At 44.5% G+C, this 72089-nt stretch overlaps 2 protein-coding genes across 5 annotated transcripts in view; both read right to left on the bottom strand.

Annotated features, from left to right (window-relative positions):
• Positions 1-11900, bottom strand: part of LOC144611874 (heterogeneous nuclear ribonucleoprotein L-like) — a 19743-nt gene extending 7843 nt beyond the window's left edge. Inside the window, exons 1-6 of one of the 3 annotated variants that reach the window (XM_078431190.1) lie at positions 11758-11900; positions 6210-6340; positions 4236-4473; positions 3159-3244; positions 2197-2293; positions 1747-1819 (exon numbers count right to left, since the gene is read on the bottom strand). In XM_078431190.1, the coding sequence (XP_078287316.1) occupies positions 1747-1819; positions 2197-2293; positions 3159-3244; positions 4236-4473; positions 6210-6340; positions 11758-11829 (697 nt within the window). In that variant the 5' untranslated portion in view covers positions 11830-11900. Of the gene's footprint in view, positions 1-1746; positions 1820-2196; positions 2294-3158; positions 3245-4235; positions 4474-6209; positions 6341-11542; positions 11628-11727 lie in introns of those variants that run through there. The other 2 variants (XM_078431188.1, XM_078431191.1) reach the window with 2 other exon arrangements.
• Positions 11901-23192: 11292 nt separating this feature from the next.
• On the bottom strand, positions 23193-60127 carry LOC144611848 (heterogeneous nuclear ribonucleoprotein L-like). 2 transcript variants are annotated; one of them, XM_078431150.1, is made up of 14 exons: positions 59996-60127; positions 57996-58117; positions 55118-55349; positions 53472-53557; positions 50302-50398; positions 48187-48274; positions 39651-39710; positions 38488-38807; positions 37414-37538; positions 36618-36819; positions 30663-30720; positions 30283-30303; positions 24636-24731; positions 23193-23534 (listed from the first exon to the last, which is right to left on the bottom strand). In XM_078431150.1, the coding sequence occupies exons 1-14, from the start codon at positions 60035-60037 to the stop codon at positions 23488-23490; spliced, it is 1596 nt and encodes a 531-aa protein (XP_078287276.1). In that variant the 5' UTR covers positions 60038-60127; the 3' UTR covers positions 23193-23487. The 2 variants fall into 2 exon arrangements, with proteins under 2 accessions (XP_078287276.1, XP_078287277.1); XM_078431151.1 differs by having other exon boundaries at positions 48202-48274.
• Between the last annotated feature and the right edge of the window lie 11962 nt (positions 60128-72089).

The following is a 72089-nucleotide window of genomic DNA, read 5'->3' as shown; positions in this document are numbered from 1 at the left end:
ATTTGGTACACTTCCATGCTAGAAATATCTCTGCAATTAAAGTCAAATGTTCTGGGCAGTTTATGAGGCACTTAAACAATGCAAACAAATAACCTTTGAATCTTGATGTTTACCAACAGTTTTATAGGATTGCTGGGATCTGGACAGGGCTGCAAACTTTGTATTCCTTGGCTATTCAAAGCTTGGTCCAGCATCACAGCCAAACTGCAAACTGCAAGGAAGCAAGATTTGCCCTTCCAAACCACTGATTTAATGACATTTGTTTTTAGTGGCATTTTATGAAGCATCAGAAAAATCAAACATTCTAATCCATTTATGGACTGCAATGATACACAAATCTTAGTCAAAAGAATTCAGAACCATTGATTCAATCCTGACAGATGTAACAGAGAAATTTTCAATTTCATTTATATATATATATATTACACACATAGAAAGTATTTTCAGAAACTGTGATGATTGTTTGAAAAGTTAAAACTGACAGGGAACAAGTTCAGTAAAGGCTGTAAACCTTAATCCACTGTTCAATCTTCAACTGTAATATTATAGTTTATTTAAGAGTGCTTAAAGGGTAAAAGGCATTAATTTATATGAAGTAACTTCTATGGATTCAAACACAAAATACTAAGATCCTTTAGTCATCAATGCCTTGAATGGACCAATTCCAATAACCGAGACCATTTAGCAGCTAGAGAACTTCAACCAAGGCTAATAAATCTCCCTAATCTGTGATTGTGCAGAATAAGCAGTTAAAACACCTCCGTAATAAAAAATGGAACACCAGAAATAATGATAAAAAGCTGTATAAAGTAGATGTTTTGTAAATGTATAAAAATTCTGTATTATCCACCAAAGCTTTAGAATCAAAATACAATCGTTCAAATCCAAATGCAAGGAATCCCGTTGCCTTACTAAACTCATTGTACGGGAAGGTCCGGTACATCTTGCCAACTAAACCCAGACCCAAGGTGGACATAGCGCTTTGACAATATGAAAAGCAAAGCGGCTAGCTGGTACAAATATACCACTGTATAAATCACGATGCAGGAAGCTGCTGGGGATAAAAGCGTTACATGTGATTAAGCTCAACACAATCAAACTGAAGTAAATTAATTACACGAGCAGCGACAAAGTGGAGAAACAAATATAAACTGCGTTTAGATCACCAGATCAAAACAGAACAAGATAGTTCAGTTGTTAAAATAAAACACAAGCTTCACATTTATAGATGTAATATCAACTGAAGAACCCCATTTACTACATGGTAAGCAAAAGCCTTCTGACCTATTTCCAATGAAATAAGGTTTGTTATTTCTAAGCAAATCCTGAAGCTCAAATCTAGTTCAAAAATATTATGGGGGCGTTTTTGTGCATGGTTTAACCACAAAGCTTGCCAGGTTGTTAAGCTGGTTACCAATAGACACAGTCTTGCCCATGTGCTTGTCTGTTAAGCTATTCTGAGCTTCCACATCCATCCACTGACTGGAAAAGAAAGCTATTCACCAAACGAGAACCCACCACCATGAGACAGATTGAGCAGTTGTTAGAAGCCTACAAGGTGCAGTATTCCAATGTTGCTGGAAGCTTTTCTGAATTCCCATTATTGACAGCACCAAAGTTATAACTGTAAAATATGGTGTAGTGTTAGATGGAATGTAATTTGCAAAACAAGTGGTAATGTATAAGAGATACAAAATTCAAGAATTGCATGTAAATTTAAATGCAGATGTACCAAGTATATATTACCTTGTCCTCCCAAATTAGGATTTGTATAGTCCCAAGTATCCTGATCATTTTTGAAGACGTTCAAACGAGTAGGCTAGAGTGGAATTCAAACTATATTAGTGCAATGAATTAATGTGGAACATCTGCTTTCCAGTAAATAACCATGGTTCAAGCCAAAAAACGTAGTGTGATTATCCAATACAAACCATGCCTAGAGCCACTTTGAAGCCTTATTGCCTCACCATCCCAAAAGACAGACACCATTTACAAAAGAGTTTCATATTTACAACATACTGATATTATCTTAATTGTAACCTCTATCATTTAGCAGTCATAACAAGACATTCTACAATTGTGGAAATGTAAATTTTTTGGAATAAAATTAATTCAGCCCATCGTCTCAGTTCAAGTTTTCTCATTCTTCATTAGTGAGTATTCGAGGCAGTACGTCGATTTTAACATGCAACTTACTTTTGCATACTCAATCTTCAAAGTACAACATCCAGAATAAATGTCTGCTCCATTGAGAGATGCTTTTGCTCTCTGAGCACTCTGCACAGAGTCAAATGTGTCCCAAGTTAAGATAAATAAAATCAGATGGAAGGCACATCAAAGGGGCAGCACAAAGGCGTAGCAGTAGAGCTGCTGCTTTACACGGCCAGAGAGCTGGGTTTAATTCTCACTACTACGAGTGCTGGCTGAATGGAGTGGGATGGGGGGTAAATGGTCATATCATTTCAGGTCAAATTTGTAGTTTGAGCCAATGGCAAAGGGACTAATGTCAGGGAGATTAAAGCTTATTTCAAAGGTGGGAAACAGATTGATGCAACACGAGCGAGGTGGAGGTTTAAGAAGATAGCAAGCAGTGTAACAAAGGGACTCAGAGGCGTTAGAGAAGTGGAACATCACCTTACATATGGAATCGGGTGCCAAGCAGAACACCGCAAAGGGTGTATTTCTCACACAAAGGGCAGTAGGTGTATGGAACAAGCTGTCAAAGGAGGTAGTCAAGGCTGGGACTATCCCAATGTCTAAGAAACAGTTAGACAAGTACACGGATAGGACAGGTTTGGAGGGATATGGACCACCCAGACTCCATCACTCGATGTGGATGAGGAAGGCTGGGAGCAGTAGGAAAGATTAAATACCCAGAGCTTGCCCAGTTTTATTCTTCAGTCACCAACATAATTGAATTGACTTTTCTATCCCACTGCTGTGCCAGTTGCTTAAACTGCAGCTTCCATTAAATCCAAAAACAACCGGTGTATCTCACTGCTGCACAAAAGTACAGCTTATGCAGATCCCAGACGTAGAGTAATCAACTTACAAAGCTATGGGAGTGTGCCCATATCCCCATTACTAACTTAACAGTAGAATATGTCAACGGGTAAACTTTGTCCAATGCCTCACACATTCAGCACTAAAAAGGATATTCCACCATTGCCTGCACGCCATTCTTTCTGAATATGACAATTCTTTGCACAGGTCCACAAGGATTGCAAATTGTGTACAACACATCCTGTAAAATAAAAAAAATGGTTTGTTATAATGAGCTCACAATTTCACATTGGGCTCAACATTGTCCTCGCTTCCATCCGACGGAATAAAAGATATAAAGATGCAAAAGAAAAGGTTTCAAGATGCACAATGACAAAACACTTAAGTTGCATCCCTCTTTCAACTGTTATAGAGTGATTTAGTGCAGAACCACTCTTCGGCCCACTGAATCTGTACTGATAATAAAGCACCCATTCACACCAATGCTGCTGGCATGAGGGAAGAAAGTGAAGCACTTAGAGGTCATAGGGTGAACACACAAGCTCCACACGGACAGCACGGTACAAACACATTTGTTGAGAGCGGAAAGGCGGTAGGTGCACCAGCTGGGACTGGCACCAGTTGGCTCACAGCAGGAGAGCAGACTTCCTCCCACAAACCTCAACCACCCATTTACACAATCTTGTATTAATCCCATTTTAATTCTCCCATATTCTTACAAACTCCATTGCAAATCTTTATCACCCAACTAGGGGAGCTTTACAGTAAACAACTCAGCACAGTGGCACAGCTTTACAGCACCAGACCTGGGTTCAGATCCTTGGGTGCTGTCTGCACGGAGTTTGCATTTGCTCCAGTTTTCTCCCGTTTCCAGCCACATCCCAAAGGCGTGCGGGTTTGTCAGTTAAACAAGCCTCCATAAAATGCCCCAGGCAACAGGGAGTGGATGAGCAAATGGGACAACATAGAAATAGCATGAAACGTATGATCGACCGCCAGCGTAGACTAGGTGGGCCGAAGGGCCTGTCTCTATGTTGTATCTCAAACTCCAAAGCGAAAACTAAATAACCACTGGACAACTGAGCATAAAGATTGAAATGTGGATCACTGAACTATGAGACAATGACACAAATGTATTATTTTAATTCTCAAGTCCTACTGATTTGAACCTGTTTCAATGGTTACATAATTATACACAATGCACAATACCATAAAAACATTTGATAACCCACCGTAGTAATTGGGTAGATGGGGTTCATGACTGTGAAGAGCAGTATGTTGTTTACATTTCTGGAATCATCGGAATCGCCAGGCCTGGAGATTTTCTGGCTGGTAGAATAGTTAACAAAAGCAGGTTGTGCACCCACATAGATCTGACTTTCAACTGCAAAGTTCACACAGGCACACGCACCATTCAGCTCCTCAAATTCCACTAATGCTTGTCTCTTCTTTGGCATCATCACCACATAGCTACAACGACAAAGAAAAGCTGGTATCAGTTCTCTGTACAGCACGTGAATGTCGTCAAGTAATGCCTCCATATTGAGCAAGGGATCTTCAAAAAAAATCTAAACGCTTCGCCTTTAAACCAAGGAAAAAGCAATAAGGATTCCTTTAAAAAAGCATGTTATAATTTAGCCTTATGGCCTTACAGTCAAAATGAGAGAATACAACACTGTTAATTGGAGAACAACCATTTCTTCAATTAAATCATGTCATGAAGCTCAGCAACAAAATTGCTCAAAATATAAATTTCTCGTTCATCCAAATTGATCATGAAACAAAATAATAAGAGACATACGGTAGATTCTGATATCATGATTAAACAGTGTTAAAGGAACAGTGGGTCAGGCAGCATTGGGGGAGGGGACTGGACAGGCAGCGTTTTGGGCTGCGACCATTCTTCAGACAGATTGAGAAAAGGGCTCAGCTGCTACTTCTCAACAGATCTTGGCCCAGTGCAAGAAACAGAAGACCTTAGTTTTCATAACTCAACGGTCAATTATGGGACCCCTTGCCAAATCCAAATATCTGGAATTCCAGCAGCAACACGTCTGCTGACAAACAAGTACTTAGAACAGTGATCAGTTGTCACCACATTGTCACCATGACTTCAGTGATGTGCAGCCACACATGGTTGCACAAGTTAAAAGTTCAGCATATCAATGAGCGTTGATTTTTCATGGTTAGTAAGGGTGTCAAAGGTTATAGGGAGAACACAGAACAATGGGGTAGAGGGGGAAAAATAGATCAGGCATGAGTGAATGGTGGAGTAGACTCGATGGACAGAATGGCCAAAAGGGAGTTAGATAGAACTCGGAGGGAGAGCGGAATCAAGGGGACAAGGCAGGAAAAGGGTACTGATTGTGGATGATCAGCAATGATCACATTGAATGGTGCTGGCACGAAGGGCTGAATGGCCTACTCCTGCACCTATTGTCTATGTATGTCTTGCTGTCTTTGTTGGACATCAAATGCTTAATGTGGTTGGTGCTTATTACTAAGCTTGCACCTAGAAGTCTGAGTGACTTCCAAAATGAGTAACTGAATGTTTTTTTTAAAATTGACATTTAACGCTTCGCTCTCACACATTGTGTTTCTATTCATTTGACGTCTGCCACATTCTATGAACAAATTGCAGGCCCACCACCAATTTTCCAACACCCTATTTCCAGAGCAGTGCTGGATTTACCACTTTGCCAGAGGTTACTTAATAATAATTCAACAATACACCTCGGACCAACTAATTATCCCCCCCCCCCCCCCCCCCCCAAGGAAACATGGATTGTTTTGATGGTGTACCTGCAATCAAATCTGCTGTATTTGTAAATGCGTTTTGACATAAATTAGGATATATTTTAAAAAGTTAGAAATCTGCTTTTTAAATTTCCCGAATTCTACTGGTCTTCTATGATCTATGTTACCTGAAAAATGAATCTGGCTCAGCCTCGAGGCAATTAATTGCACTCACGTCACTATGCAGGATGTCAGGTCTAATTATAAACTGGAGGGAGCAGATGGGAACCAGGATCTCAGAAACTAGGTCAGGATACAGACTGTGCAATTCTAGCAGGGGTGTCAGATTCGATTCACAATCGGGCTTTGCAAATCACTCAATAAGCCCATGAAACATTACCCACCACGGGGAAAGTTAATAAATGTAATATTTGCAACGGAAAATATATCGACTCTGGACCTGCGCTTACCTGATGGCACCAAACTCCTGCAGTGCCTCGACAAGGTCTGCCTCCATTACTCCATCAGACAGGCCTCTGACATGTACCACAGGGGATGGAGACGGTTTATGAGGATCTTCAAGATAGCTGCCATCCTGTTGCTGCAAACGAGAGTTACGTTAGTGCAGTGAATTGTGTCATCTCCCACTACACCAACCAGCCTGGGGAAAACGATCAACTTCCAGAAGCCGTTCACAATGCCTTCTGTAATAATCTACCCACAATGAGATGGCCCATTCCATTCATCTGTTAGCACCCAGATAACACGTGGCCTCAGCTTGCTGCTAGTTGAGCATCTTTTTACCCATTGGCTCCAGTCAGGTCAGAGTTCCAGATTCTTGTCCACAGGGGGCATTTCTTGTAGGGGGAGGGGGGAATTGGCGAGGTGTCTGGAGATTTAGGGAACATAAATGCCTCGAATTACGGCATATGTGCCATATTTTCAGGTGGACCACAATTTAATTAAAAAAAATACAATATAACAATTTTTAAAACCATAGGATTATCATTGTCCACAATGGGACTCAAATTATTTGAATTACTAATTGAATTATTTGAATTGCTAGACAGAAAGATGGTAGTTTGAACAGTAAAAATAGCCAAATGAATTAGTTTCCTCAAGAGCGAAAAGCCGAAATGTCCAGAAACCAGTGTCAAAACTCCAATGTCGCGTGAGTATATTCGACCAGTATCTGAGATAGGAAGAAATGGTGGAGTAAGATTAAATGAAACAGGAAGCATACAAAAAATGAAGGCAATTGATTAGGAAATCATATAAAGCAGCAGATCCGGTTGTAAGATCAGATACAAGATGCAAACAAAGCACATCCGTGAATCCTAGCATTCATATCATAACTCCCTTATGTAGAAATCCTCCAATAACATCCCCACATTTTTCAGGATTAGATTCCATTTGGTCATCATATCACCTCCCTTCCCTCAGAATTAACCAATTTCCACGCAAGTTTAGCAGGGGTTTACTTAAAACATTTCCAAGGGACTATATCAGCTTGCCTACACTTGAAAATAGCACAATTGCTTCTGAGCATTTACACATGAAGTAGCAAGATATTACAAAAAAAATTAACTCCTAAAAAATGCTCCAAAGCCATTTGGTTTTATACTACGACTCCAATTGTTCAAATGTAAGTGATCAGAAGGCAGTGATCATTTTCTTTATTGAAGCTGAAGAATCCATCGAATTAAGAAAAAACATAGTTCTTGTAAAGTAAACAAAGGTTTAATGCTCAAAATCTCCTTTTGTAACTTTCTTGCTTGGTAAACAAGGCAGCAATGCGATTACTCGACTCAAATGCATTTTTGAGCACCTTTCTTTCTTTCTTTGCTCAGGCAAGCATTGATGCACAAGTAAGCACTCACCAACTAAAATCAGGAAGTAAACTCGGGCAGAATAGCAATTCTGAAGGTTAATGGGTGAAATATGAGAAATCTTTAAGAGTTTACATCCCTTAATAGTTATTCTAGCAGACAATGAAGTACAGTTCAAGGCAGGAAGTCCCCAGATATCAGGAGAGTCCCTCCCCAACTACAAATGGTTGCAAACCCTTGGAATTCGCAACAGCAATTAGCTGTCTATTTTCAGCTGCTGAGAATACTCAAAACTGAGATCCGGAGATCTTTTTTTTAAGCCATGGTATCATTTGATCAGCAAACCTGGCTTGCTGGTCATGCGACACCCGAAATCCCTGAAGGCAATCATATGCAACCAATGACTTAAATGCTTCAGCCCTGATAATGTACGTACGTCAACCAGAAAATTAATCACATTCCACCTTTGTCCACTGGGACACTGCAGCTTGTGCTCAAATCATGTTCAAAAACCTCATGCACTGCACTTTAGCAAGAGTGCTCGTCCAAATGCACCAGGTCCACTGGATCCCCTCGACTATTCTGTTAATTGCCACGTCAAAAAATACAAGTTTTCAATAAATCTATGTCCGCGTACCATTTTTTCCATCGGATTCCACTATCTCCCCCCCCCCCCCCCCCCCCCACAGATCTAGTCTCTATGGGACTTTGAGAAATGATAAACAATGCACCCATTATCACCATTCGTGATTCTCAGAACTTGAATGCAGGTCTTATCAGTTTTCAGTCCCATTAACTTTTCACTAATGCTAATTGCCATCAGTTCTACATTCCAGTCCCATTATTCTCTGCTATTCCTAGATTTCCTGCACTATTTTTTGTGAAGGTGGGCAAAATATGACAAATGCCTCTATCTCCTTATCCCCCAAGTGCTTTCTTCCTCTCAGCGTAAATATGGAAGTTTTGAGTGTTTATTTCTCACTAGACAACTCTGGTAACCTATGTCCCCTTCCTTTACCAATGCACTCCTTTGCTTTAATATGATCTTCAGCATACCACTTTTTCTGACAAGATTGTAACTTTTATATGATCTACTCAATACCCTCTGATCCATGGCTGCACTGTCATTCCTGAAGTTGTTGTGCGCTGTAAATGGTAACATATTTCTTGTAATATTTTGAATTCATGCTTTAAATGTTAACTACTGTGATTGCTGACCCAGATTAAACTTGAAATGTAGTTTTCCAAACTACCACAGGCAGCTCAAACACAATTTAGTAATTGTTGCATATACTGGTATCGGGCTGCTTTCAATTTATGTAAAATTCTACAAGGACCCGGGCTTCCTACCAAATTTAATTAATCCTTTGAAAAAAGTCTGTTCTCTCAACAATGGTGGAGAAAATCCATCCGCTGCACTATATGTACTAATTTGGTTTGCCAGATTAATTGAAGTTCCCCGTAACCTTTCCCATTTATTCATTGATCAGGATCTAGGTGTTTCTGGCAACATTAGTATGTTGAAACTACCTGCTTGAAACTACTGTACTGTACTGTTTGAGAGCAATTCCAACAACGCACAAGCTGGATCAACGTCATCCATGAAAAAGCAGCTATTGGGCACTCTACCAAACTAAATATTGCCCTACCAGTCACACTAGGCCTGCTGTGTATATAATCCATAAAATATACTCTAGTTACTTCCCATACCCAACACACATCTTCAACCAGAGCAACATTTAAAAAACAATTTAAGTTCCATAGTTTTGCCTATGATAGATAAAGCCATTCAGCCCACGAGATCAACCAAACAATCAGAGCAACCTGCGTATGTCCACTAATTTTAACTGATCTATCAACCGGCATAATTTGGGATGGGAAACCATGGGATAGAAGACCCCCATGAAGAATGTGCAAATTCCACACCTAGAAAACTACAATTCAGGATTGAAACTGGGCCATCCTGGCTGCAATGCAGCACCACCCAGGGTCATAGCAGCCAAACAGGCCTTTTAGCAGCCACTACCTGCCATGCTAGCCTGCTGTAAATTCCCAAACAGGCCACACACTTAAAGTGTATGAAGGAACTGCAGATGCTGGTTTAATGCTGCAGTAATTCAGTGGGTCAGGCAGCATCAAGAGAATTTTGCCTGAAGAAGGATATCGAGCCAAAACGCCACCTAATCCTTTCCTCCAGAGATGCTGCCTTACCGGCTGAATTGTTCCAGTATTTTGTGTCTATCCGAGGCACACTGTACAGTTAAAAATATGTAGACCATCCCCCAGAGAATCCAGTACAAAATCCTCATGACCTACAAAGCCCTCCATAACCTGGCCCCATCCTACCTGACCGACCTCCTCCACAGGCACACTCCCACCTGCACCCTCCACTCAGCTGCTGCCAATCTCCTATCCCCCCCACATCCGGACCAAACTCAGATCCTGGGGGGACAGGGCTTTCTCCATCGCTGCTCCCACCCTATGGAACTCACTACCCCAAACCGTCAGAGACTCCTCCACACTCACCACATTCAAAACATCACTGAAGTCTCACCTGTTCAGTACTGCCTTCAACCACTGAAGGTCACCTCACCTTGTCTCCTTTCTCTGTTCGTTTACTTATTTATCTATTTATTCACTTCCCTATGTTCTCTAAATCCCTGTAAAGCGTCTTTGAGTATATGAAAAGCGCGATATAAATGTAATGCATTATTATTATTATCCCTTCCTTGGTTGGCGCCAGGTTGAAGTCCTCGAACTGTGTAAGTAGCCTCACCAGGACTGCAGCAGTACAGGAGCTTTCTCTCACCCTTCGATTAAAATAAAGCAACACGCATCCATCCCGTAGGTAAGGGGGAAAAATAAATTAATCAATAGCATACATGGTGTCCTCGAACACAAAGATGCGGGCACGTGGACTATAAGACCCACAACTGAGACTATAAGACCCACAACCCACAATGACCAGATTTATCAAATATTATTAGGTGAATTATTGACCGAGGCAGCTCCAACTGAGGTTGCGGGCTTCCCCATGTCCTCTGTGCCGTGTGAGGAGCGCGGGAGTCGCCAACTCTTCCCCCACCCCTTAAGTTAGGCAGGAGTCACCATAACCCCATCCCTCCCCTCCCACACACTCACACCGAGCCGGATGGGGTGGGATCCCACCTCCTCCTCCCCCAGCTTCCCACCTAGCCGAGCGGGATCATTTATCAGATCATATCATATATATACACAGCCGGAAACAGGCCTTTTCGGCCCACCAAGTCCGTGCCGCCCAGTGATCCCCGTACATTAACACTATCCTACACCCACTAGGGACAATTTTTACATTTACCCAGCCAATTAACCTACATACCTGTACGTCTTTGGAGTGTGGGAGGAAACCGAAGATCTCGGAGAAAACCCACGCAGGTCACGGGGAGAACGTACAAACTCCGTACAGTGCAGCACCCGTAGTCGGGATGGAACCCGAGTCTCCGGCGCTGCATTCGCTGTAAAGCAGCAACTCTACCGCTGCGCCACCGTGCCGCCCAGTGTAGTTTTTTTGTGTAGTTTCATTTTAAAACACAGCGCGGAAACAGGCCCTTCGGCCCAGCGATCCCATCCCCGCACACTAACACTATCCTACACACACACACACACACACACACCAGGGGGACAATTTTACATTTATACCGAAGCCAATTAACCTACAAACCTGCACGTCTTGTTGGAGTGTGGGAGAAAAACCGGAGATCCGGAGAAAACCCACGCGGGGAGAACGTACAAACAAACTCCGCACAGACAGCGGCCGTGGTGGGGATCGAACCCGGGTCTCCGTGAGGCAGCAGCTCTACCCGCTGCGCCACCTGGTACGGGATTATCCCCCCCCCCCTTCCCCCCGAGGCTTCTCACAGCCAGGCCCAGGCGAGCGGGATGGGGTCAGATCCCACCTCATCCTCTACCTAACCCCCCCCCCGCTTCCCACTCACAGCAGGCCTAGTCCCGGTGTCCCCGTCCTCGTCCTCATCCACGTCCCGCCGAGCGGCCCCGTCCCCGGCCCCGGCTCGGTCAGCCGCCCGCGCCGCCATTTTCTACCCGCTTGCCGCCCTCAGCCGCCCTGCCCCTCCCCGCCCCGCCCCGGCGCGGACCGCTATCTCCATCTCCAGTCTCCAACCTCTCGTTCCATCGCCATCCCCGCTCTTACACGGCTGCCGTCGTTCTCGGTCCTCTGTCGCTTGGCCGCCCGGCCGTCGTACACTTGCTGCCTGGTCGCCATCTCGCCGCCGTGTGTGTGTGTGCGTGTGCGCGCGTCCGTCTCCCTCACTCTCCGCCACAGCCGCGCAACATGGCGCCCGCCTATAAATAGCCCCCGCGTCGGCGTCGCTCCCGCCCCCCCCGCCACCCCCATTGGCCAATCGCCACCCAGCAACAGCCCGCTCCGCGCTCCCACTGGCTCCCCGCAACAATGCACCCCCTTCCGATTGGTCGCTCCTCGCCAAGGCCCGCCCTACCCGGCGTTCATTAGTCACGGCCGTCGCCGTCCCCGCGCCGCTATTGGCCGCTCCGAACGTCTATCAAATGAAAGCACGTAGAGTCTGCAACAAAAGGTTCCGCCTGCGCTCCACGTGGACCCTGCGGGCCAAGGTTGGACCACCATGACACATAAAGTGCTGGAGTAACCCAGCAGGGCAGGCAGCATGTTGTGGCTATCTTCGGTGTCAACCAGCATCTGCAATTCCTTCCTACACAAAGATGTTGAGAACAAGGAACAGCAGATAGACAATAAATGCTGGAGTAACTCAGCAGGGCAGGCAGCATTTTGGTTTAAATCGAAGGTAGACACAAAATGCTGGAGCAAGTGTCGTATCTTCGGTATAAACCAGCATCTGCAATTCCTTCCTTCCTTCACAAAGACTTTGAGAACAAGGAACAGCAGATACACACAAAATAGAAACATACAAACATAGAAAATAGGTGCAGGAGGAGGCCATTCAGCCCTTCGAGCCAGCACTGCCATTCAATATGATCGTGGCTGATCATCTACAATCAGTAGGCTTGTATACACTGGAATTTAGAAGGATGAGGGGGGATCTTATTGAAACATAATAATAATAATAATAATAATGTATTTTATTTATATAGCGCTTTTCATATACTCAAAGACGCTTTACAGAGATTTAGAGAACGGTAGCGCAGCGGTAGAGTTGCTGCTTTACAGCGAATGCAGCGCCGGAGACTCAGGTTCGATCCTGACTACGGGTGCTGCACTGTAAGGAGTTTGTACGTTCTCCCCGTGACCTGCGTGGGTTTTCTCCGAGATCTTCGGTTTCCTCCCACACTCCAAAGACGTACAGGTATGTAGGTTAATTGGCTAGGTAAAGGTAAAAATTGTCCCTAGTGGGTGTAGGATAGTGTTAATGTGCGGGGATCGCTGGGCGGCACGGACTTGGTGGGCCGAAAAGGCCTGTTTCCGGCTGTATATATATGATATGATATGATAGGGAAATTAATAAATAGATAAATAAGTAAATAAATAAACGAACAGAGAAAGGAGGCAGAAGGTGAGGTGACCTTCAGTGGTTGAAGGCAGTACTGAACAGGTGAGACTTCAGCGATGTTTTGAATGTGGTGAGTGTGGAGGAGTCTCTAACGTTTTGGGGTAGTGAGTTCCATAGGGTGGGAGCAGCGATGGAGAAAGCCCTGTCCCCCCAGGATCTGAGTTTGGTCCGGATGTGGGGGGATAGGAGATTGGCAGCAGCAGAGCGGAGGGTGCAGGTGGGAGTGTGCCTGTGGAGGAGGTCGGTCAGGTAGGATGGGGCCAGGTTATGGAGGGCTTTGTAGGTTATGAGGAGGATTTTGTACTGGATTCTCTGGGGGATGGGGAACCAGTGGAGTTTATAAAGGACGGGGGTGATATGGTCACGGATCGGGGTGTGGGTGAGTAGACGGGCAGCGGAGTTTTGAATGTATTGAAGTTTACTGATGATTTTTGAGGGTGCGCCATAGAGGAGGCTGTTGCAGTAGTCCAGACGGGAGGTGATGAAGGCATGGATGAGGGTTTCTGCAGCTGTGGAGGAGAGGGATGGACGGAGACGGGCAATGTTTTTGAGGTGGAAGAAGGCTGTCTTTGTGATGTGTTTGTCGAAGGAGAGGGTTTGATCAAAGATGATTCCAAGATTCCGGATGTGAGGGGAGGTGGATATTGGGAGACCATCAATGTTGAGGATGAAGTTTTGGGTGGATTTGGTGAGCGTTTTTGGACCAATGATGATGATTTCAGATTTGTTGCAATTGAGTTTGAGGAAATTTGATTGAAGCCAAGATTTTATTTCAGTGATGCAGTTTGTCAGTGTAGAGTGTGTGGTGGGGGAGATTGACTTGGTGGAGATGAGGAGCTGGATATCATCGGCGAAGCAGTGGAAGTTGAGACCATGACGGCGGATTAATTGACCAAGGGGGAACAGGTAGAGGATGAAGAGGAGGGGGCCAAGGACTGAGCCTTGGGGGACACCTTGGGGGAGGGGAGTGGTGGGGGATTTACAGTTGTTAATGGAGATGAACTGGTGTCTGTCAGAGAGGTAAGATTTGAACCAGGATAGGGCTGTGCCGGTGATGTTAAGGGAGGTTTCAAGTCGGGTGAGGAGAATGGAGTGATTTATGGTGTCAAACATATAAGATAATTAGGGGATTGGACACATTAGAGGCAGGAAACATGTCCCAATGTTGGGGGAGTCCAGAACAAGGGGCCACAGTTTAAGAATAAGGGGTAGGCCATTTAGAACGGAGATGAGGAAGAACTTTTTCAGTCAGAGAGTGGTGAAGGTGTGGAATTCTCTGCCTCAGAAGGCAGTGGAGGCCAGTTCGTTGGATGCTTTCAAGAGAGAGCTGGATAGAGCTCTTAAGGATAGCGGAGTGAGGGGGTATGGGGAGAAGGCAGGAACGGGGTACTGATTGAGAGTGATCAGCCATGATCGCATTGAATGGCGGTGCTGGCTCGAAGGGCTGAATGACCTACTCCTGCACCTATTGTCTATAGTACCCCGTTCCTGCTTATAGTATAAGAAAATAACTGCAGATGACCGAAACATCACCCATTCCTTCTCTCCCGAGATGCTGCCTGACTTGCTGAGTTACTCCAGCATTTTGTGAATAAACCCCGTTCCTGCTTTCTCCCCATATCCCTTGATTCCGTTAGCCCCAAGAGCTAAATCTAACTCTCCTGTGAAAACTGGAATGCTGGAGTAACTCAGCAGGGCAGGCAGCATTTTGGTTTAAATCGAAGGTAGACACAAAATGCTGGAGCAAGTGTCGTATCTTCGGTATAAACCAGCATCTGCAATTCCTTCCTTCCTTCACAAAGACTTTGAGAACAAGGAACAGCAGATAGACACTAAATGCTGGAGTAACTCAGGACAGGCAGCATTTTGATAACAAGGAACAACAGATAGACACAAAATGCTGGAGTAACTCAGCGGGACAGGCAGTATCTCTGGAGAAAAGAATGGGTGATGTTTTGGGTCGAGACCCTTCTTCAAACTGAGAGCAAGGGGAAAGAGAAATGAGAGATCTAGGACAAATGAATGGAAGATATGGAAAGAGTAACGATCAAGGATAGGTGGGGCCAACAATGGTCCATTGTTGGCTGTGGAGAAGGTGACAACGAAGCATACAAACAGTAAAATTAATCAGGACTGTGAAACGAGTTTGAGATGTTATGAGATAAAATAAGTGCTAAGTTATAGCAAAAAAGAAGCAAAGAAATGTAAAAGAAATCTGAAGAAATGTAAAGTCTAAGGGTCCCGGCCCAAATCGTCACCTATTCATGTCCTCCAGTGATGCTGCCACATACGGCGAGTTATTCCAGCACTTTGTACTACGTAAGATTCCAGCATCTGCAGTTCCTGATTTGTATCTCTAAATGTAAAGGATTATCTTGGTATTTAATCTCTCCACTTAACGTTATATGGACCAACCCAGGTACTCTTCTTCCTTCTTGAACAGTTAAAAAAATTTAAAAATGTAATGAAAAGCAAATTCTGGTAATATTCAGCAGGTCAGACCACATTTGTGTAAGGATAAGTATAGTTGACATTATCCAGTGTTGGGGACACTGCATCATGGCTAGCAAAGGCAGTTCACTACATTGCAAGTGTGCAGGTGAGTCACTGCCTCACCTGTACGGTAATGGTGGGAAGCGGGAGAAGGCAGGAACGGGGTACTGATTGAGAGTGATCAGCCATGATCGCATTGAATGGCGGTGCTGGCTCGAAGGGCTGAATGGCCTACTCCTGCACCTATTGTCTATAGTACCCCGTTCCTGCTTATAGTATATGAAAATAACTGCAGATTGTCGAAACATCACCCATTCCTTCTCTTCCGAGATGCTGCCTGACCTGCTGAGTTACTCCAGCATTTTGTGAATAAACCCCGTTCCTGCTTTCTCCCCATATCCCTTGATTCCGTTAGCCCCAAGAGCTAAATCTAACTCTCCTGTGAAAACTGGAATGCTGGAGTAACTCAGCAGGGCAGGCAGCATTTTGGTTTAAATCGAAGGTAGACACAAAATGCTGGAGCAAGTGTCGTATCTTCGGTATAAACCAGCATCTGCAATTCCTTCCTTCCTTCACAAAGACTTTGAGAACAAGGAACTGCAGATAGACACTAAATGCTGGAGTAACTCAGGACAGGCAGCATTTTGTCTATCTTTGGTGTAAACCAGCATCTGAAATTCCTTCCTTCCTTTACAAAGACTTTGAGAACAAGGAACAGCAGATACACACAAAATAGAAACATACATAGAAAATAGGTGCAGGAGGAGGCCATTCAGCCCTTCGAGCCAGCACTGCCATTCAATATGATCGTGGCTGATCATCTACAATCAGTAGGCTTGTATACACTGGAATTTAGAAGGATGAGGGGGGATCTTATTGAAACATATAAGATAATTAGGGGATTGGACACACTAGAGGCAGGAAACATGTTCCCAATGTTGGGGGAGTCCAGAACAAGGGGCCACAGTTTAAGAATAAGGGGTAGGCCATTTAGAACGGAGATGAGGAAGAATTTTTTCAGTCAGAGAGTGGTGAAGGTGTGGAATTCTCTGCCTCAGAAGGCAGTGGAGGCCAGTTCGTTGGATGCTTTCAAGAGAGAGCTGGATAGAGCTCTTAAGGATAGCGGAGTGAGGGGGTATGGGGAGAAGGCAGGAACGGGGTACTGATTGAGAGTGATCAGCCATGATCGCATTGAATGGTGGTGCTGGCTCGAAGGGCTGAATGGCCTACTCCTGCACCTATTGTCTATAGTACCCCGTTCCTGCTTATAGTATATGAAAATAACTGCAGATGACCGAAACATCACCCATTCCTTCTCTCCCGAGATGCTGCCTGACCTGCTGAGTTACTCCAGCATTTTGTGAATAAACCCCGTTCCTGCTTTCTCCCCATATCCCTTGATTCCGTTAGCCCCAAGAACAGGCAGCATTAACACTATCCTACACCCACTAGGGACAATTTTTACATTTACCCAGCCAATTAACCTACATACCTGTACGTCTTTGGAGTGTGGGAGGAAACCGAAGATCTCGGAGAAAACCCACGCAGGTCACATACGGCGAGTTATTCCAGCACTTTGTACTACGTAAGATTCCAGCATCTGCAGTTCCTGATTTGTATCTCTAAATGTAAAGGATCATCTTTAAAAAATAAAAAAAAATGCATTATTATCTTGGTATTTAATCTCTCCACTTAACGTTATAGGGACCAACCCAGGTTCTCTTCTTCCTTCTTGAATAGTTAAAAATGTAATGAAAAGCAAATTCTGGTAATATTCAGCAGGTCAGACCACATTTGTGTAAGGCTAAGTATAGTTGACATTATCCAGTGTTGGGGACACTGCATCATGGCTAGCAAAGGCAGTTCACTACATTGCAAGTGTGCAGGTGGGTCACTGCCTCACCTGTACGGTAATGGTGGGAAGCGGTAAAAGCACAAGTATTGTATTCTCGGACAAGTATTCAGTAAATGAAACTGTATGAATAAACCTATGAATCATGAAATGACACGGTATCGAATTTCTTGTAGAGGGAAACCAAGCCCCAACTTTGGTATTGGTTTTGCTTTATTATTGTCACGTACAGAGATACAGTGAAAACCTTCATTTTGTTACTATCAATAGACAATAGACAATAGGTGCAGGAGTAGGCCATTCAGCCCTTCGAGCCAGCACCGCCATTCAATGCGATCATGGCTGATCACTCTCAATCAGTACCCCGTTCCTGCCTTCTCCCCATACCCCCTCACTCCGCTATCCTTAAGAGCTCTATCCAGCTCTCTCTTGAAAGCATCCAACGAACTGGCCTCCACTGCCTTCTGAGGCAGAGAATTCCACACCTTCACCACTCCCTGACTGAAAAAGTTCTTCCTCATCTCCGTTCTAAATGGCCTACCCCTTATTCTTAAACGGTGGCCCCTTGTTCTGGACTCCCCCAACATTGGGAACATGTTTCCTGCCTCTAATGTGTCCAATCCCCTAATTATCTTATACGTTTCAATAAGATCCCCCCTCATCCTTCTAAATTCCAGTGTATACAAGCCCAATCGCTCAAGCCTTTCAACATACGACAGTCCCGCCATTCCGGTAATTAACCTAGTGAACCTACGCTGCACGCCCTCCATAGCAAGAATATCCTTCCTCAAATTTGGAGACCAAAACTGCACACAGTACTCCAGGTGCGGTCTCACCAGGGCCCGGTACAACTGTAGAAGGACCTCTTGGCTCCTATACTCAACTCCTCTTGTTACGAAGGCCAACATTCCATTGGCTTTCTTCACTGCCTGCTGTACCTGCATGCTTCCTTTCATTGACTGATGCACTAGGACACCCAGATCTCATTGAACTCCCCCTCCTCCTAACTTGACACCATTCAGATAATAATCTGCCTTTCTATTCTTACTTCCAAAGTGAATAACCTCACACTTATCTACATTAAACTGCATCTGCCATGTATCCGCCCACTCACACAACCTGTCCAAGTCACCCTGCAGCCTTATTGCATCTTCCTCACAATTCACACTACCCCCCAGCTTAGTATCATCTGCAAATTTGCTAATGGTACTTTTAATCCCTTCGTCCAAGTCATTAATGTATATCGTAAATAGCTGGGGTCCCAGCACCGAACCTTGCGGTACTAGTTTTATTATGAGTGCAATCTAATCTAACCATACACAAGTACAACATGTAGTGCTAAAGAGAAACACTTACATTTATATGATATAGCTAGAGAGAAAGTGCAATTTTTTTAAGTGCAAGGGCTGCAACGAGTTGGTTGGAAGATCAGGAATATATCCTCAGCTTATGACATACGTTTGATGGTCTGATTACAGCGGGGAAGAAGCAGTTCTCGCATCTATTAGTAAATACTTTCAAGCTTTTGGTATCTTCTGCCCAACAGACCCAGGTGTAAGTGGTCCTTGATTGTATTGGCTGCTTTCCCAAGGTGGCATTGTAGTGTAGACAGTCAATTGAAATGGGGAGGCTGGTTTGTGCGATGGAATCGGCTGTAACCAAAGCTCTCTGCAATTTCTTGTTGCCAAATGAGGTAGTGATGCATTCGATAGGATGCTTTCTACGTTGCATTTGTAGAAATTTCTGAAAGTCACCTACTTCACACTGTTCAATCTGCGGAGACACGCTGAATTTCTTTCGCCTTCGGAAAAGGGATCTCGACCCGAAATGTCTCCATTTCATCTCTCCTGAGATGCTGCTTGTCCCGCTGAGTTACTCCAGCATTTCATGTCTAACTTTGAGGAAATAGAAGCATTGCTGATTTTTTGAGAGAGGGGAGGGACAAAAGAGGGATAGCTAGCTCAGGATACTTTGTGACTTTGTCAGTTCACCCTTATGTGGCAAATATTGCACAACTTGGGTATGCCAGCAAAGAATTTAACCGTGTCATTACATGTGACTATATTCAATTCAATGTGGTTGGACCAGTTCAAATTGTTAATGGCATTTGCGCCTAGGAACGTGGAAGCTCTCAACATCTGCTATTCCAGTAACAGACACAGAATTTAATGGCAAGTTTATACCTGTCATCAGAGCAGAATGGCCCTCTAACCATCTTCCCTCTCCTCGCCCAGCGCCTTTGAGTCTCGGTGGCACCTCTTGCAGCCGACCTTAGACAATAGGTGCAGGAGGAGGCCATTCGGCCCTTCGAGCCAGCACCACCATTCAATGTGATCATGGCTGATCATTCTCAATCAGTACCCCGTTCCTGCCTTCTCCCCATACCCCCTGACTCCGCTATCCTTAAGAGCTCTATCCAACTCTCTCTTGAATGCATTCAGAGAATTGGCCTCCACTGCCTTCTGAGGCAGAGAATTCCACAGATTCACAATTCTCTGACTGAAAAAGTTTTTCCTCATCTCAGTTCTAAATGGCCTACCCCTTATTCTTAAACTGTGGCCCCTTGTTCTGGACTCCCCCAACATTGGGAACATGATTCCTGCCTCTAACGTATCCAACCCCTTAATAATCTTATACTTTTCGATAAGATCTCCTCTCATCTAAATTCCGGTGTATACAAGCCTAGTCGCTCCAGTCTTTCAACATATGATAGTCCCGCCATTCCGGGAATGAACCTAGTAAACCTACGCTGCACGCCCTCAATAGCAAGAATATCCTTCCTCAAATTTGGAGACCAAAACTGCACACAGCACTCCAGGTGCGGTCTCACTAGGGCCCTGTACAACTGCAGAAGGACCTCTTTGCTCCTATACTCAACTCCTCTTGTTATGAAGGCCAACATTCCTTGAAGACCTTGAAGGCATTGGAGGCAATACCCTGGTCCCTCGCCTGGCGTCCATCGTCACCGGTGGCTACTTCCTCCGGTCTTCGGGGGCCAGATCTGCAGCTTCCAAGCTTCGCCCCTGCAGGCTGCGGCCCGCTGGGTCTTTCTTGGCGGAGGCAAGCCAGTGAATCCCCATTGAGGTCGCGGCCCGCCGGGTCATCCTTCATCCGGCCACTGGGTCTCCTGGGCGAGTTCCCAGCTCCGTGGCATCTCAGGAGCCTTATGCATAGATCATTAGCAAGACCAAGGAGCTGGTTGCTGATCTACAGGCTTGCAAAGCTAGGGATCCACCCGTTACTCCAGCATTTTGTGTCTACCTTCAATTTAAACCAGCATCTTCTTTCCTACACCAGGTATATGGTTGGGACAGGTTTGGAGGGATACAGACAGGTGGGACTAGTGTAGATGGGACATGTTGGCCGGTGTAGGAAAGTTGGGCCAAAGGGCCTATTTCCATGCTGTATCACTCTATGACTCCATTTGGTACGTTAACGAATACTCTTTCAAACTTTGACTAGTATAGGGTAAAGACCATACTGATTGGTTGCATCATGGCCTGTTTCTGTAACTTCAAACACCTGGGAATGAAGGAGATTGCAGAATAGTAATCTGTGTCCGGTCGAAGGCATTTATTCACAAAATGCTGGAGTAACTCAGCAGGTCAGGCAGCATCTCAGGAGAGAAGGTGACGTTTCGGGTCGAGACCCTTCTTGTGCCCGGTCCATCGCAAGCACTGACGTTCAATCCATTGAAGGGATCTATAGGACGTGCTGCCTCAAAGAAGCAGCCAATGTCAAAGAGCCTCACCACCCTAGCACACTCTCAATTTGCTACAACCATTTGGAAGATGGTGCAGGAGCCTAAAAACCATGACCACCGGGTTCAACAACCATTTCTTCCTAGCTAATGTGCTAAAACACAAGTTGCTGTAGTAACTCGTGTTTAAGTTTATAATTGTCACGTGTATCGAGGTAAAGTGAACAGCTTTGTTTCGCATGCTATCCAAACAGATAAGATATGCCATAGATACAACCAGTTGAAACTCAAGTACGATAGAGTCGATACAGAGAGCAGAATATAGTTCTCAGCATTTTTGTGCATCTGTTCCTTAGACAGTGTCCAATGTCCAAGGTGAATCGAATAGTACCTTCGCTTATGGAATGACTGTTCAAAAGCCAGAAAACAGATGTTCCCGAGGCTGGCAGTGCGTACTTTCAAGTTTCTATACCTTCTGCCGGATGGACATTGTGCAACGTCCAAGCCAAACATGATGCCGAGTTAAACTAATCTCATCTACCTGTACACGTGATCCACATTCCTCCATATCCATGCGCCTATCTAAAAGACTTAAAATGCCAGTACAATTTTTGCCTCCAACACCACTACCCCAGGTAGCACATTCCAGCCACTCACTGCCCTCTGTAAAAACAACTTTCCACAGCCCACTTAGATGGAAAATTCATAGATGTTCCATTCTTTTAGTGAAGACATTTCTTCTCTTATCAGCCAATCTCTTACTTTGAGGGTATTTAGTCACAAAATGCTGGAATAACAGCAGGTCAGGCAGCATCTCAGGAGAGAAGGAATGGGTGACGTTTCGGGTCGAGACCCTTCTTCAGACTGATGTCAGGGGGGGCGGGACAAAGGAAGGATGCAGGTGGAGACAGGAAGACAGTGGGAGATCTGGGAAGGGGGAGGGGAAGAGAGGGACAGAGGAACTATCTAAAGTTGGAGAAGTCAATGTTCATAACGCTGGGCTGCAAGCTGCCCAGGCGAAATATGAGGTGCTGTTCCTCCAATTTCCGGTGAGCCTCACTATGGCACTGGAGGAGGCCCATGACAGAAAGGTCAGACTGAGAGTGGGAGTGGGATGGCTAAAATGCTCAGCCATCAGGAGATCAGGTTGGTTAAGGCGGACCGAGCGAAGGTGTTGAGCGAAGCGATTGCCGAGCCTGCGTTTGGTTTCGCCGATGTATAGAAGTTGACATCTAGAGCAGCGGATGCAATAGATGAGGTTGGAGGAGGTACAGGTGAACCTCTGTCTCACTTGAAAGGACTGTTTGGGTCCTTGGATGGAGTTGAGGGGGGAGGTAAAGGGACAGGTGTTGCATCTCCTGCGGTTGCAGGGGAAAGTGCCCGGGGATGGGGTGGTTTGGGTAGGAAGGGACGAGTGGACCAGGGAGTTAGAGGGAATGGTCTTTGCGGAACGCAGAGAGGGGAGGGGAAGGGAAGATGTGGCCAGTGGTGGGGTCCCGTTGTAGATGACGGAAATGTTGGCGGATGATTTGTTGGATACGCTGGCTGGTGGGGTGGAAGGTGAGAACGAGGGGGATTCTGTCCTTGTTACAAATGGGGGGAGGGGGGGGGAGCAAGAGCGGAGCTGCGGGATGTAGAAGCTTACTTTTGAGGGTGTGACACTTAGATTCAGACAGCTCGGCCATGATCAGCATCAATATCTCTCCCCATTAAGCGCTTTGTTCGTCTTAATGGAAAACCCCACACAAGGAAGTAATGCTGGCATGGGTGCAGCTCATTTTGTAACACTGATTTACTATTGCTTCCTGGCCTTTTTAGATTTACTTTCAATTTGGTTTGACTCACCTTTTATTCCCCATTCTGTTCCTAAATTTTATATTTGGTCTTTCTAATTTATCTTTCATTTAACTCAAACCCACATTCACAATCTCTTTTGTGCCCCAAAACTCGTGTATTTCCAAATGTTCACGGTTTCCGTAAAGAAAGATTACAAGGTCAGTCACAAAGACTAAAAGAATCATTTATTAATACTTTGTAGCTGTAACATAAATAGTGTACGGTATTAAGCAGTGCAGGAATTTTCCAATTATTAAACAAGTTGAAATAGTTGCTCGTACATACTAAACCACTAACAGTCACATTCCACATTTTACTAACCATTCATTCATGGGAAAACTAAAAAAAACCTGCCCTTTAACTGGAGAACATACAATTCCCTTTCATGAGTTACCACATGTTACAGCATTTAAATGATAAAAAAACAGTTGGAACAAAACCAGATACATCAAAAGCAATGATCAGCCTTGTGTCTGCTCCCACATCAGGATCTTGTTAGGCAGTAGAGAAACACAGCTTCAGTGTGTACAGGTCGGGCCCATCTGTTGGGAGTTTTCAGAGTAAGAATAGAGACACAGACACAAGATCAGTGGAGAACGTAGCCATCAAATATGACTAGTACACATTTCCAAAACATACACCTTTCTGTAAATGTACGACCTGAGTTTGAAACAGTGTCCCAGCAAGTGGAACCGAGAACCAGAGGACATAGGTTTAAGGGAATCGAGAACCAGAGGACATAGGTTTAAGGGAGCCGAGAACCAGAGGACAGAGGTTTAAGGGTACCAAGAACCAGAGGACATAGGTTAATCAAGAACCAGAGGACATAGGTTTAAGGGAACCAAGAACCAGAGGACATAGGTTAATCAAGAACCAGAGGACATAGGTTTAATGGAACCAAGAACCAGAGGACATAGGTTTTAGGTAAGGGTGTAAAGATTTAATAGGAATCTGAAGGGTAACTACTTCACACAAAGGGTGTTGAGTAACACACAAAGGGGTAAGGAACGAGCTGCCAGTGGAGAAAGATTTGGCAGGTACTATCGAAACATTTAGAGGGATACGAGCCAAACACAGGAGGTGGGACCAGTGTAGATGGGGCATGTTGATTGGTGTGGGCAAGTTGGGCCTATTTCCACACTGTATGACTATAACTAAGTGATCAGTAGATTAAAGTAGCATATTTAATTTTTACAACTACATAGCTTTAGCACTAAGTAGTCATAAAAATAAAACCTCTCCATCTACCATATGGAACTTAACTATGAAATAACTTTTAGGCCCCACCCACCCCAGCTTCTGCCCGAAGCCATGTCTTGTTTATCTGAAGAAACAAATGACTGTTCAATATTCCGATACTTAAAAGTTTTCCATTTGGCATTTATTAATATGCTTGGTTATAAGGTAAAATATCAATGCCTTCCCCTCACCTTCCACCACATCCAGTGAGATTCCCCTTCATATTACATCATGTACTTCAAAAATCACAATGGTACATTGTTTGCTCAATATTCAGGATTTTATATTTACTGTGTTAAAATTAATAAGAGATAACTCTTAAACGACAATGCAAAGTCAAGAATTCTTTGCACTGTCCAGCTAATTATGGAATCAATGCCAAAATTCACAATAGAAGAACGTACCTGGATTTTTTAGCCTGTAATGATTAAGCATAACCAATGCCTCAAATGCATCACACTTTGATTCATACTCCAGGAGCCCAGAAGAACTTTTCTCACCTACAAAACAAAAATTTGGAGTAAGTTAAAACCCTTTAGGATTTAATTGCTTAGATATAAGCTCCATTGCTAACATCAATTGAAGATTGAAGAGGGGGAAAAAAGTACAGCACAAAACTGATACTCCTAAAAGAAATTCTGCGATAAATTTGTGCATCTCAAAGAAACAGTCCACTGAAAATATATCCATACACACAAACCTGGAATTACAGGTCATTACGTAAAACCCAGTATTTGGGCTCGATATATGTGGCCATGTGTGTTGAAATATATCAAATGAATTAGTCAAAAGTTGAAATAGTTTCCAAGGTTCAATGTTGAGCTGCACCATGTTGGGAATTCAATCTGGCTTTGAATTGTGAATTGTGAGGAAGATGCAATAAGGCTGCAGGGTGACTTGGACAGGTTGTGTGAGTGGGCGGATACATGGCAGATGCAGTTTAATGTAGATAAGTGTGAGGTTATTCACTTTGGAAGTAAGAATAGAAAGGCAGATTATTATCTGAATGGTGTCAAGTTAGGAAGAGGGGATGTTCAACGAGATCTGGGTGTCCTAGTGCATCAGTCACTGAAAGGAAGCATGCAGGTACAGCAGGCAGTGAAGAAAGCCAATGGAATGTTGGCCTTCGTAACAAGAGGAGTTGAGTATAGGAGCAAAGAGGTCCTTCTACAGTTGTACCGGGCCCTGGTGAGACCGCACCTGGAGTACTGTGTGCAGTTTTGGTCTCCAAATTTGAGGAAGGATATTCTTGCTATTGAGGGCGTGCAGCGTAGGTTCACTAGGTTAATTCCCGGAATGGCGGGACTGTCGTATGTTGAAAGGCTGGAGCAATTAGGCTTGTATACATTGGAATTTAGAAGGATGAGGGGAGATCTTATTGAAACATATAAGATAATTAGGGGATTGGACACATTAGAGGCAGGAAACATGTTCCCAATGTTGGGGGAGTCCAGAACAAGGGGCCACAGTTTAAGAATAAGGGGTAGGCCATTTAGAACGGAGATGAGGAAGAACTTTTTCAGTCAGAGAGTGGTGAAGGTGTGGAATTCTCTGCCTCAGAAGGCAGTGGAGGCCAGTTTGTTGGATGCTTTCAAGAGAGAGCTGGATAGAGCTCTTAAGGATAGCGGAGTGAGGGGGTATGGGGAGAAGGCAGGAACGGGGTACTGATTGAGAGTGATCAGCCATGAGCGCATTGAATGGCGGTGCTGGCTCGAAGGGCTGAATGGCCTACTCCTGCACCTATTGTCTATTGAATCTCCTGCATAGCCCATCAGCTCCCAAATAGGGAAAACAAGTGAAAAGTGGACATTGTTAGAAATCCACTTGATTTCCAACAATGGACAATCATATTCATCGTCATCGAGTGATACAGTGTGGAAAACAGGCCCTTCGGCCCAACTTGCCCACACCAGCCAACATGTCCCAGCTACACTAGTCCCACCTGCCTGCGCTTGGTCCATATCCCTCCAAACTTGTCCTATCCATCTACTTGTTTCTTAAACGTTGGGATAGTCCCAGCCTCAATTATCTCCTCTGGCAGCTTGTACCATATGTCCACCACCCTTTGTGTGAAAAGGTTACCCCTCAGAATCCTATCAAATCTTTTCCCCTTCACCTTGAACCTATGTCCTCTATTCCCCTACTCTGGGCAAGAGATCCATAATGTTTTATTGTCACGTATACAAATGCAGTTCAGTAAAGTATTGCCACACCCATGCACAATCACTCATTAGCAAAGTGTACATTCAAATACTCACCCATTCAACACCTATCTCAAATTGCCGATGCATTTTCTCTGGCACATTTATAAAGGACTAGACTGAGGAGGACTCGTTGGGTCCAAATCTCTCCTGTGGGCCTCTCCTGGGGCAACCCTCCCCCAACTGACGATCAACCCTCTCCAACTGATGAAACCCGTTGCCGGGCGGCGAGTGTGCCCCAAGGCCGTGGGCAAGCGAGGGGGGACAGGGAAGGGGAGAGGGAGCCACTCACCGCGGCCCCGTGCCGCCAGAGCGAGCCGTTGCCCCAAAGCGTATCCTGCATTGGTCTAGCATCCTCCCCTCCCCCACTGACCCACTCCATCCCCCCTCAACCCTCCTTAAAACTCCCCCAAACCTCTCCTGGATTGGTCCAGCTCCCTTCCCTCTCCCCTCCCCCCACTCACACACTCCACCCCCCCCCCCCCCAACAACATCAGCGGGCCGCAACTGCACAGGCGCGGACGGACCCGTGGTGTTTTGCGCAGGCCCTCTTAGGTAAGTATTAGATCAACGGGCCGCAACTGCGCAGGCGCGGACCCTTTTGTTCTGCGCACGTGCAGATTGGCGGCCATCGTGGGCACCCCCCTCCCTCATTAGTCATCACTCGGGCGGGTCCCATTGTAACGTCAGGCGCTGAACATGGCAAGCAATAAGCTAATTTTATACAGTAATTTTAAAACTCTCTAACTTGAAAAATATAAGAGCAATTTGAATGAAACTTAGACGAATGTGTCCCCAGGACAATGGTAAGGTGCGCCTACAATTGTGTGGGTCGTGTACCGTTTTTTTGTAGGTAAGGGCATACAGGAACGGACACAGAAATAACAGGAACAAACATACAGAACAAACATACAAGATGAGTTTTAGTAATATAATCTATATACTAAAACTGTTGTTTGTTTGTTCCTGAACTACAGCCAAAACGGTGCACGATAGCGTAACAATTTTAGGCCCACCTTGCTCATCATCGTTTTGGTGCGAATGGAAGAAGTTTCATTGAAATCGGTGTTATATTTTAAAAGTTATTCACATTTTAAAGTTTAAATCTATCTCTTGGGTAGGATGGTGGGAGGGGGTGGAGGGAGGATCAGGGGGATGGAGGGAGGGGGAGGCAGGGAAGGGGGAGGGGAAGGGGGGAGAAGGGGAGAGAGAGAGAATGCTGCACCAATGCAGGAGAGGTTTGGGCCCAACGGGTCTACTTGGTCTAGTAATACATAATGCCTCCTGCTCGTCTGAACTCAAGTCATTTCAGGAGTGTAAACAAGTGATTGGTGATTGGTGTGGACTCAGTGGGCCAAGGGAGCCATTTCCACGCCGTGTCTCCAAAACTTTCTCTAAACAAACCTGAGTTGGAGCGTGAATTTCACTCTGACCCATGTCCTCAGCCCCCAAAATGGTTTCAAAAAAAGTTCAACCCAAGATGTTCAAATCGCATCTCATCTTCCAATCTGTCACCATGCAACAGATGCCTGACTGACATAACTGGGAACAAAAGGGGTGTATGAACTGGTTCTCTGTTTGAGTGTAAAGCCTGAACTGCTGGCATTGAGTAACCTCCATTCCCCAATAGGGAAATGCATATTGACAAGGTTTCATTGTGACCCTCTACAACATGCTATCCCTACACCTCTGTTTCTTTATCTGTTCCACAACCTAATTTTCCATTATCATCCCTTCTATAATCACACCCCCACAACCCGTCAAACATTTCCCCATTATTTCTAATAAACCCAAAATATTTTCACTGGGCTCGTACTAGTGTTCCAAAGAAAAACTGCCTTCAAATGTAATCATTTCCACTCTTTGAATGTTGTAGGAATTATTATACATTACGTTTCCAAACATTTATTTATAGCAAAAGGCTAATATGGGTAGCAATCCTGATTTCTAAAAGACATTTTAAAGTTTAAATCTATCTCTTGTTAACAGAAACAGAACAGCAGAGACATTTGATAATTCCATATTCCTCATGTTTAGCAACAGTAATACAGGATGCTTCAACAATTGCCACACCACATCTGGCCCTGTGTTACTCCCCATTTCAAATATTTCTTCCTCTCCCCCCCTAATTTAAAAGAAACACCCCCCTTTCATGCATCAGAGTAGCAATCTCTTTAAGGCATAATTAAGAGCGATTAAACAATTTGGCAAGATTTAGATAGGTTAAAATAAGCCTTTTTTGAAGCAAAGCACACAGATTGAATTGCAGCCGCTATGCTGGGGTCATTTCAGTTGGTATAGATTTTGAGTAGCTATTTTTCACCTCCATCTCCTGTTCAATTGCAGTAGAAAGTAGACGACGTGTTTGCTCAATTGAGAGAAATTGAGAGTTGCTGTATGACATAAACCAAAGTTTCCACCTGTGTTACCTGTGCTCTGGGTCTGTTTCCAACCAAGCTCAATCACAAGCCAGCTTTGAGGGGGCAAACTGGCTGCCACTGAACTTACCGCGGCCAACACCACAAAATTCTGTGCATGTACTGCCGGCTTGATACCTAGTTTGTGTAATACAGTTCAATCTAAAAATACACTGTCAACCAGCTGAATTTAAGGCCATTAATGGATCTGCCATCAGCACAATGCTCAAAAGATTCAATAATGAAGACATCAAAAGTAATCATTTAGTTTAGTTTAGTGACACAGCACAGCAGCGGACCCTTCAGACACAGAGTCGGCGCCAACCAGCGATATCCACACATTGATGCTACCCTCACACACTAGGGACAATTTACATTTATACCAAGTACCAAGCAAAAGGGTTGAAAATGGCCATAAACACCAGTGGAAAATCATCAATGTGCTAGAACCACAGCTTTTTCATACCCTGCCTCTCAAAACTGAGGAAACCCCACAAACCATAGTTTAAAACAAGCCACTGAAGTACAACAATTTGATCTTCTGTTAAATACTACATTTACCGAGACATCCTACTAGTGGCGATTGCTGGATCCCAACATCATATCATATCATATCATATATATACAGCCGGAAACAGGCCTTTTCGGCCCACCAAGTCCGTGCCGCCCAGCGATCCCCGTACACTAACACTATCCTACACCCACTAGGGACAATTTTTACATTTACCCAGCCAATTAACCTACATACCTGTACGTCTTTGGAGTGTGGGAGGAAACCGAAGATCTCGGAGAAAACCCACGTAGGTCACGGGGAGAACGTACAAACTCCTTACAGTGCAGCACCCGTAGTCAGGATCGAACCTGAGTCTCCGGCGCTGCATTCGCTGTAAAGCAGCAACTCTACCGCTGCGCTACCGTGCCATGTCCGAGTTTTACCAGAAACAGTCGTATTGACAGTAAGTTGGGTCAGGTTCTCCATCTTATCTGTTTAAGCCTTTGCTCACCTCAAGAAGAGGAGTTAATATACCATCCATTGCCTATTAGTAATAACTTGAGAAAATTGACTTTCACGCCAGCAACAAACGTATTAAAATCAGGAACCTTGTAAAAGTTGACGGTTAACTCACATAGGTGCAAGATGCATTTTATAGATGTACCTAATTAAAAACGACCTTTTGCATAACACGTAACACATGTATTTCGAGAATGGATTGAGGCAACACCCATTTTCATTACATTTTACATTGACGTGTCTAAATGTTAATACACCCATCATTCTGACAGGAAAACAATCTTAAATATTTTTTCCTATAGAGCTCTGAGTACCCTAATTAAAAGGACACTTAAGACTATCACGTACTTCTAACAAAGATACAAGCACTTCAAAACTCAAATTCCACTCAAGGAAAACTGAAAATGAATTTGTGCCCTACCTTGATTGCCTTTCGATCCACCTGGCCCATGTTGGAAAATGGCAAAGATAATTGGAAGAAAGAAAGTACAAACATATTGTTAATTCGCGTACAACCGCTAAACACACAATCTGTTGCATAAAATTAATTACGTGGTGTTTATAGACAAGGAACAAGCGATAACTGCCCTGCATTTCAGAAATAACAATTATACCGAGAGAGCAAACGAACTGTTCACATTATCAGGTACATTCTTTCAAGATTTTAGTTCTTCAATATAAATACAATATTAACTGCCCACAGAATGTTTAAATACAAACATTGCATTCCAAAAATCTCTCATGCGCATATCATTCCATTAAAACAGAGCAACAACATTGCTTGAACTATAACTCACCTACCTTTCCCACTGAAAAATATGACACTTTTAGGCCTCTTCACATCAGCTTTGTCAGATATCTGGAAAACAATTCAAATTTACAAGCCTGGTCTCCTCGAACACAGATATCAGTAGCAAAATTAATCAGCCCAGGAATTCTGACATTTAAAGTAAGCAAAGTGAAGTCCAAAGCAAAAATAAAGCTGCATTTTAATTTCCAAACCTGTGCATTAGAGGCATCCTGTAATATCTCAGTCACCCTCAACCGAGAACATATTCCCTGCGCAATATACAACGCATTTTCAGAAGGAAGATCTCCTGCCAAACAGCAGGTGGAATGCCTACATTTAATGGAAGTATCACAATAATGGAATAAAAGATATCAAAGGATGATACTGATGTGGGGTCTGGGAGCTTACACTGCTCTTACAGGCAGTCTCATGGCTTCAGATTAAGGGAATCTGCTACTGATAATCATCTAGCTTCTGCCTTAACCTTGAATGTCACTTAGATTGGGGTGAACAATGGCAGAGAATATAGAAACATAGAAAATAGGTGCAGGAGGAGGCCATTTGGCCCTTCGAGCCAGCACCACCATTCATTGTGATCATGCCTGATAATCTACAATCAGTAACCTGTGCCTGCCCTCTCCCCAAATCCCCTGATTCCACTACCCCTAGAGCTCTATCTAACTCTCTTTTAAATTCATCCAGTGAATTTGATCCACTGCCTTCTGTGGCAGAGAATTCCACAAATTCACAACTCTCTGGGTGAAAAAGTTTCTTCTCACCTCAGTTTTAAATGGCCTCCTCTTTATTCTTAGACTGTGTCCCCTGGTTCTGGACTCCCCTAATATTGGGAACATATAGTATGTAATTTATATTTTAAGAGGTACCTACTAAAACCCATTGCAGCTAACCAAACCAATCGGGTCCTAGGTCGACGGTTGCTAAATACAAAATATAGAATAGTACAGCACAAGAACAGGCCCTTCCACCCACAAGGCAGTTTAAAAAGAGCGCCAAGAGGCCGTTTGTAGTCAGTCAGAAAAGTGCATAACTCCAAACTTGTCAGGCGGGTAGTATAGAAGTGGGTACCTGGATTGGTTGATCAATTAAAGTAGAAATTTGGTAAATTAGCCAATTAAGTAATTTAGTGACTGATATAAGCAAGACTTGCACAAAGGGTGCAGCCCTGTTGAGGGAAGTACCCTGTGAGAAAAGTGCGAGTCTTTAAGTGCCCTGTGAGAAAAGTGAGAAAAGTGCGAGTCTTTGGCCTGTGAGAAAAGTGCGAGTCTTTAAGTGCCCTGTGAGAAAAGTGCGAGCCTTTGGCTTCGAGTCTTCGGCGAGGTGGTTACGCTTGTTTTTGCGCCTGAATTGTTTTTGACTTCACTAAAGTAATGGCGGACAAGTTGGTGCAGTGTGTTTCCTGCAGGATGTGGGAAGGTAGGGACACCGCTGGAGCTTCTGGGAGCTACACCTGCAAGAACTGTGTCCAGGTGCGGCTCCTGAATGGACGTGTGGCGGAGTTGGAAAGGCAGCTGGATGACCTCAGGGCCATCCGGGAATGCGAGAGTTTCCTGGACAGGACCTACTGCAAGGGTGCCATGCCAAGGGTCCAGGTCAAGCGAAGGTGGGAGACCGTTTCAGGGGGGAGCAAACATGGACTACAGGAGACCCCGGTGGCTGTGCCTATTGCAAACAGGTACACCCTCTTGGGAGCTGTTGGGGAAGAAGACGCTTCCAGTCCGAGTGGCGGACGTGTTGGCAGATCTAACCCAGGCAAGGAAACTCGACCGGGGAGACCGAAGTCAGGAAGAGCCATAGTAGTGAGTGACTCCATTGTCCGAGGTACGGACAGTAGATTCTGTGGCGGCAGGCTGTACTCGAGGATGGTCTGTTGCCTCCCTGGTGCCAAGGTTCAAGACATCACGGGGCGGCTTCAGAACATCCTGGCGAGGGAAGGTGATCAACCGGAAGTAGTTGTGCATGTGGGCACGAACGACGTCAGGAGGAAGAGGAAGGAGATACTGCGACATGAGTTTAGAGAGTTAGGAAGAAGACTGAAGTAAGACATCGAAGGTGGTTGTCTCTGGACTGCTACCTGTACCTCGTGCTAGTGAGGGCAGGAATAGAGAGATCGGGGATATGAATGTATGGCTGAGGAGCTGGTGCAGGGAGCAGGGATTTAGATTTCTAGACAACTGGGATCTCTTCTGGGGTAGGGGTGACCTGTACAAAAGGGACGGGTTACACCTTAACAGCAGGGGGACCAACATTCTGGCAGGTAGGTTTGCTAGTGCTACAAGTGTGGCTTTAAACTAAGTAGTGGGGGGGAGGGGTTGACAAACTGGGAATATGGAGATGGAGTTAAAGGGGAAGCAAATACAGGAGAAATTGCAAAGGACTCTCGAATAAATGGGGAGGGAAGTTCTAGAAGGGATAAGAGAGTAAGGTCAGGGCCAATTGTGACCGGTGTGAGAGGGGAGGTGAATACGGAAATTAAAGTGTTGTATTTAAATGCGCGAAGTATAAGAAATAAAGTGGATGAGCTTGAGGCTCAGTTAGACATTGGCAAGTATGATGTTGTGGGAATCACTGAGACATGGCTACAAGAGGACGGACCAGAGCTGGGAACTGAATATTCAGGGGTACACAACATATAGAAAAGACAGACAGGTGGGCAGAGGGGGTGGGGTCGCTCTGTTGGTGAGGAATGATATTCACTCCCTTGCAAGGGGTGACATAGAATCAGGAGATATAGAATCAGTATGGGTAGCAATAAGGAATTGTAAGGGTAAAAAGACCCTAAAGGGGGTTATCTACAGGCCCCCAAACAGTAGCCTCGACATAGGGTGCAAGTTGAATGAGGAGCTAAAATTGGCATGTCGCAAATGTAATGCTACGGTGGTTATGGGAGATTTCAACATGCAGGGAGACTGGGAAAATCAGGTTGGTAATGGACCCCAGGAAAGAGAGTATGTGGAGTGTCTCCAAGATGGATTCTTAGAACAGCTTGTACTTGAGCCTACTAGGGAGAAGGCAATTCTGGATTTAGTGTTGTGTAATGAACCTGATCTGATAAGGAGACTCGAGGTAAAAGAGCCATTAGGATGCAGTGATCACAATATGATAAGTTTTACTCTACAAATTGAGAGGGAGAAGGGAAAATCGGAAATGTCAGTATTACAGTATAGCAAAGGGGATTACAGAGGCATGAGCTGGCCAGAATTGACTGGAAGGAGGCCCTCGCAGGGAAGATGGTGGAACAGCAATGGCAGGTATTCCTGGGAATAATGCAGAAGTTGCAGGATCAATTTATCCCAAAGAGGAGGAAAGATTCCAAGGGGAGTAAGAGACACCCGTGGCTGACAAGGGAAGTCAAGGACAGCATAAAAATAAAAGAGCAGAAGTACAACAAAGCAAAGAAGAGTGGGAAGCCAGAGGATTGGGACTCTTTTAAAGAGCAACAGAAGATGACTAAGAAGGCAATACGGGGAGAAAAGATGAGGTACGAGGGTAAACTAACCAATAATATAAAGGAGGATAGCAAAAGCTTTTTTAGGTATGTAAAGAGGGAAAAAATAGTCACGGCAAATGTGGGTCCCTTGAAGACAGAAGCGGGGGAATTTATTATGGGAAACAAGGAAATGGCAGACGAGTTGAACCGGTACTTTGGATCTGTCTTCACTAAGGAAGATACAAGCAATCTCCCAGATGTTCTAGTGGGCAGAGATCCTAGGGTGACGGAGGAACTGAAGGAAATCCACATTAGGCAGGAAATGGTGTTGGGTAGACTGATGGGACTGAAGGCTGATAAATCCCCAGGGCCTGATGGTCTGCATCCCAGAGTACTTAAGGAGGTGGCGCTAGAAATTGTGGACGCATTGGTGATCATTTTCTAATGCTCTATAGATTCAGGATCAGTTCCTGTGGATTGGAGGGTAGCTAATGTTGTCCCACTTTTTAAGAAAGGAGGGAGAGAGAAAACGAGAAATTATAGACCAGTTAGTCTGAAATCAGTGGTGGGGAAGATGCTGGAGTCAATTATAAAAGACGAAATTGCAGAACATTTGGATAGTAGTAACAGGATTGTTCCGAGTCAGCATGGATTTACGAAGGGGAAATCATGCTTGACTAATCTTCTGGAATTCTTTGAGGATGTAACCAGGAAAATTGACAGGGGAGAGCCAGTCTTTCAGAAAGCCTTTGACAAGGTTCCACATAGATTAGTGGGCAAAATTAGAGCACATGGTACTGGAGGTAGGGTACTGACATGGATAGAAAATTAGTTGACAGACAGAAAGCAAAGAGTGGGGATAAATGGGTCCCTTTCAGAATGGCAGGCGGTAACTAGTGGGGTACCGCAAGGCTCGGTGCTGGGACCGCAGCTATTTACAATATACATTAATGACTTGGATGAAGGGATTAAAAGTACCATTAGCAAATTTGCAGATGATACAAAGCTGGGTGGTAGTGTGAACTGTGAGGAAGATGCTATGAGGTTGCAGGGTGACTTGGACAGGTTGTGTGAGTGGGCGGATGCATGGCAGATGCAGTTTAATGTGGATAAGTGTGAGGTTATCCACTTTGGTGGTAAGAATAGGAAGGCAGAGTATTATCTGAATGGTGTCAAGTTAGGAACGGGGCGTACAACGAGATCTGGGTGTCCTCGTGCATCAGTCACTGAAAGGAAGCATGCAGGTACAGCAGGCAGTGAAGAAAGCCAATGGAATGTTGGCCTTCATAACAAGAGGAGTTGAGTATAGGAGCAAAGAGGTCCTTCTGCAGTTGTACAGGGCCCTAGTGAGACCACACCTGGAGTACTGTGTGCAGTTTTGGTCTCCAAATTTGAGGAAGGATATTCTTGCTATTGAGGGTGTGCAGCGTAGGTTTACTAGGTTAATTCCCAGAATGGCGGGACTATCATATGTTGAAAGACTGGAGCGACTAGGCTTGTATACACTGGGATTTAGAAGGATGAGAGGAGATCTCATCGAAACGTATAAGATTATTAAGGGGTTGGACACGTTAGAGGCAGGAAACATGTTCCCAATGTTGGGGGAGTCCAGAACAAGGGGCCACAGTTTAAGAATAAGGGGTAGGCCATTTAGAACTGAGATGAGGAAAAACTTTTTCAGTCAGAGAATTGTGAATCTGTGGAATTCTCTGCCTCAGAAAGCAGTGGAGGCCAATTCTCTGAATGCATTCAAGAGAGAGCTGGATAGAGCTCTTAAGGATAGCGGAGTCAGGGGGTATGGGGAGAAGGCAGGAACGGGGTACTGATTGAGAATGATCAGCCATGATCACATTGAATGGCGGTGCTAGCTCGAAGGGCCAAATGGCCTCCTCCTGCACCTATTGTCTATTGTCTGTGCCAAACACGATGCCAAGACCATTACTTCATCTACCTGAAGATAACCCATATCCATCATTCCTTGCCAATCCAAAAGTAATTTGAATGCCACTAACACATCTGCTTCAACCACTACCCCTGGCAGAGAGTTCCAGACACTCACCATCTGTGCAAAAAAACTTGACCCGCATATCTGCTTTAAATGTTGCCCCTCCCACCTTAAAGTTATGCCCCCTAGTATTTGATTCTTCCATCCTGGAAAAAAGATTCTGACTGTAATGTACTAAGCAACAAAGCCACCACTTCCTCAAATCAACTTATTCTTGATCGTAAGGTAAAGTTTTGTCCAGAATACTAGAGGCATTTAAGTGGCTTTTGGATAGGCACACGGTTATGCAGAGAATGGAGGGATATGAATAGTGGACACTAGTTTAATGGTATTGTGTTCAGCACGGGCATTACGGCTGAAAGGCCTGCTGTTAAGCTACACTGTTCTATGTTCTAATAGCATTGAGCACTGGGGCTTCATGGCTGGGGCCATCCATCGTATGGTGTTGCACAACAATATTTTGGAATAGGACAGTTCAAAGTCAATGTCCACAAAGAAAAAATAAATACAAACCTGATAGAATACTTCTTCTCCAATGCCTGGAGGAGCACTGAAGAAATGTAGCATATTATTGGGCTTCTGGATTCGGTTTTTGGCAGCTTGCTTTACATTTGTGAACCGGTTATTTCGATTAGTTGAATAATCCTTGAAACTACAAGAGCCATCATCCAACTCAAATGACTGGCCGGGAACAATTACCTTCTGTTTTGACACACTGTGGGAAGAGGGGAGAAAACATATCAGCGAGAGATACAAGGGCAGATGTTGAACTATCCATTACGAATGTAGAGATCTGAACCAATAGCTTTGGGACTGTTTCAAATCCCACTCCCATTTACAGTTAAATAAAAAGCTAGTATCTGAAGTAGTGCCCATAAAATTACAGGGTCATCATAAGAAATCATCTTACCTTGAATGAGCAATTGTCACTGAAAAGATTCAGATCAGTTACCCTCAATTGTCCCATTGAAACAGCCACCTAAATCACATGGCTATTTCAGGTCTTGCTCTTCGACAATCAGGATGGGTATTAAACATTGGCTTTGCCAGCAGTCTCCATGGTCTGTGACTAACATACCAGACTTTATTACACGAAGGTAGACACAAAATGCTGGAGTAACTCAGCGGGTCAGGCAGCATCTCAGGAGAGAAGGAATGGGTGACGTTTCAGGTCTCGACCCGAAACGTCACCCATTCCCGAGATGCTGCCTGACCCGCTGAGTTACTCCAGCATTTTGTGCCTACCTTCAATTTGAACCACCATCTGCAGTTATTTTCCTACACAGACTTTATTGCACGGTTTCCTTACCATACATTTATGTGCTGGTCAAACAGAAAGTTTTCAGTGTTTAGACACGTGAGGGCTCGGTCTACTGCAAATCCATCCCCCATTTCCACCATGGCAGCTCCAGGTTTGCTTTTCAGGAACTTAACCTGCAAGTGCAGATCAGTAGCTGATAAATATAGAGTTGACACTTGCTTTAAAACAAAATACAGCGCTGGAGTAACTCAGCAGATCAGGTAGCATCTCTGGACGACATGAATAGGTAAGTTTCATGTCAGGGACCCTTCTTTAGACCAAAACTAAAGACTCTTCAGACTAAACCCTGAACCTTGGTGATAGAGTGATGATGTTAGCCAGACATTTGAAGGTGAGAAAAAGGAAATACTAGGGCATAGTTTCAAGCTTCCCAAAAGGTGGCTAATACTTTCCCACCAATCAACAATAAATAAAACAGTGGAGGCACAAAAGATTGCAGTTGTTGGAATCTGAAGCCAAAATAAGTGAATTGGTGGAAGAACTCAGCGGGACAAGCAGCATCTGTATAGGCAAAGGGATGGTCCAAGTTTTCGGTCAAGATCCAGCAGTTTATGTTTAAATAAAAGTGGTTGTGCAAGTCATTTTGGTTTGCCAGACTTTCCTATGTGCAAATTGGCAGCCACATTTTTCTTCGTCATCCCAACAAATAACAGTAAATGTGACCACACATTACTAGTATGCTCAAATTCAAAGAGAGGGTCAACAAATCCTCGTCAATCAGAAGACATAGGAGCAGAATTAGGCCATTCGACCTGTTGAGTCTACTCCACCACTCAATCATGGCTGATCTACTGATCTCACAACCCCATTCTCCCTGCAACCATTGACACCCTCATTGATCAACAACCTATTTATCTCTGTTTTAAAAATACCAGAGCTGTCTGCGGTAATGAATTCCTGTCTACTTGGTCCCATGCAATTATCTTGTACTTGTCAAAGTATTACATCAGTCCAAAGGAATGGCAGACATTAATTAACCAGGGAAATAGATTGTAAACACTTCTATCAGAAACAATTTCAGACTTCTTACAAAGACTGGCACCAAGTCCAGCGTAAACATACCTTATGCACATTTCCATAGAGACAGAAAATGTTGAACACTTTATCCGGGTTCATTCTCTTAGTATCTAGCCCATAAACAATCAGGACTGGACTATCTGCTAGAGGACCATAATCACCATGTGGTGGAAGAGGAGGTGGCTGTACTTGAGAACCATACTGAGATGAGTAGCGCCGTGAAGGTGGACCCCTACGAGGACCTGATGCTGGAGGTGGTGGTGGTGGAGGACCCATCCCCCTGCCTTCGTAACGATGTGGGGGAGTATAGTCATCATCATCATCATCATAAAAGCCATGATACGTTGAGGGAGGATAGCCATGACCTGGTCAAAATGAAACAACGTATGGTCAGAAACACAAGCTGAACAAGCAAAGGTTATGTAAGTTAGACTGAAAACTAGAACACCACATGTGGAAGTGGCACACCACTTGTACCCTTTGGGCAATGCAACTGGTTCTTGGGAACCATGGTGCCCAACGTGTATCAGCTTAGATCAGTAGTGGTGTTCCACACCCAAAATAGAAACTTTGAAAGTTTTAACTGAAAATTCAGAGCAACATCTAATGTTTAATAAGATTTGACAGAAGTTGCAGCTGGAGGCCAACAGCATTGCAAAACTGGTTGGACCATACAAGTTCACGAATTCAAAGATAGATTTAAAACCTTACAAAACAACAGTTCTTATTTGTTTACTACAAGGCACTTCAAGGAACTGTAAGAATGAAGAAAACTTAACATAAAGATGTTTACAATCTTAATATACAATTTTGGGGGTAGTTATGGGAGATAAGTGCTACAAACACATGGTCTGTGAGGTGATAGCACATCTCTAATACTGTGACAGAACAAAGGGATAAAGCCCTTGGCAAGTGCACTTGGATTCAGTGCAATTGGATCTCATTCCTCGTTTTTGGCTTTATCGAGTACAGATAGATCTTACACCTTGCCCAGCAAGGTCATGTATAAAGAGAACGAACATCCAGGCCTCAAACACAGTCTTGTCTTGAATATTAAGCCACATCACAGGTACTGGCTGTGCAAACATTTAAATTCAATTCAAAGTATATAGAGACTGCATTACACTCCAATTAGTGGAGCAAAAAGCTGAACACACCGTTCAGTACTACTATTTTTCTCTAGCGCGATCTAAAAAAATGTTACTCACCAAAGCTGGATGGAGCATCACCAAGTAAGGCAGGTGGTCTTGAACGCTTGCTTGGAGGCTCTGGAATACGAGATGAAAGAAAACGAACAAAAGAAATTGCATCCCACAGAAATAAAACACCAACATTGTTACACATGAAGTCCCACTTTCAGCGCAAGATTAAGCAGCTTTCCCCAAGGATATAATACCAAACAGTTATTGGAAGTCAATTCAAAAGTATGCATAATAAGACAGAACTAATACATAAATGTCTACTTACAGCAGTGCTAGGGCACAAGGTCCAAGTGAACATTATCTTACCACTTTTATGCCTCAACAGCAACAAATGGTTTGAAAGATGGCTCTCCATCAAACATACGGTTGCAAGAAGATTCAACACAGGCTTGAAACTTCAACCCTGCATCATAGGTTTTACAATAAATGACCATAGAAACAAAAGATTACAATTAGAAAATTCTCTAAACATCATAGATCTTTATTTGCATTTTAAGCTTACAGCACACAGAGGAAATTACAGAAGAAACACATTAACATATGAAAGATCAAAGATCAGATCATGTGAGAGGTGATACAGGAAAAGCTATTTATCAGTGTTTGAACCCTGAAGTAGCAGCATTCTCTGGTTTGTCGGTTCATTTAGAAATTTAAGTGTACATATTCTGAAATGTCTAAGTGCATTACATTTTTTTCTAAATTATTGACTATTGTTTATGCAAATATAACTTCACCCATTTGTAGCAGACCACAGACATTGCATTGTGGGATGTGTTTCAAAACAGTTTGATATGTAACATACAATTTAAAATTTGATCAGCAAATGAATATATGGAAGGCTAATGTGCCTTATCTAACCTATATAGGCTATTGTATAGGGTTCAGTACACATTCCCCTTTCTAGTGACCATAGTTGCAATAAGCATATTGAATTAAAGTTCAGCCAGACTTATTGGAGCAGTTTAGAAAACATCAATAGGAAAATGTATAAATGAGCCAGTTGTTTAGTTTAGAGATACAGCGCCGAAACAGGCCCTTCGACCCACTAGGTCCGCGCCGCCCAACGATCCCCACATATTAACACTACCCTACACAAACTAGGGATAATTTTTACATTTACCAAGCCAATTAACCTACATACCAGTACATCTTTGGAGTGTGGGAGGAAACCGAAGATATCGGAGAAAACCCACGCAGGTTACTGGGAGAACATACAAACAGCACCCGTAGTCAGGATGGAACCCGTGTCTCCGGCGCTGCAAGCGCTGTCAGGCAGCAACTCTACCGCTGTGCCACCAGTTGAGCCCTTGGTTCAATCTTCTGCATTTCATTATTTTTTTACTGTGCCATGGCAGTTAAGCTTCAACACCTACTTGGAACACAAAGAAACTGCCCACAAATTGCTTTCCAATTACTTTCCTGCAGCCTGCAGTGGAAATGTATACGGTACTGTGTCAGGGGCTATAGGGAGAAGAAAGGAGAATGGGGTTGAGAAGGAAAGATAGCTCAGCCATAACTGAATGGCGGACGACATGATGGGTCGAATGGCCTAATTCTGCTCCCATCACTTATGACAAGGTCAGGTTTGGGTTCAATGTCAGCAGACCATTCATCTGCCTGCACATTGACTTCGGCCTTTAAAGCTCGCATGTAAATAGTTACTTTGGGCAGGTTATTGAAAAACACAACGTACTTTAAGCAAGCACTAAAGCGAGAAGTAGGAAGCACATACGGCACCACCTTCTTAGATTTACAAAATGCCAGTGAAAGCACCTTGCATGTCAAACAAAATGTAAATTTCAGGTTAATTAATCTTTGGAATTCATGACTTAAGGTGACCACACAGTATATTCAAGACAAAAATCAAGACTTTTATAGATTTGATTATAGTGATTATAGGTTATAGTGCAGAAAAGCGGCAGAGTGGGGAAAAAAAATAATCAGATAAGATCTTATTGAATGGTTAGGCATGAGGGACCAATTGGCCGACTCCTGCTATTTAATACAGAGGGAAATCCACCACTTCCACTAATCAAATATCTCTTTGTAAATGTGGCAAAATATTAAAGTAATCAATCTTGACAGTGCATGGATACCGCATTCCCTTTAGAGTACATTATTAATTGAGGTCAGCACTTGTTCACATCTATTCTACTGTTCTCAAAATTCTAATGGTCTTCTTAAGACAATTTACAGATGGAAAAGACATCAGCTCAGTCGTACCTCCTCTCCATTCCATGGTTATAGTTAACACTATCAGGTTTCTCAAGTAGCACATTTCTATGTTAAGAGATTCCATAACAGTTCACACATCCACAAATGTTTGGCTGAACTTTGAAATTCTGCTCATGCTCTCCATAGGCACTGATGCGTTTCAGTTGGTTTGATTTATTAAAGGCTATATAAACCCTAAAGCATCTTACAAGACAGAAACAGGTCTGGGGATTACCACTGCATAGTTGGGAGTCATTTGTCATTTCAGAGCCGTTTGCCATTTCAGAAATGGCATCCAATGAACTTGACACGCATATATTCCAAATGTCAATTCACCACATGATCTTTCCCCTTAGTTTGTTTTGCAAGATACCTTTGAGAAAAAAAAGTAGGTCCCATTTAAAACTAAATACCTAAAAAGCCCTTAAACAAAGTGACCAGAATCATGGGTGATATTTTGGAGAAGGGGTAATTAACAAAAGTGAGTGGGGGGGGAGAGAAACTCATCCCCATGCCCATAAATGAGGTATAACTGAACACGGGAGATTTGGACCAGGGTGAATTTAATATGCATAAGCCGAAGCCTCACAAAGAATGCAGCTCAGGAAAATACCCAGTGAAGCATTTGGGATTTGAGGTGACAATGTTCAAAACATGTTTCGACAGGCAAAATTGCAACATAAAACCCCAAACTAATGGCACTTGTAGAACTTGCATGAAACGGTGCAAATACTTATGTAGCTTAACATGGGAGCACCACGTCACCTTGGGATAGTCATTATAACACGATAAAAGTGTTTCTGCTCCCCGAATTTCAGTTATGAGAAAACAAAGCTAGTATATTGATTTCTGAAGAAGTCATCGACTACAACAACTGTTAACCTCTCCATAGATGCTATCCAACCTGCCAAGTACTTCCTCTGTTATTTTTATCCCACAAAATAAGGATCTGGAAAAGTTAATTATATGAAAAACTCTACATTGGCTTGATTTAAAAAATCAGTTATAGTTATAAATACTGATGATTGTTTTATCTTTGGGATCAAAAAAAGATTGTGGGGAGATTTCATTAAAGGACATAGGGATGCCCAGATGATATAAAAACAGATATACTCTCCCGTGGAAGAATTGGAGAGAAATCAAAGGTTATTTCCCCCACCTAAAAAGTAGTGGCTAATTGGAACCCATGTCAGAAACCCCCATCATGTTCATAGTTTGATGTGGAGTGGGAGTAATGGAAGAGCCCAATTTTTGGCTGGTATGGAGATGGGACGAATGACCACCATGAATTCCACGAGTCAATGAATTGATGAATGGTTGTTGACCTCCCACGGAACAACACTCACCAGGGCCTACATGTTTATGCTATCCAAGACAATATTGTGATGGAGCTTTACTTGTTTTTAATGCCACTATTCTCCCCTTCCACCCCCCACATTTACATTATCCTACATGCCTTCCACTTGCCTAACTCTCACTTGTCTCACATGCATTTCATATTATTATATTCTCTTTTCCATACCTAACTGTATTCTGTGCTCGAAGGTGGACACAAAATGCTGGAGTAACTCAGCAGGTCAGGCAGCATCTCGGGAGAGAAGGAATCTGTGACGTTTCGGGGCAGGACCCGCCCCCTCCCGACATTAGTCTGAAGAAGGGTCTTGACCCGAAACGTCACCCATTCCTTCTCTCCCGAGATGCTGCCTGACCCGCTTAGTTACTCCAGCATTTTGTCTACCTTCGATTTAAACCAGCATCTGTAAAAAAAATTCCTACTGTATTCTGTGCTCATTTTATTTCACTCTGGAAAAGAATGAAGGCCTGAAAAACTGACTTTGAATTTATTATTCTATTATAATTCCTTATAATAATTATAATCTATTGCAAATAAACCTTTAGATGCTGTAGCAATGCCTTCTCCTTGACAAAAGACTCGTCAAGTAACAGTTAACCACTGTTGAAATGAGAGAATTGTTGCTAAGTATCCCACATCATGTAGACATTTCAATAGTTTCATTACATTTTGATTCTTAAACTACAATGAATAGCGACGTGGTGTCCCCATGCGTGACAAAAGATTGACAAAAAATTGGAATGGTGGAATGTGTAGTTGCCCTCGTGCTCCTTATAAACCCTTAGCAGTGACTGTACCTGCTCACAGATGGTGTCAGCAAGACTTCTCCTGCAGAAGTGACTGGCTCTCTGGCGGTAGAATAGTCTGTCAAGTGGAAGGAACCTTCACAGATTCTGTATGACTGGAGTAATTTAAGGCAAAATAGCACCTTTACCGGTGGACAAGGTTTCAGTGCATGTGAGAAAGTATCACATTTTTCTGCAGCTAACAGGGATAGGATGCTTTGTAGATCAATGGTTTCAGTGTCTTCGCCTTGCTAGAGATTCGTGAGGTAGATTTACAGAGTAAAACGGGAAATATTTGAGGTGAATTATTCAGATATTTCATGGTCTTGACAGCTTGAAGAACATCCTCGTTCAATTGTGTTTTCTTGTGAGTACAGTGTTGTTCACGACAAGACGTGCGTGCAGTCGACGTCCAGCGGTGGTTATGCTCACCATTACAAGTGTATGTATAAATGAGCATCTTGTATTGTAGTCAGTGAATAAAGGCTGTTGAGGAAAGGCTGAAGGATCCCTGTTTGAGGAGGGTAAGCTTCCAGCAACCTTCGATTTCTGGTTAGCACAGTCATTGGCTGGCACTTCAAAAAAATCCAAGTCTCAACACAATTAAGCAAACTAGAAACAATTCTGGGACCACATTCCAATTGCTGGGGACATTTTCATTCGAGGAATGCAGGATCGATAACATTAAGGGGAGGTCATTGCTAGATTACAAATATCTACCTCCGTAGTTAATAGTTTAAAGTTAATAACACTAAATGAAGACAACAGTTGTTTAATCCCCATTTAGAATAATCTTTACAATCTCATGACTACCTTTAATAGCAGATGATTTAAAGGACAGTGTAAACAAGGTGATCCAAATAGAGTACTTGGCAGATCCCACTCTGAAAAGAAGCATCCCAAACTCTGATGGCATTAATGTGATGATTTTGTTCATCATCTGTCCTAGAGCCATTTTTATATTAAATTAAACTTAATGTGGAATACCGAGAAAAGTGGGGAGCAAGTGAGGAAACCGCAAGAAACTAAACAACTGAAAGTAAGAAACACAGAATTAAAGGTATGGTATGTAACCACTCCATTCTGACATGGTAACATAGAACAGACATGAAAATTGCATTATACATACATTAATTTGTAGATTTTTTACCCTTCAAGACTCTTGAAGATCTCGGGCGAACAGAGCAAAATATGAAAAAGAAATTGTAACAATTTGCAGCGTGTCTTTGCTCTGAATAGCAATGAGGTGAGAGGTTAATGCTCCGACAAAGTAGCAGAAAGTTGATAGGAGCCTTGAGTCTTTGATGAAATCCACACTCAGATTTAGTGAGAATAAATATTTGTAGAACTGAGGTGACCACAAAATGAATTCCTTCAATTCACAGTACAAATGAATGGTTAAAAATAGATAGTCGTCAGGTTGCTCCTCACGAAATACATCTAGGTACAATAACCATGTTGAGATATTGTGGAGGTGTTTCACTGTATTCTATAATAATCAAATACAAAGTACTTGGATCTCAGAGTAACATTGGTTAATTTCCCTTATATGAGAAAATGTGAATAGTCCTCTATAAATCACGAATCAACTAATACATTATTACTGACCGTCACCTGGGCTTTCAAAAATGTTACAATTCATAAGGGATGCTTACAAGGCAGGAAACAAATTGATAGATTCTAATAAGTGTAGCACACTGTTACCTTAGGCCCAGGAAATTAACATTATATCAAACTATTAAATAGCTCAGAATTCTTTTAAACAGTAAAGTGGTGATAAGGTTAATAACATGTGTGCTGGGTTTACACCCAGTTGGTAGGCTGGTGAAGGTGGGTAAATTTACAACTTTCGATCGTACAAGAAAGGTTAATGTTTATAGGGAATAATAGGTCAAATGTATCATAGAAATATTTGGTAATGCATTCCCACATGGAAATTTTCATGAAGCCACAACTTCACCAGATAACCATATTAAAAATTTACCGTAATTATTGAAAATCCACTGAGGTGTGTTAATAAGTGCTGGGAGACAAATAATTTCTCAAATTAAACCAAACTGGTGCAGTATCAAGCCAAATGTTATTAGACTCCATTTCCAATAACACTATTCTGTCTGCATTACCACTAAGGTTTCTGCGAAGCATAATATTGAGCGTGAAATGTTTGTTGAATCCCATTTTGAATTAAGAATCATAATTCTAACATCCCAATATTCAGTTGTCTTTAGAGCATTGTAAGCTACACATTAGCGTTATTGGCCTGTCACTAGTGTTTGGAAAGATATGAAGTTATGAATTAATTGTAATGCAGTAAGTCTCTGCAGAGTATTAAATTAGCTTGCTTTGAGTACTGATAGTTCCTGGTCTCCAGTGACAACACCCAAGCAAGCGAATCAAGCTCTGCATTAACATACAATTTATTTCCGGGCAGTTCATTCCAAGTATACAAGTATAATTCAGTGCAAGAATCATTTACCGCACTGTTTATGTAGTTAGATATTGCTGTGAATAGATTTAAGAAGATTCAGGTATATGTCCATAAAGAAAAAGCTTGAAAGGAAACAATTTGAAGCGCTGTGGTTGTCTACCTGCTTGAATGACTGCCTTATTATCACCTTGCTCACACCAATTTTAATCTATATCTCCCAAATGTCACAGGACCGGATAACCAATATCACCAGTGCTGGAAGCTTACCTCAGTGTAGATTCAAGATTTAACCTTTGACTTTCAACCATTATCCATGAGATTAGGGCCAAAGTTAAAAAATATTTAACCTAAAACTGGGTTAGATAATCACTACAAAACCAGGGCAAGAAGCAGCTACATTAAATGTATTTTGAAAAGATCAGTATACTTTCTCCTCAAATTACTTTCTACCAAACATGATGTATGAATCCAAATCACAGACTGAATTCAGAAACTAAAGGAAAATTTTCAATCGACTTAGTCAATTTGCATCTGCAAATGGCTCGGGGCAAAAATGCAGTGCATAATGAATATCTGTGAAAAGATTAGCAAGACTGAATTTAATAAGACTTGTGATGAGTCAATGACCAGCCAGGGAAAAGAGAAAAATCTAACAGCTGAAAGTATCAGACAATACAATTTAAAGGAAGAGCAACAACAAAAAAGTTTTTCCTCATCTCCGTTCTAAATGGCCTACCCCATATTCTTAAACTGTGGCCCCTGGTTCTGGACTCCCCCAACATTGGGAACATGTTTCCTGCCTCTAACGTGTCCAACCCCTTAATAATCTTATATGTTTCAATAAGATCCCCTCTCATCCTTCTAAATTCCAGTATTTACAAGCCTAGTCGATCCAGTCTTTCAACATACGACAGTCCTGCCATTCCGGGAATTAACCTAGTAAACCTACGCTGCACGCCCTCAATAGCAAGAATATCCTTCCTCAAATTTGGAGACCAAAACTGCACACAGTACTCCAGGTGCGGTCCCACCAAGGCCCTGTACAACTGCAGAAGGTCCTCTTTACTCCTATACTCAACTCCTCTTGTTATGAAGGCCACCATTCCATTGGCTTTCTTCACTGCCTGCTGTACCTGCATGCTTCCTTTCAGTGACTGATGCACTAGGACACCCAGATCTCGTTGTACGTCCCCTTTTCCTAATTTGACACCATTTAAATAATAATCTGCCTTCCTATTCTTACCACCAAAGTGGATAACCTCACACTTATCCACATTAAACTGCATCTGCCATGCATCCGCCCACTCACACAACCTGTCCAAATCACCCTGCAACCTCATAGTATCTTCCTCACAGTTCACACTGCCCTCTTCGGTTTCCTCCCACATTCCAAAGACGTACAGGTTTGTAGGTTAATTGGCTTGGTAAATTAAAAAAATTGTCCCTAGTGGGTGTAAGATAGTGTTGATGTGCAGGGATTGCTGGACGGCGTGGACCCGGTGGGCCGAAGGGCCTGTTTCTGTGCTGTATCTCTAGACTAAACTAAACTCCATCAACTTTGATTAAAAAAATTCAGGCTGCCGAACCAAATCTGAACTGTTTAAAATCCATATTTTCTACTTAAACAAGATATGCTTGCCCCTGCACTCTAATTGACAATGGCTGAAGGTCAGAGGTTCCAGTATAGGTTTGCAAACAGAAAATAACATTGAATAAAAGCAGGAAACAAAGATAGGTGTGCAAGAGAGAATAACAACTCACTTATTATGGTCTTACCTGGTCTACCAGGGTTTGGGTTTACATAGTCCCAGGTATCAGCATCATTTTTAAAGACATTCAGGCGGGTTGGCTGCAACAGAAAGCAAGATATTTGTATAACTCCCCCAACTCTCAGTGTGATGGAAACTCCCGACCCAAAATGCCACAATTCCTTTTCTCCAGAGATGCCGCTGAGTTACTCGAGCATTTTGTGTCTATCTTCGGTGTAAACCAGCATCGGCAGTTCCTTCCAACACAGTCTACTCCACTGCAAAATCTCCTCAAGGTATATTGACCTTGAAGACGTTCTCCTGTCTCCTGACTCTGAAGAAGGGCCCCGACATGAAACGTCACCTACTCCGTTTCTCCAGAGATGCTGCCTGACCAGCTGAGTTACTCTCGCATTTTGTGTCCATGATCGGTGTAAACCAGCACATCTGCAGTTCCATCCTACACAAGTTATTTACATTTGCAGGTATATTTTGAATAAAGTCATCTTGAATGATAATGCTTCAAATTTACTGAGCCAATTTACAAAATAACAAAATCAAATTCACACCAGACCGAACCCAGGGAGGCACTATTAGAAAGAAACCTTGCATAAACCTAATCCTACCTCTTCAACAGAACATTAGAGACCACCTCTTGCACTACCATGGGCCTGTTTTCCATGCTATGCAGCTCTATGACTTGCATTCATCCCTTCTCCATTTTCCAATAATACTCTCAAGTGGGACTTGCTTACTGACACTAAATTAAAAGCAAATAGCCTCAGCCATTATTGAGACTGGCTCAAATACAAACACAGGCGCTATAATACAGAGGGAAATGACCTCGTAATAACAAAGTATAGCATCAAGGAGCTAATAACAAACTAAATAGGTGAATCTTTCTCCTTCCTGGAAACTGGATAATGGAGATTTCCTTGAAATTGAAGAATTTAATATTCATGAAGTTGGTTCGTAGATACCCTAGTGGAATGCTAGGTGCTGTTCTTCCAATTTGTGTGTGGTCACACTCTGGCAGTGGAGGAGGCACTTAAACAGGCATGGCATAGGACAGGGATAAATGATAGCACGGTAGTGGGCAAAAAGGCTGGCGTTGACACGGTGGACCGAAGGGTCTGTTTCTATGCTGCACAATTACACGACTCCAGTGCAAAAACATTTCATCACCTGTGCACAATGACTGCCTCTACTATTAAAGCATCACAGCAACTCACTATGGCTTCTTCAACACTTCTGCCCTTGTGTATACATTCGAAGGACAGCAAGAGCATATGAACACCTTGAAACTCAAAAAGTCAAACACATTCAAATTTAAGAAACATGCTGCTGTTCCTCTATTGTCATTTAAATCAAATACACTACCCACTGGCACTAATCAAATACATTTCACTGCTGTGATTCAGGAAGTCTCACAATCTCCCTATCGGAGGCAACTAGAGATAAACGCTGTCCTTGGCAGCAATAACCAAATCCTACAAATGAATAAACAACAGTACTTAATTAACAGTTGCCTTTCAGAACATTACTTGGCATTAAACTTGTTTTTCCAGTTACAAAACAAGTATGCTTGCTAGAGGACAGGATAAACCTTCAATAGCTAACTTGGGCCACAGAGAGCCTGTCAATGTTTATTGTTCAGTTTAGGAACATAGTATATCCTATTTGCGTGAAGGGAGTTTGCTACTGTTGGAACTACATCTTAAAGACAGGAATTTGAAAGAAAGTAAATGAAAGAAATTCAAGTTAGATTTAGCACTTTGGGCTAACGGAATCAAGGGATATGGGGAATAAACAGGAACGGGGTACTGATTTTGGATGATCAACCATGATCATATTGAATGGTGGTGCTGGCTCAACGGACCGAATGGCCTACTCCTATTTTTCTGTGGTCTAATGGGTGTTGAGGGAGAGACAGAAGCAAGGATTTATGTTTGGTTATGTTTATTGTTTGGTTTACGAGTATAGAATATCCTACATGCGCAAAGGCAGATTGCTACAGTTGGAACCACATCCTCAAAGTCAGAAATTTGAAAGTAGTGGGTGCCGAAGGAGGGAGAGGGAAAGGTACAATATGTGTACTTGCAGACAATAACTTCTTGGAAAGACTTACCTTTGCATATTCTATTTTCAAAGTGCAACATCCAGAATAAATATCAGCACCATTAAGAGATGCCTTGGCCTTCTGCGCACTTTGAACAGAGTCAAATGTATAGTAAATTAAGGACAATACTGTTACATATTATGCAATACAAATGACAATGTCTTCACCAAGACCACAAAAGCTGAACAGCATCCCACAATGGTTATGTGGGTAAATGCATCAAGCAAGTCCTACCCTATCACAGTTCACTGTCGCGTGATGCTGGAGTATCCCGGGCCCGATCCTCCTCGCTGAACAACCGCTCCACCGCCGACCAGAACGCTGCCCGCAGACCGGAATGCACCCTAGTAGTCCCGACTCGCCCCACAGGCCTCCCAGGGGACGGTGAAGCCTGGCGGGGCCTCGCGGTCGATGAGCCAACAGTCACTTTTCTTTTTGGTTCACTTTTAATTTCAAGTTTTTGTGTACCTTGTGTGTTGTGACTGTCGGCAGACCAATTTCTCTCCGGGGATGAATAAAGTTTTAACGTATCGTATCTTTAATTGACCACAAAAGGACACAAGGTGCTGGAGTAACTCAGGTCCGGCAGGAGCTCTGGTGAACAGTTGGGTGATGTTTCAAGATCCTTCTTTATATCACCTATCCATGTTCTCTGGAGATGCTGCCCGACCTGCTGAGTCACTCCCACATTTTGTGTCCTTTTGTGTAAACCATCATCTGTGGCTCCTGTTCCTACTTTAATTGACGATTTGTTCTAGTGACCACGAGCTCTTTACCAGACATATAAGGGAGAAAGCCTAAAAATAGGTTAAAACAAAACAACCCGTCTTTTTGTTGATGCTTATTCATCAAACAATGGTAGAAATCAGGGTCAAGATGATTAACAGATGGCCTGCCAGCTAGCTATACTTAGTGAAGGCATGTATAAAATAAGCCACCGAGTAGTGCATTGGTATTGCAGGGAGGGATGGAATTTTATTTAAAAACTCAAAGATATATAAAATTGTTTTAGTGAATCATCCGATTAGAAATTCTTAAATGATCCAGTTTGTATTAACGAGGAGGAGGTTGGACAAACTGAAATTGTTGTCTCTGAAGCGTCAGGGGCTGAGGGGACCTGATGGAAGTATATAAAGTTATGAGGCACAGATAGGGTGGACAGCCAGAATCTTTTAGTCTTAGTCCGTCATCAACCTTCATCTCAAATGTTAACTAATTTTCTCTCAACAGGTGCTATCTGACCCAGAACACATTTCCAGCCTTTTAAAGGACACTAGACCAAGTGGACCCGATGGGCCCAAACCTCTCCTGCATTGGTGCAGCACCCTGTCCTCCCCCCTCTCTCCTCAACCCCCCTCCCCTCTCCCTTCTTCCCCCCCATCCCCCCATCCCTCCTTTTAAACTTAAAAATGTGAGTAACTTTAAAAATATAACACCGATTTCAATAAAACTACTTGCATTATCACTAAAGTAACAATGGTGAGAAAGGTGGGCCTAAAATTGTCGCGCTATCATGTACCGTTTTGGCTGAAGTTGTCACAAACAATCTAACAAACGAGAGTTTTACTATATAGATTTGGACAGGTACATGGAAGGGATAGGTTTAGAGGGATATGGACCAAACGCAGGCAGGTAAGCCTAGTGCAGAAGGGGCAAGTAGGGCCCATTTCCACTCTGTATGACTAATTTTGTTTTTTTATTTCAATTTCAAGCTGTTTTTTTTAATTGAAAATCCATGACTAATATTCCCAAAGTGAGGGATTTTAGTCATTTTGATATCTAAAAACAATTAAGTTAAATTAACCTTTCTAGATCCAAGGACAAAAATCCTTATGTTCCTGACTTTGCCTGATCCCTCATCTCCAGCAAAATCTTTCTGAAGCACTTTTGCATCCTTTTCCAGGATTTACATCTTACCTATATGTGAAAGTAACATTTCCAAAGAAAGTTTCTAGCCAAAGCCTGTGATTTACAAAGCAATCAAGAATGGACATATAAACCCAAACATTTGCATTCACAGCATCTGTAACATTACTTTTGTGATATTGCCACATTTCTTTTAACACATTCTAACTTGTACTATATAGCCTATGTACATCAGGTAAGCTAGCAATATAGAGATGTACAACAACAAAAAAATACTCCAAGGGAGTAAGCCATTTAGCACATCATTTCCACACTAATTAAACAAAATCCTACACTATTACCATTTTTCACTTGGGGTATCTGAAAGGTCTGCATTTCCAAGTACCCTTACCTCCAACTACCAGTTCTTAAGAGGAGACACAAGGAACTGCAGATGCTGGTGTACAAAAAAAAGACGCTGGAGTAACTCAGCAGGTCAGGCAGCATCTCTGGAGCACATGGATAGATGACGCTTCGGGTCGACAACCTGTTTCAGGCTGATTCCATCCGTGTTCTCTAGAGATGCTTGCTGATCCACTGAGTTACTCCAGCATTCTGTCTTTTTGTACACCAGCATCTGCAATTCCTTGCATCTCCATTTTACTGCTCCATTGCAAATCTCAAGGTATGCCTATGCTGAAGTAGTTCTCCTCTTTCCAACACAAGTTCGGAGACCCTCACTCACACTACACCCCCTGCTGTGATTCCTGCTGCTCTCTTACAATCAGTCTGAAGAAGGTTCCTGACCCAAAATGTCACCTATCCTTGTTCTCCAGAGATGCTGCCTGACTTGGTAAGTTACACCCACAGTGCGTTGTTTTAATACCATTGTGAAAGCAACACTGAGGGTCATTAATGGTAACCAGACCCAAGGTTATCATTTTGTAGAATACGTCCAAGGGGCTGACTGGCTTACTTCTGTAACTGATTTACAAATTTGTACATGCATATTTCAGTTTTGCTTCAGGAGCAGTCAATTATACAAATTGAAGTCAAAGAAAAAATGCACTGCTTCAAGCCTGCAAAAGATATTCCACAGATAGACTCAAAAAGCTGGAGTAATTCAGCAGGACAGGTAGCATCTCAGGAAAGAAGGATTGGGTGACGTTTCGGGACGAGACCCTTCTTTAGACTCTGAAGAAGGGTCTCAACCCAAAACATCACCCATTCCTTCTCTCCAGAGATGCTGCCTGTCGCGCTGAGTTACTCCAGCTTTTTTGTGTCCATCTTCGCATTAAACCAGCATCTGCAGCTCCGTCTTACACAAAGGATATTCCACCATTGCTTGAATCCCATTTTTTCTAAAGATCACAATCCTTTGAACAGGCCCACAAGGATTGCAGATTGTGTACAGAACATCCTGAAAAACAGAGGTAAACAAGTAAACTTTCACCGCACAAACTGAAATCCCCCAAGTGATTGTAACATCTCAGTTCCTACAGAGGAAACTTAAGTAGGACACCGGGTAAAACTAATAATCTTGACATGAGAGATAGTCTTTTCATTATGCATTTAATAATAACCAAAGTCCCAAATCAAATAAGATTTGCATTAACATTAATATCCGTTGAAGTATTCTGAGCATCAACTTTCTGATCAACAAGTAAAATTTAGTTGGAGCCCACAGCTCCAATGACATTGGTTCAATCCTGACCTCCAGTACTGTGTGGAGTTTGGACATTTTCCTCGTGATAGCATGGATTTTTCCTGGGTGGTCTGATTACCTCCTACTTCCCAATGATATTCCAGGAGAATTGGGACAGCAAGAGAGAACGGGATGGCTCTGAATGCTGGCAAAGATTCATGAGCCAAATGGATTCATGATATGGAAGTATAGGGGCGGCACAGCAGTAGAGCTGCTGCATTACAGTGTCAGAGACCAGGGTTAGATCCTGACTATGGGTGCTGTCTGTACAGATTTGTACATTCTCCCCGTGACTGCATGGGTTTTCCCAAGGTGCTCTGGTTTCCTGCCACACTCCAAAGACGTACAGGTTGGTAGGTTAATTGGCTTCTGTAAGTGTGTAGGACAGTGTAAGTGTACGGGGATCGCTGGTTGGCAGAGACTTGGTGGACCGAAGGGCCTGATTTCCACGCTGTATCTCTAAACTAAAGTTCCAACTAATGGAGAGGGGACAATAGTCGTCTCAGCTTTGAATCATTTAAAATGCTTTGCTATGTTGCAGAAGAAAATGAAAACAACTGCCTCTGCCCTTGAATGCTGTACAGAAAGTGCTAAGAAGGTAATTGTTAAGTCAATAATTCAATCAGAATCATTAAATATATATTTTTTTAAATGCTCAAGTATCAAAGGAAAATCAATTTTTGTTTAATGCTCTTTAGGTTTTGGAATACTTAACACGAAAAGCAAAGACTGTGGTATTGAAAATTGGTTGGATGCTAAACTCCCATGTCAGATACACAAGCTGCCCCACAGGTATCTGAAACTAGGCAATACTCTGTGGAAATGAACAGTCATACATTGTAAATGGCCCGATTGTAATCATGTAGTCTCTCCACTGACAGGATAGCATGCTACAAAAGCTTCTCACTGTACTTCGGTACACGTGATAATAAACTAAACTAACTAAAACGTATAGAGGATGAAGTAGGGTGCAGGAGGAAGCAGGACTGTGACTTTGTGCACAGGATTCAGCTCCATCTGGACTTCGGGAAGTGGGAATGCAATCAAAGGCTGTGGCACTGTTTCAGGTAGCAATCAAATAGCATGTGTCTCGTCTTGAAGACGATCACTGCTATTAAGAATAGTAAAGGAAGGCTGGCTAGGTATTATGGGCATTGGCTAGGAGATGGAGAGGGAAAAGAAGAAAGGCTGAGACAATGTTTGTAAAGCTGCCCAAACCACCTTGAGTGTTCTGAACATAATGTTCACATGTTATCCATCTTCTGTTCAACTTACTGTATTGATAGGATAAATAGGATTGCCAATGTTGATCAATAGGACATTATTGCATTTGGAGTCGTCGTCATCTGGCCTGGCAATTTTCTGACTTGTGGAAAAGCAAATATAGGCCAGCTGCCCAGCAACATAAATGGGGTTGTCTGCCGCATAGTTCACACAGCTACATGCGCCACCAATGTCTTCAAACTCCACCAGTGCTTGCTTTCTCCTTGGCATCAGCATTACGCAGCTGCAAACCAAATACAAAGATCATCAATAGCAGAGGTTAGGGATTCTTAACAGCACTGAATCATCCAAGGAGAATATTAATAACTTCCTGTTATAAAAGCCATAATAGCATGGAGTTCACAATTAACACATGTCCTGGGGAATAAAAACTTTAGATCATTCCAGCAGTGGCTTACACTGCACACTCAACTTACACCATAATCCATGAATCAGTGTCAAGCCCGCGGAAGAAGGCCCTTCAGCCCACCAAGTCTTCGCCGACCAGTGATCCCGTACACTATTTTACACACTGGGGATAATTTACATATCTTACCGAACCCAATTAATAAACATTAATTCCGTTATGTTTTAATTCATTTGAACAGATATAGAGAGATTTCTGGTGTTAACTTCAATTTTATTTGAACTGGTAGTTTTCTCATTGTAGATAAGATTAAACCAACTCATTCATCTGCCTTCGAGCACATAGAGACAGTCATGCAAGATGTGGTAAGCAACATTTACAGCAAGTGCGCGGCAATGGCCAACAAATTCCAAGCAGCTACACTTGGCATTATCATTTCCCAATCCCCCACCAGCACGCGGTGACTCACGATTCACCAGAGACTGAACTGGGCTAACCAAGTGACTTAAAAGACCACGACAGGGGCTGGCTAGTGGATAATAGCATCAGCCTCAACCAATGATCAGCATGATGGAAGATTCACAGGCTGCATATCTTACAGCTCGTGGGTTGCTTAAAGACACCAGAAGCTGATTCCAGAAACTATAAAGCTTTCCTGGATGAATGCAGCTCCGTCATTTCTGGTGATGGGTGGCATGGAGAGCTGCTGCCTTAGTGCCCAAGACCTAGGTTCGATCCTGACCTCAGGTGGTCTGTGTTGAGTTTGTATGTTTTCTCTGTGACCGCCTGGTTTTTTTCCCACATGCCAAAGACATGTGGGTTTGTAGGTTAATTGGCCTAGGTTCGACCCTGACCTCGGGTGCTGTCTGTGTGGAGTTTGTATGTCATATGCGGGTTTGTAGGTTAATTGGCATCTGTAAAATTGACCCTGGCAGGCAGGGAGTGGACAAGAAATTAAGATAACATAGAACTCGCCGGGAATGGATGATCGATGGTTGGCGTGGACTCGGTAGGCCAAAGGGCCAGTATTCCAGCTGTATCTCCAAACTAAACATCAACAAAACCAGCTTGGTGCTATTCAATGGGACGCAGGGCATCCCATTAATCAAACATGCATTCCTTTCACCTCTGTTACACCATAGCTAGTATTTACCTTCTGCAAAATGCACGGCAGTTACTGCAAAGAGCAACTCAAACAAACCCTTGAACGCTACCAAAATGGGACGGTCATATCCAGCTCAGATTCCCTCCAACTCAGAATCAAGATGGTTCTTGATTATGTTGGCTGCCTCCATGCAAAGTACACATGGATGAGGAGGGGAGGAGACAGATTTGTGTAATGAACTGGGCGAGTTTTTAGATTTTTTCAGTTCCACACACACACAATCAGATAAACACCCAGATAATTTTGGATAAGGGACATTAAGTTAGCCATAATAGTAGGATTACTACCAAGCTTAGTTTTAAAAGAACTTTGGGACCATTCACACTAAAACCCATTGACGCACCCTTGATTTGACATCTCAGCCACTGGACTTTGCAGAGCCAAGGCAATGATTCATAAAATTGACAGAATGGCCAGTTTGCTGAAATCTTTGACAGAGATCCTAACAGAGAAAATTCCCAAACAGAACAATCATGTGCTAGCTTCACTAAATTCAATAAAGATATACTGTTCTTGATTCAAGTGCCTGCATTAGAAAAATGGTATTAAAATGTTATAAGATGCATAAAACAATCAGCATTTGCTGGACAGCATGCAACACAATGTATCTAATATTGAAGCAGTATTATCTTTTTCCTATCAGTTCAGATATTCTGAACTTTTAGCAAAACATGAAATATCAGATTGGTATTCTATTCCAAGGTCACATTTGGAATACTGCACACACAATTCTGGTCCCCCTACTGTCATTAACTGGAAAAGATTTAAAAAATCTGAGCATGTCACCAAATTTGGAGGGTGTGTGCTATAAGGAGAGGCTGGCTCATTTTGACCTGGAAGCTGAGAGGTGTATAAAATCAGGCGGGGCATAGATAAGGTGAATAGCCAGTCTTTTCCCCAGAGTAAGGCAGCCAAAATGTAGGGGGCAGATGTTTAAGGGGGAAACATGTATAAAAGAGGCAACTTTTTCCCATATAGAGGGTATAGTGTATTCACAGGACAGGCCGCTAAAGGAACTGGCAGACGCAGGTGACATTACTCCAAAGACGTACAAGTATGTAGGTTAATTGGCTGGGTAAATGTAAAAATTGTCCCTAGTGGGTGTAGGATAGTGTTAATGTGCGGGGATCGCTGGGCGGCACGGACTTGGTGGGCCGAAAAGGCCTGTTTCCGGCTGTATATATATGATATGATATGATTACAATATTTAAGAGACAATTGGACGGGTACAAGGATAGGAAAGGTTTAACTGGATGGATATGGCAAGTGGGACTAAGTTGGACAATTTCAGTAGCATGGAGTTGGGCCGACATGCTTATTTCTGTGCTGTAAAACTCGACATTTCATATTCGTCATACCTGATGTTGCCGAAATCCTGAAGAGCTTCCATGAGGTCCACTTCCACGACTCCATCTAACAGGCCCCGGACATGTACCACAGCAGATGGCAAAATCTTATTGTGGTTTTCTCCACCACCATCCTGAAATTAATATTGTCCTATTACTTATTCACCTTCATCCAGTTACTTACAGATGATCTTATTTATATTTAAATAACTCGTTATCCTGCTACTCTAGGCAAAGAATCATTTGCAACCTTGTCAACTAGCACAGACAACTGTAAAAACTGTACATAAGCATCCTTCAATGAACCTAAACGAATCCATTAAGTAGCCGCATACAATCTCATGCTAAACAGCTGGCTAAATTGGGTAATTCCAGTTGGGACTTTAATTAAGGAAAATGGTTTTTTAAAAATCTACTTGCATTTTCACTCCTTATTCATATTCCAAATTGACAAAGAACACTGGGCTTGTATTCACTGGAATTTAGAAGGATGAGAGGACATCTTATATAGTAGAAATATAAAATTCTTAAAGGATTGGGCAGGCAAGATGCAGGAAAAATGCTCCCGATGTTGGGGGTCACAGTTTAAGAATAAGGGGTAGGCTGAGATGAGGAAAAACTTTTCACCCAGAGTTGTGAATCTGTGGAATTCTCTGCCACAGAAGGCAGTGGAGGCCAATTCACTGGATGTTTTCAATAGAGTGTTAGATTTAACTTAGGGCTAAAGGAATCAAGGGATTTGGGAAAAAAGCAGGAATGGGGTACTGATTTTAGATGATCAGCCATGATCATGTTGGCTCGAAGGCACATATTTTTCTGTGTTTCTAACACCAGAATAAAATGATAAGTAATTAACCAACATTCAGGGCACGGGACACAAAAAGGGAACTTCAGATGTTGGTTTTACAAAAGAAAAGGGGACAAAGTGCTGGAATAACTCCAGTACATGGTGTTCTTTTTTTTGAACAAAGAACATTTCAATTACCGCAGGCACAGCCCATGTCTCAACCACAACAAATTTATATTTAGCAATGGAATTGGCACCCAAAACTCGTGGTCAAAAGCACCCAAAAAAAATCAAAGTTATCCCTCAATCCAGAAACAAGCTCACGGGGACGCCAGTAGTAAAACTAACTGGCAGACAGAAACGTCAAGCACGGCCGCTGAAATCTTATGGGTGGGAAGAAAATCAGCTAAGAAGGCGACTGTCTGCCAGTCAATTATGTAATGTATATCTGAAATGTAACGGCACAGGTAAAAAAAAGGTTGGATGTGTAGATGCTGGTTCAAGGCGAAATACTGGAGTAATTCGGCGGGACAGGCAGCATCTGTGGAGAGAAGTGTATATATGGGTGATGTTACGGGTTGGGACCCTCGACTCTGAAGAAGGGTCTCGACCCGAAACGCCACCCATTCCCCATTCCTTCTCTCCAGAGATGCTGCCCGTCCCGCTGAGTTACTCCGGCATTTTGTGTTCATCTTCCAGGCATCTGCAGTTCCTTCCGAAACACACACACAAACACACACACGCGCGTTCTTGCATCTACAAAAGGTTAATAACATCAGCGTAGATTGTTACGGCATGCAACCGTTGAAAGCTGCCATTAATTGAACGCGCGGCGGTGTTAGTTAACTGAAGGCGGGATGTTCAAGATGCGCCTTTGGGTGGGTTTGTTTATTTCGTTGTATTGATGTGGTTGTTTTGTGGTCTCCGGTCCGTTATCTAACTGTGTGCCCGGGCGGGGGGGGGGGTAGGGGACCATTAAGAGAGGATTAACACGCTCCCTGTGGTCCCGGCGGTGGGTTTGGGCAGCGGCCCTGCTCCGAGTGCGCTGCGGGCCCGTGGACCACCCGCCTCGACCACTAGGCCTCGAAGCCCCTTCTTTGTTCAGCTCCATCCCTACCGGCCGGCCGGCAAGCTGGGGGTCGCTGAGGTGATTTATCCCGCTCTATCCTCGCTGCGCCGCAAACTGCCGCCCGTTTGAAGGGAACGGAATACAAAACGCCCTCACCCTGTCGAGCCTGAAGCGCTTCGCCTGGTGCCTGCCCGCCATCGCGCTCGCACGGACGCCGCCTCGCACACGGTCGGTGAAGAAAAGATGGCGACGGCCGCGATCCCGCCGCCACCGGAGAGCCCGCCCCACGGAGCATCGCCATTGGGCTAGCCCGCGTCAATCAGCGGACATCCCGCCCCCCTCTCGCTCTATGGAGCCTCGCCATTGGGCTGGCCGGCGAGTCGTCTCGTCCGCACGGAGCCTTGCCATTGGGCCAGCTAGCGTCAATCACTGGATATCCCGCCCCCTCCCGCTCCAGGGAGCCTTGCCATTGGGCCAGCAGGCGTCAATCACTGGACAACCAGCCCGCTCCGGGGAGTCTTGCCATTGGGCCAGCGGGCATCAATTATGGGACATCCCGCCCCCTCCCGCTCCATGGAGCCTTGCAATTGGGCCAGCGCGCATCAATCACTGGACATCCAGCCCCCTCCTGCTCCAGGAAGCCTTGCCATTGGGCCAGCGGACGTCAATTAAAGGACATCCCGCCATCTCCCGCTCCATGGAGCCGCGCCATTGGGCCCGCGGATGTCAATTATGGAACATCCCGCCCACTCCACGGAGCCATGCCATTGGGCCAGCCCGCGTCACTCACGGACATCCCGCCCCCTCCCGCTCCAGGGAGCCTTGCTAATGGGCTAGCCCGCATCATTCAGCGGACATCCTCCAATCAGAGTGCCTAACGGGGAGCCTGGCCAACGCTAGGCAGTGCGCGTCTTCATTCATGAAGTTGGTGCCGTGGTGGACAGGGTGCCCAGCCAGGTCCACTGTGCAATACAATACAATACATCTTTATTGTCATTGTACAGGGGCACAACGAGATTGGGAATGCGCCTCCCATACGATGCAATAAATTAATTAGCTAATCAGTATTAACATAGAAAATGAGGCCATTCGGCCCTTTGAGCCTGTACGCACCGCCATTCAATATGATCATGGCTGATCATCCAACTCAGTATCCTGTACCTGCCTTCTCTCCATACCCCCTGATCCCTTTAGCCACAAGGGCCACATCTAACTCCCTCTTAAATATAGTCAATGAACCGGCCTCAACTACCTTCTGTGGCAGAGAATTCCACAGATTCACCACTCTCTGTGTGGAAAAAAAACATTCTCATCTCGGTCCTAAAAGACTTCCCCCTTATCCTTAAACTGTGACCCCTTGTTCTGGACTTCCCCAACATCGGGAACAATCTTCCTGCATCTAGCCTGTCCAACCCCTTAAGAATTTTATAAGTTTCTATAAGATCCCCCCTCAATCTTCTAAATTACAGCGAGTACAAGCCGAGTCTATCCAATCTTTCTTCGTATGAAAGTCCTGCCATCCCAGGAATCAATCTGGTGAACCTTCTCGGTACTCCCTCTATGGCAAGAATGTCTTTCCTCAGATTAGGAGACCAAAACTGTACACCTGACATCCGTTCTAATCAAGAATCCATCTATCTCTGCCTTAAAAATATCTATTGACTTGGCCTCCACAGCCTTCTGTGGCAAAGAATTCTACAGATTCACCACTCTCTGGCTAAAGAAATTCCACCTCATTTCCTTCCTAAAGGAATGTCCTTTAATTCTGAAGCTATGACCACTCGTCCTAAACTCTCCCACTAGTGGATATATCCTCTCCACATCCACTGTATCCAAGCCTTTCACTATTCAGTAAGTTTCAATGAGGTCCCTCCTCATCCAATGAGCACAGGCCCAGTGCCGTCAAACGCTCAGCATATGTTAACCCACTCATTCGTGGGATTATTCTTGTAAACCTCCTCTGGACCCTGTCCAGAACATTCCTCAGATGTGGTGCCCAAAATTGCTGAACGCTTGGTCTCATCAATAAACATGATAGCGCGACAATTTTAGGCCCACCTTAGTCACCGTTGTCTCTTTGGTGCTAATGGAAGAAGTTTCATTGAAATCGGTGTTATATTTTTAAAGTTATTCACGGTTTAAAGTTTAAATCTACCTCCCAGGAAGGGAGGGGGAGGGGAAGGGGGAGGAGAGGGGGGAGGAGAGGGGGAAGAGAGGGTGCTGCACCAATGCAGGAGAGGTTTGGGCTAGTTAAACCAAAAACGTTGGAAAATTTGGCTGACCAGTCTCTCGGGTAAGCAGGCAGAGCGTGCTGGTGCTGAATGGAAGTGTAAAGGGAAAGGGATATATGGTGAAAATTAGCTGGTGTGACCAGAAAATTAGGAAAATGTTAAAAAGTGGCAGATGGCATCAGAGGTGTCAGGAGGTGTAATTGGATAGAGAATGGACAAAGGAAGTACTAACAGACAGCATTTTTGTGGAGAGAAGGAATGGGTGACGTTTTGGGTTGAGAAATAATAACAGAGACTGGTCAGCCAAATTTTCCAACGTTTTTGGTTTAACTAGCCCAAACCTCTCCTGCATTGGTGCAGCACCCTCTTCCCCCTCTCCTCCCCCCTCTCCTCCCCCCTCTCCTCCCCCCTCTTCTCCCCCTCTCCTCCCCCTTCCCCTCCCCCTCCCTTCCTGGGAGGTAGATTTAAACTTTAAACCGTGAATAACTTAAAAAATATAACACCACCAAAGAGACAACGGTGACTAAGGTGGGCCTAAAATTGTCGCGCTATCGTGTTTATTGATGAGACCAAGCGTTCAGCAATTTTGGGCACCACATCTGAGGGATGTTCTGGACAGGGTCCAGAGGAGGTTTACAAGAATAATCCCACGAATGAGTGGGTTAACATATGCTGAGCGTTTGACGGCACTGGGCCTGTGCTTATTGGATGAGGGGGGACCTCATTGAAACTTACTGAATAGTGAAAGGCTTGGATACAGTGGATGTGGAGAGGATATATCCACTAGTGGGAGAGTTTAGGACGAGTGGTCATAGCTTCAGAATTAAAGGACATTCCTTTAGGAAGGAAATGAGGTGGAATTTCTTTAGCCAGAGAGTGGTGAATCTGTAGAATTCTTTGCCACAGAAGGCTGTGGAGGCCAAGTCAATAGATATTTTTAAGGCAGAGATAGATGGATTCTTGATTAGAACGGATGTCAGGTGTACAGTTTTGGTCTCCTAATCTGAGGAAAGACATTCTTGCCATAGAGGGAGTACAGAGAAGGTTCACCAGATTGATTCCTGGGATGGCAGGACTTTCATACGAAGAAAGACTGGATAGACTCGGCTTGTACTCGCTGTAATTTAGAAGATTGAGGGGGGATCTTATAGAAACTTATAAAATTCTTAAGGGGTTGGACAGGCTAGATGCAGGAAGATTGTTCCCGATGTTGGGGAAGTCCAGAACAAGGGGTCACAGTTTAAGGATAAGGGGGAAGTCTTTTAGGACCGAGATGAGAACGTTTTTTTTCACACAGAGAGTGGTGAATCTGTGGAATTCTCTGCCACAGAAGGTAGTTGAGGCCAGTTCATTGGCTATATTTAAGAGGGAGTTAGATGTGGCCCTCGTGGCTAAAGGGATCAGGGGGAATGGAGAGAAGGCAGGTACGGGATACTGTGTTGGATGATCAGCCATGATCATATTGAATGGCGGTGCAGGCTCGAAGGGCCGAATGGCCTACTCCTCTACCTATTTTCTATGTTTCTATGTTTCTATGGTATGGGAAGGCAGGAGAATGTGGTTAGGAGGGAGAGATAGATCAGCCATGATTGAATGGCGGAGTAGAGTTGATGGGCCAAATGGCCTAATTCATTTATGAACTTACGAACATCCTCAGTCCTGATGTCAGGTCTACCACCTCTCCGCCCAAATTTCCAATTGATCTACATCCTTGGGTAACCTTCTTCGTTATCTATGACACCAATTTCTGTGCTGTCTGCCAACGTACTAGTCTGAAAACCTACATTCTCACGCAACTCATTTCTATTCATTACAATCAATGAACTCCTCCCCCTCTCTGCCTTTACCAGTTTTCTCAGTTACCTATTCAAAACACTCAGTCAGATTAGTGAGTCACGATCTACCGTGCACAAAACCATGCTGACTCCAGCTAATCATTCCCGCAGTCTTTTGGGTTTTTATTTGCTCCAGATTTAGTTATCGGAAGTTTCTCATCCCTCTGTGATTCCAAAATTGGCTAGGTGATAAGAGGTAAGGGATAAGTGGTAGATGAGTGTTTTTTTCGACAGAAAATCTGTAAAAGTGGTGCATTGCAGGCAGTCACAAAATGCTGGAGTAACTCAGCGGGAAAGGCAGCATCTCTGGAGAGAAAGAATAGGTTCGGGTCGAGACCCTTCTTCAAACTTTGTCTGACTTTGTCTGAGTGCATTGCAGAGTTGGCTGCTGGCATCTCTGTGGTTTGTAGTGTATTGAAATAACTTGCGTGAGAACGTAGGCGTTCTGATTAGTAAATATGCAAACAACAATTGGTGGCGTCAATTAGAGGGAAGAAGGTTCGATAAGGAACTAGAACAACTGGAAAGTGTTGGCAGATGGAATTTGAATCCAGAGAGTGCGAGGATATATATTTAGTTTAGAGATTCAGCATGGAGACAGGCCCTTCGGCCCATCGAGTCCTCGCTGACCATCGATCACCTGTACGCCTGGGTTGTAAGCTGCCCAATTGAAATATGAGATGTTCGTACCATTTGGGTGTGGCCTCATTGTTGACAGTGGAAGAGGCCCAGGACAGAAAGGTCATTGTGGTAGGAAGGAATTACAGATGCTGAAGATAATAATAATAATAATAATAATAATAATAATAATAATAATGCATTACATTTATATAGCGCTTTTCATACACTCAAAGACGCTTTACAGGGATTTAGAGAACATAGGGAAGTGAATAAATAGTTAAATAAGTAAACAAACAGAGAAAGGAGACAGAAGGTGAGGTGACCTTCAGTGGTTGAAGGCAGTGCTGAACAGGTGAGAGACTTCAGTGATGTTTTGAATGTGGTGAGTGAGGAGGAGTCTCTGACGGTTTGGGGTAGTGAGTTCCATAGGGTGGGAGCAGCGATGGAGAAAGCCCTGTCCCCCCAGGATCTGAGTTTGGTCCGGATGTGGGGGGATAGGAGATTGGCAGCGGCAGAGCGGAGGGTGCAGGTGGGAGTGTGTCTGTGGAGGAGGTCGGTCAGGTAGGATGGGGCCAGGTTATGGAGGGCTTTGTAGGTCATGAGGAGGATTTTGTACTGGATTCTCTGGGGGATGGGGAGCCAGTGGAGTTTGTAAAGGACGGGGGTGATATGGTCACGGATCGGGGTGTGGGTGAGTAGACGGGCAGCGGAGTTTTGAATGTATTGAAGTTTACTGATGATTTTTGAGGGTGCGCCATAGAGGAGGCTGTTGCAGTAGTCCAGACGGGAGGTGATGAAGGCGTGGATGAGGGTTTCTGCACCTGTGGAGGAGAGGGATGGACGGAGACGGGCAATAGACCAAACAAAAGAAGAAGGGTCTCGACCCGAAACGTCACCCATTCCTTCTCTCCCGAGATGCTGCCTGACCTGCTGAGTTAATCCAGCATTTTGTGAATAAAAAAATTCTGAAGTAACTCAGCGGGAAAGGCAACATCTCTGGAGAGAAGGAGTTTGTGATGTTTCGGGTCGAGGCCCTACTTCAGACTCGGTCACCCCCTGACGCCCGTTCTAATCAAGAATCTATCTATCTCTGCCGTAAAAATATCCATTGATTGAACCTCCACAGCCTTCAGCAGCATTGAACGCCACAGATTCACCACCCTCTGACTAAAGACGTTCCTCCTCAGACACCTCCCGGCGGGCCGCGGAGAAGCCGAGGCCGGAGCCTCACGAGTCGACGGTGCCTGGGTCTGCGGAGTCGGCAGCTGGGGCCTGGGTCGGCGCCACGGGGGCGTCCGGAGAGGACTCAGCAGCGATAGCGGAGAGCACGGTGCGGCGGTCGATGACGGCGCCGACCGACGGCCGAGGACGGACACGTGGAAGTGAGGACGCCGCTGCCAGAGAAAGGAAGAAATGAGGGCCCTGCGTGGAGGGACCTCCATAAGGGAGGGGGGAGAACAATGGACAATGGAGGACGGGGGGGGGGGGAGAACAATGGACAATGGAGGACTGGGGGGGGGGCAAAAAAATGGACAATGGAGGACCCGGAGGGGGGGGGGGGGAGGGGGAACAATGGAGGACCTGGAGGGGGGGGAATGGGGAACAATGGACAATGGAGGACCTGGAGGGGGGGGAGGGGGAACAATGAACAATGGAGGACCTGGGGGGGGGGGGGGGGGGGAAGGGGGAACAATGGACAATGAAGGACCCGGAGTCGGGGGGGAGCGGGGAGAACAATGGACAATGGAGGACCCGGAGGGGAGGGGAGGGGGGAAATGGACAATGGAGGACCCGGGGGGAAGAACAATGGACAATGGAGGACCGGGGGGGGGGACAATGGACAATGGAGGACCCAGAGGGGGGGGGAGCGGGGAGCGGGGAGAACAATGGAGGACCCGGAGGGGGGGGGGGGAGGGGGGAGAACAATGGACAATGGAGGACCCGGAGATTGGGGGAGAATAATGGGGGGGACCAGGCGCGGATACTTTGTGACTTTGTCGGCGCCCTTTATGTGGCAACCATTTGCATACCTTGGGTATACAAGCAAATAATTTCACTGTGGCTTGTCACATGTGACAATAAAATATTCCATTCCATTCCATTCCTTCCTAAAGGAACGTCCTTTAATTCTGAGGCTATGACCTCTGCTCCTCGACTCAGCCATAATTGAATGGTGGAGTAGACTTGACGGGCCGAATGGCCTAATTCCACTCCTATCACTTATGACGTTATGAACATAACAATAGGCCCTTTGGCCCGCCATGTCCATGCTGCCCATTGCACCCATCTACACTAATCCCGTGTATTTGAATGCGGTCCCTTGCCTTTTATGTCTTGTCAGTGATAGTTCTGTCAGTGTCGCACTCCATCAGCACGACACAGAGTGTCAGCCCAGATCTCAATCTGAAATGAGCTGGATTGGGGGTTGGAAACTGGATGGATTTAGAGCTGTAGAGTCCGACAGCCTTGAAACAGGTCCTTTCACCCAACTAGATAGAGCTCTTAAGGATAGCGGAGTCAGGGGGTATGGGGAGAAGGCAGGAACGGTGTCCTGATTGAGAATGGTCAGCCATGATCACATTGAATGGTGGTGCTGGCACGAAGGGCCGAATGGCCAACTCCGGCACCTATTGTCTATTGCCCACGCCGTCCAAAATGCCCCATCTACACTAGTCCCAACTGCCTGTGTTTGACGCATATCCCTCTAAACATTTCCTATCCATGTATCTGTCCAAATTTGTTGTTTAGTTTAGTTTAGATTAGAGATACAGCGCAGAAACAGGCCCTATCGGCCCAAACCGGGTCCGCGCCGACCAGCGATCCCCACACATCCCCACACACTAACACTATCCTATACCCACCAGGGACAATTTTTTTAAAATTTACCAAGCCAATTAACCTCCAAACCTGCACGTCTTTGGAGTGTGGGAAGAAACTGAAGATCTCGGTGAAAACCCATGCAGGTCACAGGGAGAACGTACAAACTCCGTACAGACAGCACCCATAGTCGGGATCGAACCCGGGTCTCCAGCGCTGCATTCTACCGCTGCACCACCGTGCGGCTCTTAATGACTTAAGTTTTTACAGTCCCTGCCTCAACTACCTGGAAAGTTTCCAGTCAGGTTTCAGAGCCCACCACAGCACAGAGTCTGCCTTGTTGAAGGTACTCAACGACCTGCTTCTCGCCATCGACACCGGCGACTGTGCAATCCTGCTCCTTCTCGACCTCAGCGCAGCGTTCGATACGGTGGACCACACCATCCTTATTGACCGTCTCCGGTACGCGGTTGGCATTGATGGCACTGCCCTGAGCTGGTTCGCTTCGTACCTCAAAGATAGGAGTTTCGCCATCAACATAGGCAGTTATTCCTCTGCTCCAGCTAGCCTCTCCTGCGGAGTTCCACAAGGCTCCATCCTAGACCCCATTCTCTTCTCTCTATACATGCTCCCCCTTGGCCAAATCATTCAAAGGCACGGCATTTCTTTCCACTGCTATGCCGATGACACTCAACTTTACCTCCCCCTGAAACCCAACAACCAGTCAAATTTAAACAGCCTCTTACACTGCCTTGAGGACATAAAATGTTGGATGGCACAGAACTTCCTCCAATTAAATGAGAGCAAGTCTGAGGTCATCCTATTCGGCCCCCCCAACTCCATCAAATCGATAACAGGCAGTCTTGGAAGCCTATCCTGCCTAGTCAAACCGCATGTCAAAAACCTCGGCATGATATTTGACTCTGCATTAAAATTTGATAAGCAAGTCAACGCTGTGGTAAAAGCCAGCTTCTTCCAACTTTGTACCATAGCTAAAATCAAACCTTTCCTCCAATTCGACGACACAGAAAAAATCATTCACGCTTTCATTTCCTCCCGCCTAGACTACCGCAACTCCCTATACACTGGGATCAGCCAATCTTCCCTGTCCCGCCTGCAACTGGTCCAAAACGCCGCAGCGAGACTCCTGACGGGTACCCGTAACAGGGACCACATCACCCCGATTCTGGCCTCTCTCCACTGGCTCCCTGTACGGTACAGAATCAACTTCAAGCTCCTCCTATTCACGTATAAAGCCCTAAATGGACATTCCCCCCCCTACATCAAAAATCTTCTAACCCACCTCTCTAACTCCAGGTCCCTGAGGTCGGCCGACTTGGGGCTACTGACTATCCCCCGGTCTAGGCTTAAGCTCAGGGGTGACCGTGCTTTTGCGGTTGCAGCTCCTAGACTGTGGAACAGCATCCCTCTCCCCATCAGAACTGCCCCCTCCATCCACTCCTTTAAGTCTAGGCTCAAAACCTATTTCTACTCCCTAGCGTTTGAGGCTCATTGAGGAGGCGCTGTGAACTGTTTGCGTGCTACTGTATGTTTCATTTTTTTCCTTAGTACCTAATCAGATGTACAGCACTTTGGTCAACGTGGGTTGTTTTTAAATGTGCTATACAAATAAAATTGACTTGACTTGACTTGACCTCATTCCATACACCCACCAACCTCAGTGTGAAATAGTTGCCCCTTCAATGACTCAATTCAATGATTCAATGTCTGAAGAAGGGTCAGATACTTATATCTGGAGTATTGGAGACCCATCACATTGTTGAATGTAGATTACAAGATCCTGTCTAAGGCCATCGCCAACCGGGTCAAGTCTGCTCTGGGACAGGTGATCCACCCGGACAAAACCTGTGCTGTACCTGGCAGGAAAATCTCAGACAGCCTGGTGCTGCTGAGAGATACCATCGCCTATGTGCAGGACAGACGGGTGGATGCCTGCCTGGTCAGCTTGGACCAGGAGAAGGCCTTCGACAGGATATCGCACATGTACATGAGGGACGTGCTCTCCAAAATGGGCTTTGGAGAGGGAATCAGGGAGTGGATCCAACTGCTCTACACCGATATCTGTAATGCAGTCCAAATTAATGGGTGGGAATCAGACAGCTTCCCCGTCAGGTCTGGAGTCAGGCAGGGTTGCCCTCTCTCCCCTGTCTTGTTCGTCTGTTGTATTGAGCCTTTTGCCGAGTCCATCAGGAAGGATGCGAGCATAAGAGGAGTGACATTGCCAGGCAGTGGGGGCACTCAGGTCAAGGCCTCCCTGTACATGGACGATGTCGCCGTCTTCTGCTCGGATCCAGGGTCGGTCCGCAGACTGATCAGCGTCTGCGACCAGTTTGTGTCGTCCACGTGGGCCAGGGTAAACCGCAGGAAGAGCGAGGCCATGCTCTTTGGCAACTGGCCCGACCGATCTCCCGCCCCCTTCACCATCAAGCCTGACTTCTTGAAGGTGCTGGGAATCTGGTTCGGGAAGGCTTCCTTCTTGCGGTATTTCTTCTTGCATTGAGTTCTTCTTGAGTTTAAAACCCAAAAGTCGTGGCCAGTAATACTATTCTGACCCGTCCTATCTCCCGCCAGATCTTGGGATCTCTTTGTTCAAAAAGATATGTATGAGTTCTCCCTCTGATCTGCGCTTATGTCCGGGGGTACCGGGGATGGCCAGACGGTGTTAATTGGTATTTCGTTGCGAGGTGATGGGTTTAACTGGTTTCCCATCACCTACCAGGTAGTTTTCTATGGGCTATTGTGCCCCCTTAACGAGATGAACTGTATAGGTCGGCTTGCGGCATTGTGAGTATGCTGATGTCAGCGCCCCAGTGTCTGGACTCCGACCTGGTTTCGCAGGTTTCTGCATGGCCAATACCCATCCATTGTTCTGGCCGTGGCTTTGCAGAAACCTAGAGACTGGGCTGTAAGGTTTTTACTTTTTGTGGCTGGTCACGAGGTCCTGTGGCCATTTTAGGACCCACAGATTGTGACATCCCTTGGTAAACTGACCGCAGCCTTTCTCCGCTATCAGCCCCAGTCTCCCGTTTAAAATGTCCAAACTGCAGCTCTTTGGTTTTGGTGTTGCTTTCCGAATGAGGGAAAACTTCTCAAATCTTACAGTCCCTCCTGTTGATTTGCATAACCCCAGCTTATCGAATCAATTAAATAATGTGGTTGAGCAATGTTTTCCCGATTCTCCACATCCAGACCCCTGAGGTTTTAACTAAACTAGTGTTTCATTGCGAACGTACAGTCCCCATCTTTTAGGCTGACCTTTACTGCCCGTGTCCCGGGCAAAACTATATTACAAGTATGTACATTTTCATGTCAGACATATACACCTACACCTCGTCCCAGGCCGATGCCTCCGCCATCCTCCTACTGGTGTCAGCTTTGATGTAGGACATGAAAACAACACAACAGCAAAACGATACATTTTGTACATTCCTACACAATCACTCTTGATACAAATTCGAAGAGGACAATATAAAAACACAGTTTACTCGGTGCGGAGGGGCCCGTCCTATCTAGCAGCTTGCGGCTGGGTCCTGCTCGCCCACCCGCACGTAACGGTCTCTCCATTCCCCTTGATATACTCGGTTATTGAGGTGCTGCCCTCTTTTACATTTTACACATAATAAATATAATACTATCCCTGCTTGTACCACAACTAATGCGTGTGACGCTATCCTAACCCAAGACGGGACCTCGATATTGGTGAACAGGTCCCACCATGGTGGAATCACAATGTCCAATATTTCGGACCCTATCTCTACTGTCTTTTGCTCCAGGGTGTAAAAGTGCCTTTGCGACACGGCGACTGCCTTTAACAGGGTTGTGAGATGTTCGGGGAGAGGGGGAATGGCGTACCCGAAATGCGCTACAAATCGCTGCAGGTCGGTGAAGTTTTCCTGTACAGTTAGGTGAACCGTGGAGGGTTCAGGAATGGGGACAATTCGCTGCTGTGCCACTTGAACCTCTGCCCTGGGTTTAAAACAGAAGCTGCTGTCTCTTACCGGACACGAACCGTGCTGTCCGTGTCGATAGTACTGCGCTGCAGTGGTAACACAATAGGTACCACCCCCTATATATGCCACCTGTGGGGGAACATGGCTCTGTGCCATTGCCTCCATGGTACAATTCATAGGCTTCGCGCCAGCAGTCCTGAACCCGCATTGCTGTTCCGAAAAGGCATTCAAGTGCTGAGGACACAATATGATATGTGCTCCCCGGCTCCGACACCCCGAGAGGTCAATACCCGTCATCGACTGCTCCCAGCGGATGACGTGCGATGGGACCGCTGCGTAGCGAATATGGGCTCCCCCCTGAATGACTCCAATGTTCTCCACCCTGTACACTGGTGCGGGCCTTGTCGTCTTGCCCAACACTGGCATCCGCACCACTATTCCCATGACTGTGTGGTTTGACTGGCCACAATCTACGGGAACAGGGTATGCCTCCGACGCTAACCTGAGCTGGCACGGGGTGAGCGCATTCTGAAAGGGTAGCAGCACCTGTAGGTGTTTGTTACTGATCCAGGACGGGACCAATCCTTCCTTTAGGTCCTCGAGGTTGCTGCGGCCCTCGCCCAGCAACCATGCCCCGTACAGTATGCATACCTCATTTTGCGCTGCCTGATCGGACGCGTTCCGATCTTCCCTAATCAGTGCGTTCACCGTGCCGGCATGCCTTTCCAGCTCAGCGATTATCTCGCGCAGGTGTAGTGTCATTGCCTGGTCCTCA

This window comes from Rhinoraja longicauda, chromosome 41 (assembly GCF_053455715.1).
Source record: "Rhinoraja longicauda isolate Sanriku21f chromosome 41, sRhiLon1.1, whole genome shotgun sequence".
NCBI lineage: Eukaryota > Metazoa > Chordata > Chondrichthyes > Rajiformes > Arhynchobatidae > Rhinoraja > Rhinoraja longicauda.
Note: the sequence above shows the minus strand (reverse complement) of the source record. Positions and strands in the feature narration are given on the sequence as shown.

Excerpts from the sequence above, each read along its gene's own strand:
- LOC144611848 (XM_078431150.1), bottom strand. The coding sequence starts at position 60,037 with ATGGCGGGCAGGCACCAGGCGAAGCGCTTCAGGCTCGACAGG. Across the intron at positions 55,350-57,995 it reads CAGGATTTCGGCAACATCAG|CTGCGTAATGCTGATGCCAA; the intron begins GTATGACGAATA and ends TTTGGTTTGCAG. Across the intron at positions 24,732-30,282 it reads TGGATCGAAAGGCAATCAAG|GTGAGAAAAGTTCTTCTGGG; the intron begins GTAGGGCACAAA and ends TTTGTTTTGTAG.